This window comes from Odocoileus virginianus, chromosome 21 (genome assembly GCF_023699985.2).
Source record: "Odocoileus virginianus isolate 20LAN1187 ecotype Illinois chromosome 21, Ovbor_1.2, whole genome shotgun sequence".
Taxonomy (NCBI): domain Eukaryota; kingdom Metazoa; phylum Chordata; class Mammalia; order Artiodactyla; family Cervidae; genus Odocoileus; species Odocoileus virginianus.
Window position 1 is genome coordinate 8,438,395 of NC_069694.1, and position 72,089 is coordinate 8,510,483.

Below are 72,089 nucleotides of genomic sequence, written 5' to 3' on the forward strand. Positions count from 1 at the left end.
GTTACACATGGAGACATGGAAATGTCCTTAAACTGGAAAAGAAATCCTTCACATCTTCTTTTCTTGTTCATCAGAATGTGGAAGTGATGGCTAGAGCTCAAGAAGCCTTCTTAGTCCGGCAGGCAGTGCACTAACTGTGGAAGAGCAAGAATAAAGAAGAGTGGATTCCTGTAAAGTTTGAGGGTGCCATTAGACAGCCCTTAAGTGCCTGCCTTGGGATTCATTACAAAAGAGTAATGAACTAACTTTTGAAAAAAAGTCCATTTTCAGAGAATCTTCGGGTACCATTACACTACAACTAACTAGGGCTATAGAGTATGCAGAATGATTAGAATAGGAGCGATCTTATTGTTATTTTTTTCTGATTTTTAGGAAATACATATCAAAGTTCTCAAAAGTACAGACATGAAGGAGATGGGTCAAGAGGGCCAAAGAGGGAGTATTGGTCTTCCCCTCCATGACCGTGGCACCACTCCCACGGCTATGTGGGTAGGACAAGAAATACAGTCTTTACCAGGCAGAGGCTATGGGCCACCAGCCAGAAGGAAGCACTCAGCCTCCTGGCCTCACTTTATCCCCACTGCTAATCCTCTCCTGCAAGCAGCACGATGACCTGGAAAAGGGGGAAAGGACAGAAAGTGCCCCCACGAACCACACAAACGTCGGACGCTGGTAGACCTGAGTCTGTGCCCTGGCGCCTCCAACCACTTGCTGTGTGACTTTGGGCTAGTTTCGAACCTCTCTGAGCGCCAGTCTCTTCACATCAAAATGGATCATGGGATATTACTAACTCCTTCGTGTTGCTGTAAGACCTAAACAAAATGTCAAGTTTTGAACATCGTGCCTGACACAGGATAAGTATTTGGTAAACGTTTAGATGTGAAACTTGAGCGTCATCTCACCATTCCCAGCCACAGCCACAGGCTTCATCCAGAGCCTGACTGTCTGCAGCAAGGACCCTTTCCCCAATGCTGTGCCGTTTGCTCCCTGCTCTCTCCAGACAGCTCCATTGGCTCTTTCTGTCTCTCCTTATCTTGCACAGATTTTCCGGGCACCTTTAAGTCCTCCTTGACTTTCAGCCCAGGGCAATCTCTCTCCCTTTTCCTGGACGGTGCCAGCATTTGATGTCCAACCACTCGTTAACATTTACTGCCTCAGATTGGTATTGAATTTCAAAGTGCGTGTCTCATCTTGCCAGCCTTACCTTATGCTCTACAAGGGTGTGGCTCATGCCTGTTGCACCCTCTGTCCCCTCAGCCCTTAACTCAGTGAACACTTGCTGAGCAAGGAAACCAAACCCAATTATCCAGAGCCCTCTAACTAATTTCTCTTTTGGAGTCCTTCTTTGAACCTACATGCCGATTGGGCAGGCTTCCCAGGTGGCGCTAGTGGTAAAGAACTCACCTGACGTCGATTCTATCTCTGGACGGAAAGATCCCCTGGAGGAGGGCATGGCAACCCACTCCAGTATCTTTGCCTGGAGAATCCTGTGAACAGCAGAGCCTGAAGGCTACAGTTCACGTGGTCACAGAGTCAGACATGACTGAAGCAACTCAACATGCATGCATGCCTACCAGGCATCAGTGTTCCTCCAAGTTCAAAGCACGTGGACAATGGTGCCCTTCCTGTGACATCATAGGTGCTCACTTACCTTTGCTCCTAAGCATCCAACTCAGGTCTAACAACACAGATTGCTTGGCTGACTCTGGTCAGTCATGGGGAATAAGAGGAAAGGTGAGAGAGGACTTCACCTAGGAGAAATTCATTACTCCAAACAAGTAAAAGGAAGTAGAGAAATGTTTTAGGGGTGGTAAGTCAATACTACTATTTGGAGTTTGGCAGCACATGGGATTTGTCTTTTGAAACAATACTGTGATGGAAGCCATCACTATCGTTTTGAATATGAGAATGCTTTTGTCTTTTAAAAATCTATTTATTCTTGACTGCACTGGGTCTTTGGGGCTGCCCGAGGCCTTTCTTTAGTTGTGGCAAGCTGGGGCTACGCTCTTCTTGCCGGGCATGAGCTCTAGCGTTCACGGGCTTCAGCAGTTGCAGCATGTATGTTCAGTTGCTCCCTAGCATGTGGGATCTCGGCTCCAGTTGCTAAGTCGCCCCAGTTGGGTCTGACTCTCTGTGACCCCATGGACCATAGCCTGCCAGGCTCCGCTGTTGAAGGGACTCTCCAGGCAAGAGAACTGGAGTGGGTCGCTATGTCCTCCTCCGGGGGATCTTCCTGACCCAGGGATCGAAGCTGCATCTCTTACATCTCCTGCAATGGCAGGCGGGTTCTTTACCACTAGCACTAGCTCAGATCAAACCTGTGTCCCTTCACTGGCAGACAGATTCTTAACCACTGGCCCATCAGGGAAGTCCCTGCATTTGTCTTTTTAAACAGGTATGCTGGACTTGTTTCATGTGCATGCTGTCCCCAGCGCCTTAAGGGAATGAACAGAATGGCAGGAGCTGCTGAGCTGGTCACTCTGGAACAGGGTTCCTCCCCTGGACCGGAGGCCCTGCCTTCCTCCAAGGAAACTGGAAAGATCCACAGGACTGTTAGGTCATCCCAGATGCATGGTGGGACAGAAATATTCCAAAAGGAATTCTCCTGCCATCGCTATCGCTTTTCAGGTAATTGAGGACTCATGAGGGATGCTTATTAACAATATAGATTCCCTCGTTTCTAACTCCAGTCTACCCACCCCCAGGGACTCAACAGGGATATGGTAGGACTCAGGAATCTGCATTTCCCCCCAAACTTCAAGTGCTCTCGATGCAGGGCAGGGCTCACACTGAGAAACACTGCTTTAAAAGAAAGACCTTTCACTCTGAACAGGAGCCACTGCTGCCTTCCCTCTTGCAACCTTTCCACCTTAGATGTGGCAATAATAAAGCAGTGAGTTAATCATCTCCGTGAAAACACAGACGGAGCAGTGATCTGAGTACAATTTTGAGTGAGAGGCACTCCAGTTCTGGAGGTGTGTGGGTGGTTGGCCCTTTCAAGGCAACCTGCGCCAAAGGTTGGGTCAAGATGTTTTTGGGGGGTGAAGGGCAGGTCCTGGAAGTGCGCCCTGACTGTGGACACGAGAAGGACGTTGGCCACCAGCTGCTGTGGAAAGGTGACTCACCAGCCTATGTGGCGGTAACCACTGGCTGGCGGAATGACTCCCTTGGCCGTGGGGGGCCGTGGGGGGCCGTGGGGGAGGTGATGGCTGTGGTTGGAGAGAGCAGTGCATTCCAGAGGAGAACCAGACCTCCTGCAAGGATGCCGATCTGCGCTGTCAGTCACCTTGGCAGCGATGGAGGAGAGAGAGGGAGGGGTGGATGAGAGGTCTCAGCAAGACGGCAGAGGCACCATTTAGTCACTGGTGTGAACAACCCTGTGTTCACTACCCCTGGACTCACCCTGCCTCCTTCTCTCCTCATCTCTAAATCCAAAGACTAAATCTAGTCGATTCTACACTTTAACGTCTGCTAGGTGCCCCCTCTTACCAGTACCTCTGTGTTACCGCTATCATATACCATACATCTTTCTCTTTCTGCGCATCCCCACCGTTATGACCCAGGCTTGAGGCCCTGTCATTGCTCACTTGGACTCCTGTCCCTGCCTCCTGCCTCCCGATCTCTAATCCAGCCTTCCTACAGCCACCAGTGCATTCTCTCCAAAAGTGAAAATCCAAGCATAGCATTCCCTTACTTAAAATTCACAGCTAGAAGGGGAAAAAAAAAAATCCTCAGCTTACCACGGCTCAGTGGTTCTTGAACTTCACTGTGCCTCAGAATCACCTGGGGGCTTGTTAAAACACAGCAAGGGCCCCAGCTGGAATGTTCTTCACTCTTCCACATCTTCCTCCTTTACCCACTGAATTCCTGACCCTATAATCTCTGTGACGCCTTCTCCATCTCTTTGCCTTCATCCTCACTCCACCTCCCCCACCATCATCATCATCATCACCCACACACATTGAGTGCTTGCTATGGTGCATTCCATTGAATTACCACGGGGGGGGGCGGGGATCCATGATGTGAGTCCCATTATTCTTCCTATATAGTATAGGTGTTGAAACTGGGGCTCAGATAGGTTCAGAAACTTGCCCCAGTCAGATGACTAGAAAGCAGTGAAGTCAGAATTCAGTGCCTGGGCTCAGGACCCCAGAAAATATCGACTTATCCAGATGGAATTAAACCTTTCTTCCTCAATACTCTCGGCACACTCTTCCTGTCACTTACACATCGAAATCCACACACAACCAGGCTGAGTTATTTGAGGGTGGATCGTCACCTTTGTTTCCTATACCTAGCCCATAGAGGGCTATGTTGAGTGAATAAATCATGAATTATGCACACTAGAGTACCAGCAAATAAATCATGAATTATGCACACTAGAGTACCAGCAAATGTAAAGTAAAATTTTTTGATGGGCCATAAGAAATGAGAAATATTCCAGGTTACTTAAGTTCCTTATAACATGCAAACTCAACATATAACATGCCAACAGGTACCATTTCATATTGGGGATACACAAGTATCACTCTATATTAGGGGAAACCCTGAGACAAATGAAAATACAAAGAACATGATTGCCATTAAATCGTCCTTTTGACCTTTCCATCGTGACTCTCCTGATTACATCTTTTAGACACATTCAAAGTGCATGGCGGTGTCTCTTTGGAATAGCATGATGGCAGAAGTATTAATTTTACAGGAAACTTTGGTTAAGTCTTTTCTACTGGTGCAAAAAAATAACTTGATAAGTCAGCATTTTAAGCAAAAATTAAAAACTTACAGGAGTATGTGTTTTAGAGTGAAATTTCACATGTATTTGGAACCAAGGCCAAAACAATGCTTTCTGTAAATGAGCACCATTAATTAGCAAATATAACTTAACTTCCATATACAAATCCAAAGTATAAGCAAATGGCAATTTTTTGCTTCTCTCTTTTACTAGGAAAGAAGTTGTTGCCGGCCAGCCCCCAGGGCATGTCTCACCTGCTGCAGCTTTGCTTTCCTGGGGTAAGAAATCACATTTTTGGTGAAGAAAGGGGAAACAAAACGAGAGAACGCTACACCCCAGAGTAAAAATGACCTGTCAGCACTGATTTTCCAGAACTAGTGCCCGCGTCACAGCTCCTCCCCAGCTCACTCTGGGCTTGGGGCCATGCAGTGCCAAAGGTAGTGCTCCTTTTCCATCTGACTTCAAAGCCGTTGTCAGAACGAACCATAAGTTCCTAGGCTCTGTCAACGTGGACGCCTCTCTGGAGGCACCTTAAGGCCCAGCGTCACCTGCTGTGTTCTGTCTGGAAGGCAGCGAAACAGAGAGAAAGGCGCGCCTCTCCCCTCCTGCAGTGTACATTCTCTCCTGCTACCAACTGTACAAAACCCTGTTCTCTCAGGCAGGTTTCGGACCCAGAGCAGCTCACCGTCTGGGCCTCTGGGTCTTCTGCCTCCGCTTAGAAGCAAAGCTTTCAGGCCTTCTGGGACCTGCTGGGGCCCGGAGCTGGGGCTCCTCCTCGGTGGCAATGGGGAAGCTTGAAGTTCCTTTCACCCAGTGGGCATAGAGCTGACTTCATTCTGCAACTCCCTGAGGCTGGTTTTCCCTTCCCTATAAGTCAGTAAGCACAAATCTTTGCAGAGAAGCCTGGAGTTCTAAGCATTCGCTCAGCAGAAGGAGAAAAAAAAAAAAAAAACCACCACTTTTCCAACCCAGCCCTGTTAAGGACATGGTCTCAGACATTTCCTGCCTGCGCCCCCGCGGCTTCCCTCCTCTTGCACACGCGCGCCCCCTACTGCCTGATGCTGGCAACGCAACCCTGGCTCCAGGAGACCCAGGAACGCCCCAGCCTGGTCCTGGAAGAGCCATGTTGTAAGGCTGTCGGGGGACTGCCAAAAAATGAACCAGGAGATCCTGAAGAATTCTTCCATGGCTTCGGTGAAGGGCCCAAGCTACGTCTTTACATTTCAAGAGTAAACTCTGTAGTAAAGACTGAATAAACAAATCTTTCCTGAATAGAATTCTGCCAAATAAATGTAGGCTTCCCCCCTAAGAGTTAAATAAATGAAAAGAGCTTTGGACTTGGATTGAGAATAGGGGACTCAGATTCAGGTTTTGCTCCTTTTTTTAAATAAGTGACCTTGGACTTTAACCATTTTCAGTATCAGTTTCTTCATCCACTATTTGGGCATATGGCTCATCTCTTAGTGTTGCTGTGAAAAGCAAATAAAAGAATGTGAATGTGTGAGAAAAGCGTTTTGTAACATAAAAATTTAATATGAGCTATTATTTTTTCCCTTCCAATGCAACACACACACCCCTCCCTTTTTCATACATTTCAGTGGAAATGGTAGGGGAGGCGATTTAAACCCCCCAAAAGGAAGTAGGACAAGGAAGCTCAGTCACACACAGGAAGTAACCAAAATGCCATCAGAAAATATTGGCTCAAGCAAAAGAAAAAAAAAGTCATGGGTTATGTTTTAAAGATCAAGTTAGGCTTAGTTCATGATTTGGGGTGTTGCACAGACCCCTAGGTAAGGGGTTTTCAGAGATGATTAGCTAACTCTTTTGACCTTGATTTGACCTCACAAATGGGAATTCTCCGGGGCGTGTTTGTGGATCGCTGTAGTTGGTAGGTTCCTGCCTTTTTAAATGTAGGTCTCTCCTCCTTCTCCCCTGCGGCCCTGGGAGGGGCCCAGCGCCCGGAGCCGGCCCCGCCCTCGCCCGCGCCCGGAGCGGCCCGGCCTCCGCTCGGATTACTCCTCCCTTCCTGGCCCCACAAACTTGCCACATTGTAGGTTGGCTTCTGCAGGAAAAGAAAAGCTCTGCAGTGCCGCGCACAAAGAAGTTTTACAGTGCTAGGGTTCAGGTCCAACTTTCCTTCCACATTTTTGTAAAGAAGAGACAAAATCTTGGATATTTTCCTAGGAGGAAAAAAAAAAAACAACCTAAAGGGAAACAAAATAACATGTCAGGACACATTGTGCTATTTATTTTCTTGTTTTTCCTCTCATTCTTGAAACTTCCCTTCAAAAATCTTACCACCTTTCTTGCCTCTTCCTTAATTTTGTGTATTTTTAGCATAGGGAGAGAGAGGATTTGAAGCCTAAGGATTTGAAGTCAGAACCAAGGAGGAGGGCATGGCAACCACTCTAGTATTTTTGCCTGGAGAATCCCCCTGGACAGGGCAGCCTGCTGGGCTACAGTCCATGGGGTCTCAAAGACTCAGACATGACTGAGAGACTAAACACAGTGTATGTCAAGCATTCCTAAAACTTATCATCTGTTTGCAGAATCAGCCTTCCTTTTCTGACTCAAATGAAGAGGCTGGTTTCTGCCTTCTTTCCCCAGACTTTTTAAATTAAACCACTCTTCAGCAAATTGCTTGGGGAAGGTGCGATTGGGAAAGTAAGGAGATCCATGTCCATCTAAGTGACTCAAGTTTAAGGATAATGCCATCAGTTCAGTCATTCAGTCGTGTCCGGCTCTTTGCGACCCCATGAACCGCAGCACGCCATCACCATCTCCCGGAGTTTACTCAAACTCATGTCCATGGAGTCGGTGATGCCATCCAACCATCTCATCCTCTGTCATCCCCTTCTCCTCCTGCCCCCAATCCCTCCCAGCATCAGGGGCTTTTCCAATGAGTCAGTTCTTCACATGAGGTGGCCAAAGTATTGGAGTTTCAGCTTCAGCATCAGTCCTTCCAATGAATATTCAGGACTGATTTCCTTTAGGATGGACTGGTTGGATCTCCTTGCTGTCCAAGGGACTCTCAGGAGTCTTCTCCAACACCGCAGTTCGAAAACATCAATTCTTCGGCGCTCAGCTTTCTTTAGAGTCCAACTCTCACATCCATACATGGCTACTGGAAAAACCGCAGCCCTGACTACACGGACCTATGTTGGCCAAGTAATGTCTCTGCTTTTTAATAAAAGGATAGTGCCATAGAGACACATACGCTAAAGATTGTCCCCTGTCTTGTTGCAAGTTTAGTATACTTTGCGGTGGCCTCCAGCTGTAGGTGTACATTTGGCAACTGTAGTGTCAGGATGCTGATAATGATATTTTCAAAGCGTTTTCACACTTGTGCTTCATAACAACACTGGGAGCATGGTGAAGGGATGGAATTTGCTGCTGTTATAGGCGAGGAAGTAAGGAGAAGGGGAGACCGTGATTTGTCCAAGGCCACTCAATTGGTTCCCTATGAAACCCAGATGAAGAGGTCAAGAGCTTCCAAATACTACACTGGTATTTAATGCCCGGTCTGGAAATTATTACCAACAGGTTCTACAGGCTCTTGTTTATGCCAAAACAAACTGTCTTCATTTTTAAACTAGGGTAACAGGAACATTTAAATTAACTTTTACAAATTCTGTAGACTGTGTATCATTATCAAAGGGACTTAGAGGCCGTTTTCAATAGACAGTTTTTTTTTAATTAAAACTTCATTTTTAATAAATTTAGGGAGGGTATAATTCACTTACATGACTGAAAAGTCACAGTCCTAAAGCCTAGTACACTTGGGAAATCTTGTTGCCACTTCCTCCCCCTTCATCTCTTTTCTCCACTTCTTCTCACCCTCACTGGTAGGCATTTTTATTTTTTTTTAAATCTTACCCCTGTTTCTTTAGGAAAAAAATACAGATAAGTACAAATACATATTCCTGTTCTTATGTATTTGCAGTCTTACAAAAAAGAGAACATTTTGGATTGGTTTTCTGGATGTGGCAGTGGGCTTTGCTAAACCATCTCTCTTTTCCCTGGGAAGCTCAGGCTCTGCAGACAATTCTAGTGTGACTGAGAATCTAGAGGTTTCAGCTGGCCATAGAGGTTTCAACTGGGAAGCTTTGCCTGGTAAACCTAGGTCCCTTCCTCAACCATACGCAGCTGCTGCAACCCTGGATTTCAATAACATACTACTAGAGGACAGCTCGTTGTTTCACAGGAGAAAGTCATCTAGATGCTCAAGTGGAACCCAAATGATATGATAGGGGCAACATTTTAAGCAGTAGTTGTCTGTTACTGTTGCTGAAAGGATGGTTAGTGACGAGTTCCATCAGTATGGGACTCATTCTACTGTGTCCCACTGCGACAAGGTCAGTGCCTGACAGACAGAGGGGCCGTCTCCAGTATATCTCCAAGTAGAATTCTTCCACCAAAGGAGCTTTCACATCCTTCCTGTCATCAGTGGCACTGAAAGAATAATCAAAGATCAAATTCAGGCTATGGCAAAGAGGAAGGTCAGGGGCTCTCTGAGAGCAGGAAATCCAGGCCAAGAGCTGAGCAATGGAAGGACAAGTGTAGGTCAGAGCATCTGGGCCATCACTGCTCTAGACTCAGGAAAAGAAGGGCACAGACCAGACCAGCAAGTGCAGAGACTGGCCAGGAGTTTACAGCAGTTCCTCGTGACGAGGGATGGGCATGCAATGGGGCCCCTCCAGGTTCTCTGAACATTGACGGGACGGGTCCCGAGGAGACGGCTGACAGATGTATCATAGAATCACCTGCGGTCCCTTGCGTTAGTCTACTAGGGTTGCCCCGACAAAGTGCCACACCCTGGGAGACTTAAACTTCTGAGATGTATTGTCCTGCCATAATGGGGCCTGGAGATTCAGGCCCAGAAGGTCTGCGGGGCTGGTTTCTGCCAAGGGCTGTGAGGGAGGAATCTCTTCCAGGGCCCTCTCCTCGGCTTGTGGATGGTCATCTCTTCCTCTGTGTGTGTCTGTCTGGGTCTAAATGTCTCCCTTTTTATAAGGACACCAGTCGTGCTAGGTTAGAGCCCATCCTAAGAGTCATTGTTTTAACTTGACTGCCTGTAAATAAGGTCACATTCTGAGGTACTGGGGGTTAGGACCCCAACATATTTCTTAGCTTTTAGGTTTTTAAAGAATTTATTTAAGTTAAAACTTATAGCTTACTGTCAGCATTAATAGTAACATACAGTTAATAGGTTTCACCATTTTAACTGAAAATACCAAAACTCAAGAGTTTCCAGAGTTGTTGGTGTAATTATTATCGTTGTCATCATTGTTATTTTGTATGGCACAGTTACTATTAATAAAGATTTTTGATGTTGAATGTGAGAAATTTGAAAGGTCATATTTTATATTTTCTATTCCCATGGTATCTATCTGGGACCATAAATTTTAGAGAAAACTTGTTTTTCAATTTATTTTATTGTGGTAGAAGAGACTTATACATTTTACCATCATAACCATTTATAAGTGTACGTTTCAATGCTGTTAAATGCATTCATATTGTTGTGCACAGTCACCACCTTCCATTTCCAGAACTCTTCATTTTGTAAAACTCAAACTTTAGACCCATTAAGTAATAACTCCCATTCCTCCATCCACCAGCCCCTGGCCATCACCACACTGCTTTCTGTCACTGTGGTTTTGACTACTCTAAGAACCTCACATAAGTGGAGTCATACAGTATTCGTATTTATGTGACTAGCTTATTTCACTTAGTATAACGTCCTCAAGATTCATATTGCAGAATGTTTTCCTTTTTAAGGCTGAATAATATTCCATTGTTTGTATATATAAATATATATCACATTTTACTTATGCATATGTCCAGTTTTAACTACTGTGAATAATGCTGTGATGAACATGGGTGGACAAATTTCTAAGACTCTGCTTTTAGTCTGTTTGAATATATATCCAGAAGTAGAATTGCTAGATCGTATGGTAATTCTATTTTTAAACATTTTAACTACTGTAAGTGATGAACACGGGTGGACAAATCTCTCTTCAAAATTCTGTTTTAATTTAGATGTATACCAAGTATTAATAGAATTGCTAGGTCATATGGTAATTCTGTTTTTAATTTTTTGAAGAACACCCTATTGTTTTTCCAGCAGCTGTACTATTTTACATTCTCACCACAAGTGTACAATGATTACATTTTCTCCGTATCCCTGCCAATACTTATTTTCTTTTTGATAGTAGCCCCACCATCTCAGGTGTGAGGTGGTATCTCATTGAATTTGGTTTGCTTTTCCCTGATGATGGTGATGAGCATCTTTTCATTCTTTTTCAGATCCACAAGAGTCCTCTCCATTTTCAGAGGTGTTGGCCTCACACCCCCCATTTCAATATTGAGAACAAAGCCATACTGAGTCTGTGGAAGTGGTGAATTAATTGGGCATATTATGGTAAGTAGGAGGCAGTTTGAAACCCCCCCGCTTTATTACTGGTTGCATATACACTGAATCTAACATGATCTCATTGTGAAGAGTGAGTCCTGTCGTTTTCAACAAATCCTTTCTTTGTTTTTATAAAGTCCAAAGGAGAAAAAGAAAGAAAGAAAGAAAATTCCTCCAACAACTATGCTATAAACCACACTCCTTCACCACTCTCACCCCTCAGTACACACACCTCACTGCTGGTGTTGAGATCCTGATGCCCAGATGGTACAAAATCGCATGCTCCTTTTGCTCAGAAGAATTTTCTTTACCTACAGTTTTTAAGACATACTAAGCTAAAATGTGCATATCACTCTATCTAGAGTTGGGCTTTTGGTGATGTGATGTGGTTATTAATCACTTTACTTTTGTTTCTGTTAAACCCTGGCCTGACATTTTGCTGAGACGCTGTGACAAACACTTTGGGTCCATGACTCGGCAGGACCAGGTGTGGCCTGGCCCACCCCTTGTCAGGCAGGCGAAGGCAGCCAAGCTCGCTCGGTTCAAACATGCTCGAGGGACTCGGCACCTGGAAATCCCCACAAAGCTAGTTCCATTCCAGATCTTTCTCAACACCCAGAGGAGGGAACACAAGGACTGATTGTGCTCACAAGTTTTCCTGCCTGCAGTTCCATGGTCCAGGGGTTTGTGTGGGCCGAGGGTGGGTAGACACATCTACTTATTAGTGCAGAGGCTCAAGTCAGAAAGCAGATCTGATGCCCTAGAGCTCAACGACCAAGTGTTGCACCCAGGGATTCTGTGGGGTGATATTTAGAACAACGTGATCCCCAGCCTGTGGGTGCCAACATTAAGCCCCTCCCCAGGCTCAGCCCAATGGCCTATTTTCCATAGGACTTTGTGGTGCTGGTTTCTTGTTGCTTCCTGTCGTTCTTGTTTTCCACATTTCTTGGGCTCCATCCAATGCTGAGTAATGATTCATAGCCAGAAGGCCCGAGGCGAGAAGCTGCCACTCCAAAGAGGGAGTAACTAACAGCTCCAGGCACCCCTCACCTGGCCCACAGGCTCCTGGCCTGTACACGCCTACAGGAGGAGTTGGTGCAGCCTGGGTGGGTGATCTGTTTTCTCTGGCAGGGCTGGGGAGAAGCGGGGGTGTGCCCAGCTGAACCTCCATCTCTGGTCTTCCCGGGAGAGGTCCCTTACTTCACACACAAACTGAGATGTGCAACAGTCTCTCACTCCCCTTCTTTTCTCCTTCCCCGTCCCACCCACGCCAGGTTCCTCTCTGGAAGGATTTTACTCCAACATTGCCTTGGGGGGAAGGAAAGAAAGATCTGAAATCAGGGAAGGCTAACACAGTGACTTTCCTCATGTGCCCCCCGTCTGTGACATCCCCTGGACTCTGGAGCTGGCCCCGACTCCTGGCGGGTGGACCTCCCAGGGCGGGTATGGGAGTTCAGTGGGGCCGACAGATGGCCTAAGGGAGGTGCCAGCCTTGAGAGTGAGCTCTCAACTGCACTGCACGAGATTATGGCAGAGGTGAAGGCAGTACCAACAGCCAAAGTTCACTGACTGCCTTCCGTGTGCCAGGTGATGTTCAGTTGAATCCTCCAACAATCCTATGAGGTCCCTGCTATTGCTGTTTGCATTTTGCCAGTGCAGACACTGACTCACAGAGAGGTCCCAGATCGCACAGTGAACCTGAGGCAGAGCTGGGGCATTTCAGCCCTGGAAGTCCAGCTCTTGAGTTGACGCTCCGTCACAGCTCTGTATTAACCGAATGGGGTATCACTGTTCCGCGTTACAGTGAGAAGACAGGAGTGTGTGCTCTGCCCCACACTGCTGGGGACACAGGTGCCAGGCGCCTCCTTCCCATCCAGTCCTGCCCTACTCCTCTGTTGGGTGGGGAGGGGTTGAGGAGGGCTGGAGTCAGGATGTGACTGCTCCCTACTCACTCTTCTCCACCCCTAGTTTCCCCCTTCCTCCCGAAGCTGTGCGCTCTTGTTTCAGGTGGCAGGAAGCTACCAAAAAAAAAAAGAGGCAGATAGTGAGTGAGCAGATGAGGAAATCAGAAACCTGCGTTTGCCAGTCTAGGAACTGGTCCAACACGCCTTATGGAACTGACAGCTGGCTGCCCAGGTAAAGTGTCCAGAGGCCCCAGGCAAAGGGAGGTGACCATTAGAGGAAGTTAGAGTTTGCAGAATGGCGAACGTGGAGTTGTAGAGAAAATAGAGAAGGCTAAGGTGTGACAGAAATGGGCTAGAATTAGATGCCCTAGATTGCTAGGGTGGGAAAGCCAGAGAGATTAATGAGTCCAACCTCTTTAAGTGAAAGTGAAGTCGATCAGTTATGTCCAACTCTTTTGCGACCCCATGGACTGTAGCCCACCAGGCTCCTCCATCCATCGAATTTTCTAGGCAAGAGTACTGGAGTGGGTTGCCATTTCCTTCTCCAGGGGATCTTCCCGACCCGGGGATCCAACCCTGGTCTCCTGCATTGCAGGCAGACGCTTTACCATCTGAGCCACCAGGGAAGTCTGCCTCTTATATACTGTTACTAATGAGAACTAACATTGCTTGGGTACTCATGTGCCAGACATTGTGCTAAGTGCTTTCCTTATGCCCACAACAATCCGGTGATGCCGGTGCTCTATTTGTCCTCACTAAGAAACGGAATCAAAAGTTAATTGACCCAGTAAAAGGTAGATCAACTCAGTCTCCCTCTCGCCAAAGCCCATTCTTTTGTACTCTTTAACATTTTATGATGAACCATTTTAAACGTATACAAAGTCGAGAGAATATTATAATGAACCTCCATAGTTTCACTGAACAGTTGTAATAATCAGCACAAGACAGATCTTGTTTCCTCATTCATCCCCCATCCACTCTTCCAGGACTAGATTATTTTGAACTTCTCACATATTATTTCTTATTATATCATCCTAGTGGTATCTGTGCATATTTTAATAGGTATCTCCAAGAAAAAAAAAGACTTTGTTAATGTAGCCATAATACCAGTGTTGTATCTAAAAAAAAAATAACAATAATTTCTTAATACCATCAAATATCCAAACATTGTTCAGATATCTCAGACTGTCCCCAGATGTTTTTTTAATAGCTGATTTCTCTGAACTGGAATTAATAGTCTCTTTATTAAAAATAGAAATACCATATGATCCAGCAATTCCAGTCCTGGGTATCTATCTGAAGAGAACAAAAACCCTAATTCAAAAAGACACACACACCCCAATGTTCATAGCACATTAGTTACAGTTGCTAAGATATGGAATCAACCGAAGTGTCCCTCAACAGATGAATGGATAAAGAAGATGTGATATATGTATATATGTGTGTATATATGTACCATGTATACACACACACACACACAATGGAATACTACTAAATTATAAAAAAGAATGTCATCATTTGCAACAAGAATGGACTTGGGGAGTATTATTTTTACTGAAATAAGTCAGAGAGAGAAAGACAAATGCTGTATGCATCACTTACATGTGGAATCTAAAAAATGAAGCTAGTGAATATAAGAAAGAAGAAACAGACTCACGGATATAGAGAACAATCTAGGGGTTACCAGTGTGGAGAGGGAAGTGGGAAGGGCAAGACAGAGATAGAGGATTAAGAGATACAAACTACTACTAATATGTATAAAATAAATAAGATACAAAGATATAATTTACAGCATAGGGAGTATAGCCAATATTTTATATTAGCTATAAACAACTTTTAAAAACTGTGAATCACTATGGTGTACACTTGACACCTACATAATTTGTAGGTCAATTGTGCCTCAATTTTTTTTAAAAAAGTCCCAACATTTGGTTGATACGTAAAGTCCCCTCCCTGCTGCCACTGTTGAAGAGACAGAGCCACTGGCCTTGTAAATTTTCTCACAATTGGATTTTGCTGATTATATCCGTTTGGTGTCATTTAACATGTTCCTCCATCCTCTGTACTTCCTGTAAGCTGATAGTTAGATCTAGTGGTTTGATTAGATTCACATTTAATTGTTTGGCAAAGCCACTTCATAGGCAGCACATAGTCACAGCCCTTATACTTACACCTACTTTTCTCCGGAAGACAAAAGGTCAACTCTAACTCAGGTTAGAGTCAGAAAGAAGCCAGAACCAGGGTTGGAATTCAGTCTTCCAGCCCCCTGCCCTTCCGCTCATCACTGGACTTGACTCTAGAATATTCTTTTTTACTAGGAGGACAGTTTGGCTGTCATTTAATCCTCTACCTCCTCGGAGAGAAGCCGACAGAGGAGCAATGGGAAAGTTCAAGCCTTTCTCTGGCACGCGGTACTCGTTTAATTTTAAACAGATGATGGGAGGGAGGGGTCTCCTCAAGGCTGGGTGGGGCTGTGTACCTTCTGCTTTTGCCGGAAGACTAGAAGCCCTTCAGCCAGAACTCTGGCACGGAAAGGAGACAGAGCTCCTTTCAAATACTGAGAACTAATTTACCTGAGTACTGATAGGAACATTTCATCTTTTTGACTTATACATTTTCCTTGATAGGAAAGAAGTAGATGAACATTCACAGTGCTGGAGGCCTAATGAGGCACTCAGAATTCTACTTGGGGGAATAGGAAAGGAAGAGCTAGTGAAGATGGCAACCCTTCTGTGCATTTCAGCTCGGGGAGCACTTTTTTTTTCTCCTATTCCTGCTACACTGAGTATGCAAATGTCAGAACCAAGATTGATACAGATAACCAGAACTCTTCCCATTGCAATGGGAAGAAACGACCCTATACCAAAGATTGGACCAGGGAGAGGGGTTGGGGAGGAAAGATGACCCGAATGCACAATTACAGTGAGGGTGCACGTTCATTGGACACTTAAAACACACTGGGAAGGTGATTTGCAGTATCTCGCTTAATCCTCACAGCAGCCCTGCAAGGTAAAACAGAGGTTCTTTAATCGAATCTGCAGGTGAGGAGGGATGTGAAATCTCACAGATACTATCACCGAGGCAGAATTCAAATCCCTGTCTTTCTCCTTTAGTGTCTGTAGCTTAACCATTAGGCTACAAGGTCAGCCAAATGAAGATGGTGATTTGAGAGGGGCTAGAAATCAGAGGGCTTCCCTGGTGGCTCAGATGGTAAAAGAATCTGCCTGCATTGCAGGAGACCCAGGGTTAACTCCTGGGTTGGGAAGATCCCCTGGAGACGGGAATGACTACCAAGGCCAGTATTCTTGCCTGGAGAATTCCATGGACAGAGGATACAGTCCATGGGGTTGCAGGGTCAGACATGAATAAGCAACTAACACTTTCACACTGTTTTCCAGCAATCTAGACGGGAGCTTCTGTAGGGTTCTGGAATGGCTTGGATAGGGAACACAGGGGCCCCTAGCCTTGGGGGACAGGTCATCTGATATTTTAACACAGGTCTCAGAAGTTCATGAATTGAATTTTATGGATGGAGGAATGGGAAGCCTCCACAAGTAGTTGACATAGAGAAGCAATAGTTAGGCACTCTCCTGCTCCCTCTCTGTCAAGTTTAAGGCTCCTAACTGGAAAGGATTATTGAGGTCACATCTGACACATGTAAAGCCTTGTGTAAATTTGAAAGTGACACCTCTTGAAGGGGGATAGATTGCAAAAGCTGCCCCTCTGGGAGGCCCCTTCTGCAAGAGTGGTATGTGTGTAGGGCCCACTGCTTGGGTCAGTGGTGGGTCGGATCTCAGCCCCCTCCATGGCCTCAGCCAAGCCAGAGAGTATGCAGCAGCCTCTAAGAAAGCCAAGCTGGTTTCCCACCCAGCATGCCGTGTGTACACTTGTCAAGGCCAAGTGACCCTTGCTGAGCTGTTATCATCTTTGGTGGTTGTTTCATGTGACTGTGGTCTCAAGTTAGCTCAGAAGAGGGCAGAACCCAATTACTAGATTACTCACGGTGCTGATTTTCTTTCTGTCTTTCTTTTTTAACCACATTCACAGCTGTGGCACATTCAATGCTGTGGCAGTCAAATTTCCCCCCTCTAACTCAAGAGGCCAGGTTCCCCCACCAAAGCCTCCAAGGGCCACATGGTTCCCAGGCCTGAACCCTGCCTCCAACAAGGCCTCTTCTGGTCATTAGGTCCAGGCAGGCCAACTGCCACCCTTCTCCAAAGCCTCCTCTGACTGTGCCAGCCCCTGCAGATATGCCTGTGGAAGCCTAACTGGCCTGCAGGGATACCTGCACTCCAGGCCAGCTTCAAGAGCAAATACTGGTGAAAGGAACACCCTCAGAGATGGAGCTGACACGGCAGGTCCAGAGACCTACTTAGAGATCACGGAGGGCCTCCCAGTAGGGGTTGGATGTCGCTCACCCTGTGGGCAAGGACACTGATAGTGGGGGCACCAGCGAATTTTTTTTTTTTTCTGTTTTGTTTTGTTGCTGCTATTGTTTCATTTATTTTACCTTTTCTAATATATATATATATATTTAAAATTTTTCTAACTTTTTTTTTTACTTTTTGTTATTATTCTGCTCTTTTCTGTTGTCCTTTGTTTTTTGTTGCAGCTGATTTTTTTTTTTTTTTGATATTTCTGTGTTGTTTTGTTTCATTTGGGTTTTTATTTCCTTTTATTTTTATCTTTCTAAAACTTTTGTTTTTGCTTTTGTCACTTTTGTGTGTTTGTCTTTTGTTCTCTTAGCTTTTCTTTTAGTTTTTTGTTTGTTGTTCAGTTTTTGTTTTATGTTTAGGTTAGTTTTGTTTTTATTATTTTATTTTGGACTCTCATTTGTTTAGATGACAGTGAAAACACAATGACCTCAAACCTATGGGATGCAGCAAAAGCAGTTCTAAGGGGAAAGTTTATAGTAATACAATCCTCTCTGGAAATAAAAAAATCTCAAATAAAGAAGTTAATCATACACCTAAAGCAACTAGAGAAAGAACAAACAAAATGCAAAGTTAGGAGAACAAAATAAATCATAAAAAAATCAGAGTAGAAATAAATGAAAAATAAATGAAGGAAACAAGAGCAAAGATCAATGAAACTAAGATCTGGTTCTTTGAGAAGATAAAATTGATTAACCTTTAGCCAGACTCATCAAGAAAAAAGGGATAGGACTCAAATAAATAAAATTAGAAATGAGAAAGGAGAAATTATAAAATATTACACAGAAATAAAAGAGATCCTAAGAGATTATTATAAGCAATTATATGCAAAAAATGGGCAACTTGGAAGAAATGGACAAATTCTTAGAAAGGTACAACCTTCTGAGACTGAACCAGGAAGAAATAGAAAATACGAACAGATTAATCGCAAGCGATGAAATTGAAACTGTGATTTACAATCTTACAAAAAACAGAAGTCCAGGACCAGATGGCTTCACAGGCAAGTTCTATCAAATATTCAGAGAAGAGCTAACAACCATCCTTCTCAGACTCTGAGAAAATTGCAGAAGAAGGCGCTCCCAAGCTCATTCTATGAGGCCACCATCACCCTTGTAACAAAGCCAGACAAAGATATCACGCAAAAGAAAACTACAGACCAATATCACTGATGAACATAGGTAAAAATCCTCAACAAAATCCTAGAGAGCAGAATCCAGCAATACATTAAAAGTTTTATACAGCATGATCAAATGGATTTTATTCCAGAGATGCAAGGATTCTTCAATATACAAAAATCAATTGATGCAATACACCATATTAAAAATTGAAGAATAAAAACCATATGATCATCTCAATAGATGCAGGAAAAGCTTTTGACAAAATTCAAAACCAATTTATAATAAAAATTCTCCAGAAAGTGTGCATAAAGGGAATCTACTTCAACGTAATAAAGGCCATATACAACAAACCCACATCAAACATCATTTTCAATGGTAAAAAACCAAAAGCATTTTCTCTAAGATCAGGAGCAAGACAAGGATGTCCACTCTCACCACTATTATTCAACATAGTTTTGGAAGGTCTAGCCATGGCAATCAGAGAAGAAAAGAAATAAAAGGAATCCAAATCAGAAAAGAAGAAGTAAAACTGGAACTGTCTGGGGATGACATGATACTATACACAGAAAATCCTAAAGATACCACAAGAAAATTGTTATTGCTAATCAATGAATCTGGTAAAGTTGTAGGATATAAAATTAATGCAAAAAAAAATCTCTTGCATTCCTATACACTAACAACAAAATATCAGAAAGAAAAATTAAGGAAACAGTCTCATTTACCATTGCAACAATGAGTCAGGCATGACTGAGCAACTTTCACTTTACTTTCAAACCTATGTAAGGAGGCAAACAACTTGTCTTCAGATACTGATGAAAGAAATAAAAGACAACATAAAAAGATGGAGTGATGTACCATGTTCTTAGATGGAAAAAAATCAATATTTTGAAAATGACAGTAATACCCAAAGGAAACTACAGATTCAATGCAATTCCTATCAAATTACCAATGGCATTTGTCACAGAATTAGGACAAAAAGTTCTACAATTTGTGTGGAGACACAAAAGACCCTGAAGAGGAAAAGCCATCTTGAGAAAGAAAAGTGAAGCTGGAGGGATCAGGCTCCCCGACTCCAGACTAAACTACAAATCATAGTAATTAAGACAGAACAGGACTAGCGCAGAGTCATGGATGGACCTAGAGACCATCATACAGAGTGAAGTAAGTCAAAAAGAGAACAGATATCATATAGTAACATTATATGTGAAACCTAGAAAAATGGTACAGATGAGCCTATTTGCAAAGCAGAAATAGAGACACAGGCATAAAGAACAAACATATGGACACCAAGGGGAGAGATTTACTGAGTATGGCCCCACCCCTCAAACAAGACCCACTTTCCCCCACAGTCTCTCCCATCAGGAACCTTCCATAAGCCTCTTTTCCTTGTCCAACAGAGGGAAGACATATTGAAAACCACAATCACAGAAAACTAATCCAACTGATCACATGGAACACAGCTTTGTCTAACTCAATGAAACTATGAGCCATGCCATGTAGGGCCACTCAAGACGGATGGGTCATGGTGGAGAGGTCTGACAAAACGTGGTCCAGTGGAGAAGGGAATGGCAAACCACTTCAGTATTCTTGCCTTGAGAACCCCATGAATGGTATGAAAAGGCAAAAAGATAGGACACTGAAAGATGAACCCCCAGGTTGGTAGGTGCCCAATATGCTACTGGAGAAGAGGGGAGAAATCACTCCAGAAAGAGTGAAAAGATGGAGCCAAAGTGAAAACAATGCCCAGTTGTTGATGTGACTGGTGATGGAAGTGAAGTCTGATGCTGTAAAGAGCTATGTTGCATAGGAACCTGAAAAGTTAGTTCACGAATCAAGGTAATTTGGAAGTGGTCAAACAGGAGATGGCAAGAGTAAACATAGACATTTTATAAATCAGTGAACTAAAATGGACTGGAATAGACAAATTTAATTCAGATGACCATTATAACTACTGCTGTGGAGCAAGAATCCCTTAGAAATGGAGTAGCCCTCATAGTCAACAAAAGAGTCTGAAATGTATTATTTGGGTGCAAAATCTCAAAAACGACAGAATGATCTCTGTTTCCAAGGCAAACCATTCAATATCACAAAATCCTAGTCTATGCCCCAACCAGTAATGCTGAGGAAGCTGAAGTTGAGTGGTTCTATGAAGACCTACAAGACCTTCTAGAACCAACACCCAAAAACAGATGTCCTATTCATCAGAGGGGACTGGAATACAAAAGTAGGAAGTCAAGAGATAGCTGAGGTAACAGGCAAATTTGACCTTGGAATACAAAATGAAACAGGGCAAAGGCTAATGGAGTTTTGCCAAGAGAACGCACTGGTCATAGCAAGCACCCTCTTCCAACAACACAAGAGATGGCAATACATATGGACATCACCAGATAGTCAATACCAAAATCAGATTGATTATATTTTTTGAAGCTAAAGATGGAGAAGCTCTATACAGTCAGCTAAAACAAGACCAGGAGCTGACTGTGGCTCAGATCATGAACTACTTATTGCCAAATTCAGACTTAAATTTAAGAAAGTAGGGAAAACCACTAGACCATTCAGGCATGGCCTAAATCAAATCCCTTAGGATTATACAGTGGAAGTGACAAATAGATTCAAGGGATTAGATCTGATAGACAGAGTGCCTGATGAACTGTGGATGGAGGTTCATGACATTGTACAGGAGGCAGGGATCAAGACCATCCCCAAGAAAAAAAAATGCAAAAAGGCAAAATGGTTGTCTGATGAGGCCTTACAAATAGCTGTAAAAAGAAAAGAAGCTAAAAGCAAAGGAGAAAAGGAAAGGTATACCATTTGAATGCAGTGTTCCAAAGAATAGCAAGGAGAGATAAGAAAGCCTTCCTCAGAGATCAGTGCAGAAAAATAGAGGAAAGTAATAGAATGCAAAAGACTAGAGATCTCTTCAAGAAAATTAGAGATACCAATGTACCAAGGGAATATTTCATGTAAAGATGGGCATGATAAAGGACAGAAATGGTATGGACCTAACAGAAGCATAAGATATTAAGAAGATGTGGCAAAATACACAAAAGAACTATACAAAGAAGATCTTCATGACCCAGATAACCACCATGGTGTGATCACCCACCTAGAGTCAAACATCCTGGAATGTGAAGTCAAGTGGACCATAGGAAGCATCACTATGAACAAAGCTAGTGGAGGTGATGGAATTTCAGTTGAGCTATTTCAAATCCTAAAAGATGACGTTGTGAAAGTGCTGCACTCAATATGCCAGCAAATTTGGAAAACTCAGCTGTGGCCACAGGACTGGAAAAGGTCAGTTTTCATTTCAATCCCAAAGAAAGGCAATGCCAAAGAATGCTCAAACTACCACACAGTTGCACTCATCTCACATGCTAACAAAGCAATGCTCAAAATTCTCCAAGCCAGGCTCCAACAGTACATGAAACATGAACTTCCAGATGACAACAAGCTGGATTTCGAACAGGCAAAGGAACCAGAGATCAAATTGCCAACACTGATTGGATCATAGAAAAGGCAAGAGAGTTCCAGAAAAACATCTGCTTCAGCTTTATTGATTATGCCAAAGCCTTTGACCGTGTGGATCACAACAAGCTGTGGAAAATTCTGAAAGAGATGGGAATACCAGATCACCTGACCTGCCTCCTGGGAAATCTGTATGCAGGTCAAGAAGCAACAGTCAGAACTGGACATGGAACAACATACTGGTTCCAAATTAGGGAAGTAGTATGTCAAGGCTGTATTTTGTCACCCTGCTTATTTAACTTATATGCAGAGGACATCATGTGAAATGCCGGGCTGGATGAAGCTGGAATCAAGATTGCTGGGAGAAATATCAATAACCTCAGAAATGCAGATGACACACCCATATGGCAGAAAGCAAAGAGGAACTAAAAAGCCTCTTGATGAAAGTAAAAGAGGAGAGTAAAAAGTTGGCTTAAAACTCAACATTCAGAAAACTAAGATCTTGGCATCTGGTCCCATCACTTCATGGAAAATAGATGGGGAAACAATGGAAACAGTGAGAGATTTTATTTTTGGGGGGAGTTTCAAAGTCACTGCAGATGGTGACTGCAGCCATGAAATTAAAAGAGGCTTGCTCCTTGGAAGAAAAGCTATGACCAAACTAGACAGCATATTAAAAAACAGAGACATTACTTTGCCAACAAAGTGCCATCTAGTCAAGGCTATTGTTTTTCCAGTAGCTATGTATGGATGTGAGTGTTGGACTATAAAGAAAGCTGAGGGCCAAAGCATTGATGCTTTTGAACTGTGGTGTTGGAAAAGACTCTTGAGAGTCCCTTGGACTGCAAGGAGATCCAACCTGTCAATACTAAAGGAAATCAGTCCTGAATATTCATTGGAAGGACTGATGCTGAAGCTGAAACTCCAATACTTTGGCCACCTGATGCAAAGAACTGACTCATTGGAAAAGACCCTGATGCTGGGCAAGATTGAAGGCAGGAGGAGAAGGGGATGACAGAAGATGAGATGGTTGAATGGCATCACTGACTCGATGGACAAGAGTTTGAGCAAGCTCTGGGAGTTGGTGATGGATAGGAAATCCTGGCATGCTGCAGTCCATGGGGTGGCAAAGAGAAGGACATGACTGAGCAATTTAACTGAACTGAAGAGGAAAGGGAGGATGAGATGAATTGGGAGATTTGGATTGACTTATATGTACTTCTACATATAAAATATTTAACTAGTGAGAACCTACTGTAACACAGGGAACTCTAATCAATGTTCTGTGGTGACCTAAATGGAAAGGAAATTAAAAAAAAGGGGGGGATATATAAACATTTATGGGGCTTCCCTGGTGGCTCAGAATGTAAAGAATCTGCCTGTAATGCAGGAGACGTGTGTGGGGAAGATCTGAAGACGGGAATGGCTACCCGCTCCAGTGGGTGGAATTCTCCCTGAAGAATTTTGTGAACAGGGGAGTCTGATAGGCTGCAGTCCATGGGGTCGCAAAGGGTCGAACCCAGATGACCGGCTCACACCTTCACTTTCACGTATGCTTAGAGCTGATTCACTTTGCTATACAGCAGAAAATAACACCACATTGTAAAGAAACTATACTCCCCCTGATTTTTCTTTAAATGCACAGAGTATTATAGTTACATTGCTTGATAATAAAAAGTAGAGATGAAGTGAGTGTGATAGTCACTCAGTCATGTCTGACTCTCTGTGACCCCAGGGACTGTAGCCTGCCAGGCTCCTCCGGCCATGGAATTCTCCAGGCAAGAACACTGGAGAGGGTTGCCATTTTCTTCTCCAGGGAGAGATGAAGGCTTAAATACAAAGAAAAAAAAAAAAAAAGAGGCCAGGATGACAATACTGTGCATAGGCCGCCCAGAGACTGTGACCATATTAATCTTTCTTTTTAATAGAGCTGATTAAGTTAAATGGCATGTTTATGTCATTGGATTTTGTAAAAGAACATGAAAAACAATTGGCTTTTTATAAACATTTTTCAAAATGATGTGAAAAGCTCAAGGTAAATATGAATCTGTACAAACTGTCAGGAAATAAATTTGGTTGTGACTTGGATATAGTCATTCCACTTTTAGAAATTAATAGTCAAGAAATTCTAAACAGAAAAGAAAAACAAAAACTTCTTTTCATAGAGAGTTTCACTGATGTATTATTTATAATAGGGAGCAAATGGAAATCAGCTGTTCTTTATGGTGAATTATGATATGTATTACATAACAGTTTTACATAGTTTTTAGAACTTGTGTTTGTTAGATGATATAGATGCCTATGTTGTTGCAAGGGAAAAACATCAGAAAACATGATACAAAGTATGGTCACAACTATGCCAGGCTTGCTTAAAAGACTTCAGAAAGATATACTAAAAGCTGTTTTATTAGACTAATGATAATAACGAGCTTTATCATATTTTTATTATGTGCTGGGTACTGTTCGAAGTGACTAACGTATATTAACTCAGTTTATCTGTGCAGCAACACCTTGAGGTAAGGACAAATATCATGATTCCATTTTACAGGTGAAGGAACTGGGGCAGAGCATTAAGTAACCTGCCCAAGTCACCTGGTGTGAACAAGGTCAAAGCTGAAAGAGAAACCCAGGAAGCCTCACTGGCCTTGTCTCTTAGCTGTCAATCAGTTCATGGAAAGATAGAAAAAGGATAACGTGGGAAAATATCGTTAAAAATGTTACATGCAACAGGGTGAGCCTGGGACATTTTGTCATAATAGAAAGCAAGGAACCTGCAAAAGATTCAAGGGCTATCATCGAGAGCACTCAAGAGCTAAATGGAAGAGGTTTCCCTCGCCTAAAGAAAATACTCCTGGGAATCAATGATGGTGGTGCATTGAAACACATCAATATTTTGAAACATATAGGTTTAATTACGCAGGAAGAAAAAAACCCACTTTGGTCCCTTTAGAGGAGCTAGGAAATAACTCGTTATTTTGAAAACTGGTAAATAGAGGAAAAGTATTTGTACTGTATAGAACCTAGGGTTACTAAATTGTTGATGAGGGCAAATTTTTATTTATGGAAATATTCCAGATAATACTGAGGAACTGAGGAATGAGGCAGGAATAGTAATTAGCACAATTTTTAACCCCCAATAAAATAATGGATTAGGCATTAGATGCTAATGTTACAGAAAAAGACGTAGCCAAAGAGTGTGTACTTATTTATGGAATTATTACATCACCATCTATGAAGTATTCAAGCTACACAAACAAAACCTGAATCAGTTGCACCTCTAGATGTGACTCTCAATTTATAAGAAATGCAGGAGACAGAGAAGTGCTTTAAATGACACGATGGGGAATGAAATTAGCAAAATCTGGTCTGGGGAAATTTATAGGACATGGAATTACAAGAAAAAAAGATGGGGAGTGGGGCCTTAGAGATTAAAAGAGACTAATTGCAACAATCCCGTCTGTATCTTATTTGGAGGAAAAATTCCTTAAAACATTTTTGAGACAATCAGAGAAATTCAAATACTGCTTGGATGTTTTATTGAATTAAGGGATTATTGATGCTTTTGAACTGTGGTGTTGGAGAAGACTCTTGAGAGTCCCTTGGACTGCAAGGAGACCCAACCTGTCAATACTAAAGGAAATCAGTCCTGAATATTCATTGGAAGGACTGATGCTGAAGCTGAAACTCCAATACTTTGGCCACCTGATGCAAAGAACTGACTCATTGGAAAAGACCCTGATGCTGGGCAAGATGGAAGGCAGGAGGAGAAGGGGATGACAGAGGATGAGATGGTTGAAAGGCATCACCGACTCGATGGACATGAGTTTGAGCAAGCTCTGGGAGTTGGTGATGGAGAGGGAAGCCTGGCGTGCTGCAGTCCATGGGATTGCAAAGAGTCATACAGGACTGAACTGAAGGGATTATTGTTCATTTTTTAAGTGTGATGATGATACTGTGTTATACTTTTTAAAAGAAGTCTTGTCTTTTAGAGATGTATTCTTAAATATTTGCGGATGAAAATATGTTATTTCTAGAATTCACTTTAATATGTTTCAAGAGCAAGGGGGAAATGAATAAGGGGGGATGCAATAAAGATTGGCCATTGGACATTATTGAAGCTGAGTGATGAGTATATTCAGGTTGATCATACTCTTCTTTCTACTTTTATACAGGCTTTAAAATCTCCATAGTAAAATATTTTTAATGATATAAACATATCTTAAATTTGATCTTATTTAAAGTATTTAAAGATTTTACTATAGAATTGAGGGCTAGTAGTAGGCAATGAATGAAGGCATGGACTAAGGACCAGACTGCCTGGTTTGACCTTCAGCGCTATCACTTAGCAGCTGGATAATCTAGAGTAAGAAACTTCATGTCACTCTATCTCACATTCCTCGTTTGTAAAATGGTATTAACAATGCCACCTACTTAATACTTCATTGGCTTAATATGACAAAAAAATGAGTAAAATTTCTCCAGTGTCTAAAACAGTTCATGGCACATAGTAAGCAGGCTATGAATTTATTATTTTTATTGAATTTCTTTTCTTTTTTGTCTATGGACATAAGAATCCTGAAAAATGTCTTCACTCATTTTGCATTTTATAAATATGACTCTGATCCCACTTCTGAACACCAACTCTAATTCTCACACCAACTCCAGTTCTTCCCACATATCCAAGCAATTACTGTTCAGATTCTATTCAACCCAGTTCTGACACTATTTTGAGAGCACATATGAACCCACAGGTTAAGGACTCAGTCCCATGAGATTGCCCACACATCCTCAACTTTAGAGGCCAGTCATAAGTTCAGGCATGTTTCAGGCTATACACTGAAGTTTCCAACAACTCCCTCCTTGGGTTCAATTAATTTGCTAGAGTGACTCACAGAACTCAAGTGAAACATTCTGCTTAGTAGACCACCAGTTCACTATAAAAGAATATAACTCAGGAATGGCCAAATGGAAGAGATGCACAGTGTGAGGTATGGGGAGAGGGCCCAGAGTGTTCATACCCTCCCCAGTTATGCAGTCTCCCCAAGTATCCATGTGTTCCCCAACAGGAAGCTCTCCAAATGCCCTCCTTTTGGAGCTTCATGGCATAGGCATCATTGATTAAGTCATTGGCCATCAATGATTGAACTCAACCTCCAATCCTTCTCTCTTCCAGGAGGTCTTGGTGTGGGAGTGGAAGGTTCTACCCTCTAATCACTTGGGTGGTTCTCCCAGCCAACCTCCATCCTTAGGTTACACAGGTGCTTTCCAAAACTTTCCTTGCTAACATAGCAAAAGGCACATTTGCTACTCTCATCACTAAGCAAATTCCAAGGGTGCTAGGAGCTCTGTGCCAGAAATGTATTAATATGTATTAATATTTTTCATTACTAACTTCAGTATAAATAACAATATTCACCTATTCAATCACTCAGCCTAAATGTATCAGCTGCAATTTTCCAGTTTCTTTAAAGTGGAGCAAGAATTCAAAGATACTGAGGGCAAATCCTGCTAGATTTTAATGTTCCTCTCAGTCTTTTATAGTTGCTTGTCTACACGTAATGTGACAGTATTTTTTTTTTTTGTCATGCCTCACTTTTATCAAGTCTTTTCAAAGAAACTTGATTTTCTTAAGACTGTTCATTGTATTTCTATTATTTACATGATTCCTAATTACATTACAGAGTTCTATTGCAACCATTTCAAATATGTCTGGGAACAAAGAAACTGGCTCTTGGTAAACAGACAACAGAACTGGTGGCAGAAGAGCGCAGATGTTTTCTGAGAACGCCACTAGAATGTGTTAAGCTGGCTGAGGGCATCAGAAAAATGCTTTACAGATAGAGTGGAGGCTGCATCAGTCCATCTGGTGGGTTTATTAAGTGGAAATCAGTTAGGGAAACCTGGTATATGCATGCCAACAATGGCTGTGTTTGGGTCGCCCAGTCTCCCTTCTATTCAAATTTGTTTTAATGATGATGTGTGATAATTTCACCAAGGGAAAAAAAAATCAGCACTTCAAATTCTTGGGGGGAAAATACATATATATTTAGCAAATCCATCCACAGATGCCTAGAATGCAAACACAAAGAAAATGTGCAATGAATATTGGTCATCCAAAGACTCTCGTATGCAGACAACAAGCGGCTGAATTCTACAAGCTTCCCATGACTGATTTCCACTGTTCTTGTGAGAAGTGACAGTGAGGACCACTGATGCTCAGACCCTAGGACAGTGTATGTATCGAACACTGCTGTGACATGGTGCCAATTCCTAAATGCTACAGCAGCCAACTTCATCCTCAGATGCTTCACACACTCTAGTATTCACATTCTAGTTTCATTTTGACTCTAAAGTTACACAGAAACCAAATGATCAAAACTGCATTTCTTTCTAAATCTACATGCAAATCGTGAGGCAGGGATTCCCCTTGTCGCTGGCATTCCTTAGCAGAAAGGATTCTGGACAACCTCAAGCACTGCAGATGTGAACTGCCTGAACACCAATTCAGTTTTGCTAAATTAGACATATCCTGTGTTTGGCCAAATTTCACAAAGCTCACTCTAGTCTGCTCCTCTGTGAAATACGATGTTACTATGCTTTTTGATCAACTGTTGATTCTCACAGTCCTCCTTGAACAGAAGAGAGGAAGTGAGAGAGGTGTATAGCTACCGCTGTATTCATTCTCATCACTTGACAGAGGGGGAAGCCAAAGTGACAAGTCAGATCTGTTTTTATCACCCTGGGGCATTCCGCATCTCTCCTCTGACTGGGAGATTTGATCGTAGGGGCACTTCATGAGAGGTGCTCACAAGAGAAATGTTTGAACCAAACTCACCTCAGTAACAGTGGCGGTGACAACGACCAACTTTGGAGAGTTAAAAAAATACAGGTGCAAGATATTGAATTTAGTTTCCTGTGCTATACAGTAGGTCCTTGTTATTGATCTATCTTATGTATGGTAGTGTGTATCTGTTAATCCCAAGTTTTGAATTTTTATAACCTATAATGAAAATGTATACATGCATAAATATATTTATGCATGAGAGGGCGGGGTGGGGGGGCGGGTTTCCCTGGGGGCTCAGATGGTAAAGAGTCCGCCTGCAATGCAGGAGGCACAGGTTCAAACCCTGGGTTGGGGAGATCTCCTGGAGATGGGAATGACTATCCACTCCAGTATTCTTGCCTGGGGAATTCCATGGACAGAGGAGCCTAGTGGGCTATGGGGTCACATAAGCTGTAGCCAGAACACACCAGTTCCTGGTCCTCATCACTTCACTGCATGTTTCCAGAAGCCTGAGCCTGGAGTGCTGTTCAAAGAGTCTTACTGCCTAACGAATTATGCAGACCAAATAGCCAACCTTGTCCCCAGTCTCCTCAAGTGTAATGATGTCATTCACAGACAGTACATTCACATTTACATTTCATCAGGGGAATGTATTTCCTTGCTATTACGATGTTCCCTATGATAACAAAGTCAAACAGAAAAATACACAGCAGCTCCCTCTGAAGAAACCCCCTGAATCTAACATTTCCCACAACTTGCTCACCTTACTCTGTTTTTCTTCTAATTGCCAGCAGATCCTTCTTTCATATACTGAAATTTTGCTGGCATTATTCAAAATAACTCCAAACCACAAATATTTATTGGATTCATTCATTCACATAAACAATTATTGAAGGATCACCAATAGTTTATACAAGATGCATGAGAGCTAGGCTTGGCAAAGAAAGATTAGCATAGCAGTGCCATTTCTGAAGTCAAGAAAAAATGGTATCTGATTATGCAATCAGATACTTTTGAAGTTATTGTTATTCTCATAGGACTCTATGCATATAATCATTGTGAGAATGTGAGAATTTCTGCAATACGGAAATCCAGCTAAAGGCAGTCTAAAGTAATAACAGCACAGAGTGTCACTATGGTTTCTTTGGAGTCCACAGGCAAGAAAGAATCCTAGAGAATTCCAAAAATGTAAGTTGCTTTAAGCCAAAGTCTAGAAAAAGAGGAACATTTATCAAAAATATATTCCTCCAATGCTATCTAAACTAAGCCCAGCTATTTGGTTTTCAATTTATTATTTGTCTTGATCTAAAAAATAAAAATCTAATGAAATATAGATCAGAAGCTGAAAATGAGGTCAGTGCCGCTTCTAGAAGATTGTTCTCAACAATTTCTCTTTGCACGGCGTCTCTGCAGGGTAACTTTGCCGCTGTTATAGTTGAGAGGTGATGTGTGTTTTCCCCTCCTTTAATCTGGGCCAGCCTTGCAGGTTGCTTTGGACTAATAGGGCTTCCCTGGTGCCTCAGCCGGTAAAGAATCCAGCTGCAGTGAGGAGGACCTGAGTTTGATCCCTGAGTTGGGAAGATCCCCCGGAGGAGGGCATGGCAAGCCATTCCAGTATTCTTGCCTAGAGAATCCCCATGGACAGAGGAGCCTGGTAGGCTACAGTCAGTGCAATTGCGAAGAGTCGGACAGGACTGAGCGACTAACCACACACCACGATATGATAGAATGTGATGGAAGTGACGCTGTGTGCGTCCAGGCTAGAGCGTCACCAAGCCTTGTAGCTTTCTTAGAACGCTGCCCTGAGACTTCCATGTTTGAAAAACAGCTTAGATTATGGAAGTTTAAGAAGGCACAAGGAGAAGCACTACTAGGCCTGTGAGTGAGGCTTGCTGGACCTCCGAATCCACCTTCTGAGCTTCCAGCTGGCTGCAAACACATAGATAAGCCCCGGTCAAACCAACAGAAGAACGCTCAGGATGATTGATCAATTACTGTTGCTTTGAACCATATAAGTTTTAAATATATATATACATATATATATATATATATATTTGCCATTCTAACCATTTAAAAATATACAGTTCAGTTGTATTTAGTATACTCACAATGCTGGGCAACCATCACTGTCATCTAGATCAATAGTATTTTCATCACCCCATGGGGAATCTATACCCATTAAGCACTCTCCATCACCCCCTCCCTCCAGCCCCTGGAAACAACTCATTTGTTTTCTATCTCCATGGATTTCCCTATTCTAGATATTTCATATATACGGAATCATATATGGCTTTTTGTGTCTGGCTTCTCATTTAGCATGATGTTTTCAAGATTCATCCGTATATTTTATGGCATATATTTATGGCATAAATCAGTGGTTCACAACTGTTTATAGTCAAATAATATTTCATTGTATGGACATGCCAGTTTGGTTTATCCATTCATGGTTTAATGGACTTCTAGATTATTTCTACTCTTTGGCTATTATAACTAAAGCTGCTATGAATATTTGTATGTAAATTTTTGCTAGAATAACTGTTTTTCAAATGTCTTCAATTCTTCTGAGTTTATACCTAGGACTGTAATTGCTGGATAATATGGTAATTCTATATTTAATTTGTTGAGGAATCACCAAATGAATTTCCTCAGCGGCAGGTTTCCATTTTGCATTTCCACTGGTAAATAGGAGAGTTCCAACTCCTACACATCCTCTCTCCGAAGCCTCAGCACCACCTGTTAGTCTCTCTGTCTCTCTTATAGCCATCCAAGTGGATCTGAAGTAGTATCTTACTATGGCTTTCATTTTCATTTCCCTGATGACTACTGATGTTGAGCATCTTTTCATTTGTTTGTTGGCCATTTGTATATCTTTGGAAAAACAGCTGTGTCTACTCAAGCGCTTCATTTATTTTTAAAATTGGGTTGCTTTTCTTTCTATTGCTGTGTTGTGAAAGTCTTTTACAAAGTCTGGGTGTTGTTCAGTCGCCCAGTCATGTCCAGCTCTTTGTGACCCCATGGACTGCGGCACACCAGGCTTCCCTGTCCTTCACCATCTCTAAGTCTGGATACTAGACCCTTATCAGATATATGATTTTAAAATATTTTCTCCCATTTTGTGGGTTGTATTTTAACTTTCTTGATAGTGTCTTTTTTGATGCAGAAAAATTCTTAACTGTGGTGAAATTCAATTTTTTTTCTTGTGTTCCTTGTAATTTGGTGTTATATTGAAGAAATTGATGTCAAATTCAAGGTCCTGAAGTTTTACCCCTATGTTCTCTTCTAAGACTTATGATTTAGCTCTTATATTTAGGTCTTTGATCAATTTTGCATCAATCTTGTGTATGATGTGATGTAAAGGTCCTACTTCTCTCTTTACATGTAGATTTCTTTTTTTTTTTTTTTTTGCTGATTATCAGTGATCTTTATTATCAGTGAATATGTTCAAATTCAGGAGTTTGAGGTTTTTCAAAAAAAAAAAAAGAGAACTATTACAAATTTAGGAGAACCAGGTAATGACAAACTCAAAAGCAAACAAATAAAACCTAGTTGCTCATAAGGAATCCTTTTTTATAACCTTAAAAATTATCTCACTAGAGACATACATATAGAATACTATAGGATGTTATTACAGGTGGATGACCATAATATTATAAACTGTCATTTTTAACTCAGTTATTTTTTTATCTGTTGATAAACTTAACTACAAAACATCTTTAAAAATATGGTTCTTGAATGATGGTATATACAGCAGGTTAGTAACAACCAACATTCTAAAAGATGTTTGTCAAAGAGCTTTCAAATGAACACAATTTCAGTATCACTTTTAATACATTTAAGTTATATCCATTCTAGGACTCGAAACAGCATTCTTTGATGGTGGCTCACTATAAGATATTGTATTGGAAATATGTAGATTAAGCAACTGCTTCTTATGATATGCATCATTTTCCTGGTTGGCATGTTCATCCAGAGATTTCCTTATACAGTTCTTTAGTTCATCAATTCCTTCTCCAGTAATTGCAGAGATGGGGATGATTTGTTGGAATTCCACAGTCCTCTCTGGAATCATGCTTTTTTCAAATAAATGCAAAAATTCTTTAGGATTCTGGAGTTGGTTCATCAGTACATGGAATTTATCCTGTGCATCTGGCAAGTCCATTTTATTTACTGCTAGGAGTGCAGGTTTTGTCTGAAGTTCCTCTTTGTACAACTCTAACTCTTTTGAAAGCAGTATTATGGTTTCAAAAGCAGTTCTGTAATGAGTTTGGGAAGAAAGCTGAAATCCAGAAATATCAACAACAAAAAGCAGTTGTTTAGTTCTTTCTATATGCTTGAGGAATTTGTGGCCCATTCCTTTGTTCATATGTGCTCCTTCTATTAAACCAGGAAGATCAGCTACAGATATCTGTTTGAAATCACTATACATAATTTTTCCAAGTTCAGGCTTTATTGTTGTAAATGCATAATCTGCAATTGCAGGTTTTGCATGAGAAATCTTACTTAGCAAAGAGGATTTTCCAGCATTTGGGAATCCCACCAGGCCTATATCAGCTATAAGTTTTAGATCAAGGTGAATTACTCGCTTCTGGCCTTTCAATGGTAAGAAATTTGTAAGTAATTTACCACCAAGACCTCCTTCAGCTACCAAAATTCTGTCTTTCTCTTTATTGAGTTCTCCTATAACTTTACCATTTTCATCAGTCACTGAAACACCCACAGGTACAGGAATTTCACAGTCTTTTCCTTTGGAGCCTTTCAGTGCACTAACTCGACTATTTGCTCCTTCTCCAGCCACAAACCGTTTCTGAGGATATTTATCCTTAAGTTGTTTTAAAGTCATTTTGTTATGGGCTACAACCCAGACATCACCACCTTTTCCACCTTCTCCACCTAAGCGAGGGTAGCCCATTCCACCACTTCCTCCCTTGGTGAAGAGTCTCAGGTTATCAATGAAGTTTCCATACTTTCTGAACAACACGCAACTGCCGCGCACCATGCCTGCGAAGGGGTAGTCTACATGTAGATTTCTAATTGTCCTAACACTATGTGCTGAAGAAGCTATTCTTTCTTCATTGAGAAGAATAGTCTTAGAACTCTTGTCAAAAATTAATTTACCGAATCACTAATTTTGAGGCCGTTGTTGTGTAGCAATAATTAACTGATACATTTCTTGACCTGGTGAACTATATTCTGTGCTCATAATTGTAATGTACCTCATCTTTCCTTGAAATCTTACAAATAAAATATGTAAGAATAATGGAAAATAAAATAATCTTTCCTTGACCATAAACACATCAAATAGGTCATGAATGGAAAGTTAGCTTGCATCACATTTAAGGTTAATATTCTAGGAATGGCCACTCATGACTTTACATCTGAGTTTCCAAAAATAGGGCTAACCTTATAGGGTTTATATTCATTGTCCATTGCTGTAAACAAAATTACATCAAAACTCAGTAGCTTAAGACAATAATAAATAGTTACCTCATACAGTTTCTGTGGGCAAGGAACTCATACATCAGCTGCTTTCTTCCAGATGAATGATCCAGGAAAGCAAGGCAGAACTTGCAAATACTTTTATAACCTGGTCACGAATGTTATATACAATCCTTTCAAAATATTTCTATTAATTACACAGATCAGCCCTTGCTCATTGTGGAAGGGGACTGGCTACGCAAGAGCATGAATTCCAGGAGAGAATCATGGGGGACCATCTTAGAGACTGGCTGCCACAATCCATCCTCTGAATTTTTCATGGCTTCTCACATGCAAAATATACTCACCTCCTTTTGAGGACTCCAAACTCTCATTTCATCATAGCATCAGCTTAAAGTCCAGACTCTCATCTCATCTAAACCAGGCCCAGTTCCTTGAGTAGAGTTAATCTTTGTTTGAAGGCCTGTGAGCTTATCTGCCCACCTCTCATCCCCCCCAAATCCAGTATATAATGGTAGCACATGAGTGAAAAAACTACAGTGTGGAAAGGAGAGACCTACTAGAATCACTCCTCTCTCTCTGTGAAAGTCAGTCAATCATGTCCAACTCTCTGTGACCCCATGGACTACATAGACTATATAATCCGTGGAATTCTCCAGGCCAGAATACAGGGGTGGGTAACCTTTCCTTTCTCAAAGGAATCTTCCCAACCCAGGGATTGAACCCAGGTCTCCCATAGTGCAGGCCAATTCTTTACCAGCTGAGCTACCAGGGAAGCCCAAGAATACTGGAGTGGGTAGCCTATTTCTTCTCCAGTGAATCTTCCCAACCCAGGAATTGAACCAGGGTCTCTAGTGTCACTGGTCCATGACAATTCTGAAATTCAGCAGGGAATTTTTTCATAATTCCTTGATTGGGAGTTGAGTTTTGGTAATAATTCTCTGTGGCTACTGATTTCATCCTCTGGGCTCACATTTTTGCTCTCTGAGGCATCCTTCCCTTCCCAAAAAGGTTTACAGTTCAATAACTTTCTCAGACTTCTTCCTGCCTATAAAGTTTGGGGTCCAAAGTTCTCTTCATTTTATATTATCTTTCTCTTTTTCAGCTCAAGCAGGAGATGGTTTTGCCAATACAATACTATTCTCTTAAAACTTTGTGGACAATCTATAAATATTATTGATAGTCACTATATTAGTCAAAACCATGCCCACAAAACTCTTTGAGATAAGCTCTTCTATATCCTAAGCTTCTATGGAGACTGCCTGGGGACATCACCCTTAAGCTTGTTAGAAGCCCTGTTGTTTAACCCAACAGTTCTCTACGGAACTGACTTAGATCTTTCTAGATGTTAGCAAGGATTTTACAGGCACATCCTTGCCTTCATCTCTATATCAGGCTTTCCTGAGAGGCCTTGGATTTGATCTTTGCTCAGAAGTCATTTCTAAATTTTAGTGTCATTTGACATCTACAGAGGCTGGAAATTTTCAAATCCAGAAATTCCAAGCTCTTTTCTGATTAACAATTCTCCATTTAGCTTTTTGTCTTCTCTCACATTTTACAGCAAGGCTAACTCAGGGAGCACCTTTAATCTGCCTGGAAATCTCAGCTAGATACCCTGGTTCACTAGATACGTATTCCTCATTCCATGTAATCACTGGCAATAACACTGCTACACTTCCTGCTTCTACACTGCAAGGGTTCCCTTCTCTCTGGTGTCCTTTAACATTTTCCTCACTTTCCTCACCAGGAGCCTCCTCAAAGACCACCTGACTTCCAAAATCTCTTCAAAAGCTTTTAGACCTTCACTTAACATTCTTCTCAAAATCCTTCTGGTTTCTACCCACTGTTTAAGCACAAAGCTTCTCCCAAACTTTTGATTTTTGTTGCAGCAACATCCTACTTCCAGGTACAAAAATCTATATTAGTTACTGTTTCAGTATAACAAATTACCCTAAAATTAGTAGCTTAAAGCAGCAGTAAATGTTTATTAAAAACAAACAGACAAACTCACATAGTCTCTGTAGGAAGTTGGAAATTGCTGAGCTGAGTAGTTCTGGTTTGGGATCTCCCATGAGGTTGTGGTCAAAATGTTGGCCAGGGATGCAACCATTTAAAGACTTGATTGGGGCTGGAGAATCCATTTTCAAGATGACTCACTCGCATGGCCATCCGAACACTGTTGGTTGTTGGACAGAGGTCCCAATTACTCACCATGTGACCCTCTTCATGGGGTGGCTGTGTTCTCATGATATTGGCATGGCTTTACCCAAGGGTCAGTGATCCAAGACAGCAAGGTGGAAACTGTACTATTTTTTATACTCTAGTCTCAGAAGTTACACACCATCACTTATTCTATTCGCCCCACAGACAAATTCTGATACAGTGTGGGAGGGAGACTACACAAAGGCAGGAGGTGGGACTCACTGGGGCATATCTTGGAGACGGGCTGCCCCAGTATGTATATTTCGCTCATGTGCTTACATATTTCCATTGTGATATACCATTACTTTTTTCAACAAAGAGTTATTGAGTATCTACCATGCACATAGATCTTAGTACTAAAAAAAATACTGATTTCCAAAGCCTACAAAAACACTTCCTCTCATGATCTTAATTCCAAATGTAGAGAGACAGACAAATAAGCAAGTAAATAAAAAAATATGTCAGATGGTGAAAAGTGCTATGAAGGGCAATCAAAGAAGGGCAGGGGAGGTTGAGATTGCAAGGGGTGGGGTCAAGGATTGCACTTAAAATAGCATGGTCAGGGAGAATTTCATTGAGAAGGTGACATTTGATCAAAGATCTGAAGGCAGAGAGGGAGTGGTTTCTAGAAGAAGAGCTTTTCAAGGCAAAGAGCAAGAACATGCAGACACTGGAGTGGCAGCATCTTTGAGATGTTGGAAGAATAGCAGAGGAGCCTGTGGGTCTGGAGCAGAGTGAACAAAGGTGAGAGTACTGATGATGAGGCTGGAAATAGTGGGGAAGGATAGGGCTTTATAGGCAACTGAAGGGACTTGGGCTTTTGTGCCAAGTGATTTGGGAAATAGTTCAAGGAATTCCAGCAAAAAAGTGACATGATTGGAATTAAGTATTAAACAGGATCACTGGTTGTTGTGCTGAAAAAAGACACAAGGGGAAACAAGAGACAAGGAGTCTAGTAACTAGATGATGGCATGGATAAAGTTGACAAGAGACAAGGAGTCTGGTAGCTAGGTGATGGCAAGGATGAAGTAGATTACAGAGGCCTGGACCAGGAAGGTGATAGATGTTGTGAAGTTGGTAGATGATACTTTGAAGGAAGAGTCAATGGCATTTGCTGATGAACTCAAGGTGGAGTAGGAAAGAAGAGCAGTCAGTAAGAAGTTCTGAGATTTTGGTCTGAGCAAGGAGAATAATGGAGTTGCCTTTTACTAAGATAAGAAAAATAACAGTAGATTGGGAGAGGGCTTGTAGATTAAGAGTTCTGTCTTGTACAGATTTAGTTTGAAATGTCTGTTAGACATCCAAGTGGAACTGTTAACTAAACAATTGGATATATATGTCTGGAATTTGGGGGAGCGAGTATGGCTAGAGGTGAGGTCCAAAGATGAAATCCTATCACCCCATTGATAAGAGGTTGGGCAGAAGAGGAGGAATAAGCGAAGGTGACTAACAGATGGCGCAGCCAGGGAGCTGGAGGAAAATGGATCTAATGTGACATCTCAGAAGCAAAAGGAAGGAAGAAGTCAGTTTCATCAGATGCTCCACACACGGTATGTCAGGTAAGAGGATGACTGAGAATTGACCACTCTTCTTAATTCCCAGACTAGAGTTTAACAAACCAGTTTTTTAAATGACGTAGTAGCTTTTACATTACCGTGTATGTAAATTATATTTAATTTAAATTCTTTGTATAGTTAACAGCAAATGGAACTCTGCGCACACACACATACCCAGACATATAATTCAAGTTGTCCCTTGGAACCCATGGGGGATTCGTTCCAGATCTTTCACAGATACCAAAATCACAGATGCTCAAGTCGCTTATAAAATGGCATAGTATTTGCACGTAACCTACTCATATCCTCCAGTATATTTAAAATCATATCTAGATTGCTTATAATCATATCTAGACTACTTAGAATTTTATTACCTAATAAAATGTAAATACTATGTAAATAGTTGCAGGTGCACACCAAATTCAAGTTTTTGGAACTTTCTGAAATCTTTTTCTGAATATTTTTGACATATGGATGGTTGAACCTGAGGATGCGGAACCCATGGATACAGGGGGCTGACTATACTTATAAACACTTCCTTAGTCTAGCCAGTGAAACTAAGTTGTACATTTCTTAGTATAAGCTAATGTGATCTTTCTCAACTGTAGACTCCAGCCTATGCCCTTGTTACTCAATTACAAGCAAGCTATGCAATTTATAACATTCTTTGAAAGAATAAAGCAATCAGCTCAAGTGCCGCCTCAGGAAATGAATCAGCAGAGTGCCATCTATAGGAAACCAAGCTAAGGATGTGGCCAAAAAAGTTAAAAGTATCTTTTTGCTGGAGTATTTGGAGTCTAAGTCATTGGCCTTATACCTGATTCAGAAGGCGATGCCTATAACAATGGGCGCAACAGCACAGAGATTTTCATACACTGAGTCCATCATAAGTTAACATCTTGAGTAAATGTTACAGGACAAACAATGACCTGGCTTAATGTAGCCCTTACTTAGAATGTTGGGCTTTCCTGGTAGCTCAGACAATAAACAATCTGCCTGTAATGCAGGAGACTCAGGTTCAATCCCCGGGTCAGGAAGATCCCCTGGAGAAGGGAATGGCCACCCACTCCAGGATTCTTGCCTGGAGAATCCCATGAACAGAGGAGTCTAGGGGGCTACAGTTCACGTGGTCACAAAGAGCTGGACACGACTGAGCAACTAACACTTGCACTTTTTTGCTTTATTTAGAATGTGAGCCATATGACTTATATGACATACAAAGTATGACTACATATTTCAAGAGTGGGTTTTTTAAAAAACACTCAATTGAGATAGTTGCGAGAGTTTTCTCTTTCAAGGGAAAAAAATATATACTGATTCTAGTAGTGCAAATATTTATCAGCTGGCATAGCCAAGTACCAACCAATCAGCAGAGAGACTCAACCAATAAAAATGCCCAATCAATTAAAACAAAAGGAAGTTGTAGGCAGCCTGTGTGTCCATTCTGGGGCAGCTTGGCTGTGATAGTCACCATCACTGCCGAGAATGTTTTTTAAATTCTCCATCTGGTACCTTAGATGCATTTACAACTCAGAAGGCCAGTCATGATACATATTATGGTGTTTCATAGCTTTTGATTCTGAATAGTAATTCTGTACTTGATCATAAACTCAGGTCACCAGAACTGGACCCAAATGGTCTAGACTTTTTCCACATCTATTCAAAATAAGGTCCATAGGGGATTCAAGTGAGTTTAGAAGAGAAGTTCCACAGGTGGAAAATTCTGATGGGGCTCTACATTTCCCCAGGCTCCCTCTATCCTCCCGGCCAGAAGCAAGGTGACAGAAGCTGAAATCTGAGTCAGGTTGGGTGAGGAGGGGCTTCACTGGAGATATTACACAAGTGAATCAACCAAATGGAGAGATAAATTTGGAGCCTCAAGGACGCGCATCCCTCCAAGGGAACTAGTGAGAAAACGAGGGCAGGTCAGAGTGTTTCAGGTGCAGTCCTAGGATGCCTGCAACAAAAATTCCTACGGTGCTTCTTAAAAAGACAGATTCCTGGGACCTGCCCCAGAACTAGTGAACAGAATCTTTGGGAGCAAGGCTGGGTTCTGCAATTTGTACCCATCCTCCCGGTGAGCTTCCTGCAGGCTGAAGCGTGAGAACCACTGAGTCCACGCACTGAAACCTGGAAAAGGAATGAGATAAGGAGAGAAGTGTTGACTGAGTCGGGCTGGGGCAGGGGGCTGGACCACTGGCTACCACATCACAGGGTCAGTGTTGTGGACACCTTGCATTTAAGAAAACCACAACCTGACTCTGTGCGAATTAAAATCACATATGAAAGTTTTATTTCACAGAAAAAGAGTGTAGTACATCGAAAAAGGCCTTAAGAGGTCTTCAGAGGCCTTAGGCATTCCCCTTTCTGGAGGTTTGAAAGTGAAAGTGGAAGTCGCTCAGTCCAACTCTTTGCGACCCCATGGACTATACAGTTCATGGAATTCTCCAGGCCAGAATACGGGAGTGGGTAGCCTTTCCCTTCTCCAGGGGATCTTCCCAACCCAGAGATCAAACCCAGGTCTCCCACACTGCAGGCGGATTCTTTACCAGTTGAGTCACAAGGGAAGCCCAAGAATACTGAAATGGGCAGCCTATCCCTTCTCCAGCAGATCTTCCCCACCCAGCAATCGAACCAGGGTCTCCTGCATTGCAGGCAAATTCCTTACCAACTGAGCTATGAGGGAAGCCCTTTTGGAGGCTTAAGAAGTTTTAAAAATAAAGAAATAATGGTGGAAGATGGGCAAAATGGGTGAAGAGGGTCGAAAGGTACAATCTTCCAATTATAAAATAAATAAGTCATGAGGCTGTAATGTACAGCATGGTGACTGTAGTTATTAATACTGTATGGCATATTTGAAAATGGCTAAAAGCACAGATCTGAGCATATTCTTATCACAAGAAAAACAATTTGCAGCTGTGTCATGATGGATGTTAACTAAACTTATTGTGGTGGTCATTTTTCAAGCATAGAAATATTGAATCATTAGGTTGTACACTTGAAATTTTTGTAATACAATATTATGCATCAATTATGTCCCAATAGAAATAAATTAAATTTACAATGAAAAAAAGCAATTAAAAAATTTTAATGCCAAAACCAAGTTACAAAACCTGTGATATATTATAAATGCATGCATGTAACAAATTAACGTTTGACAGCAGTCAAAAATAATAATAATAAGTAAATGACAGGATACAGTTTTCACACAGAATTTATTTTTAAAGTATTAGTTTCAAATGCATCTAAAGTAGCAGGTCTGGTTATACAGCAACAGAACAGTTTGAAAGCGATATGAAGGACAATTCTAAATCTTTCAGTGTGTTGCTTTGACTGTATCAGTTATAATCTCCTTTGAGGGTAAAGAAAGAACACTAGGATAGATGCACGCTTTGCATACACCAACACTCACCTTTCCACAGAGTCTGGTAATCATGAGTTCTCTGGGCTGAACTGATTCTTAGGACACCACCTAGAAGTGTGATATTAGGCACTTCATTTTATGTCTTGTTACATGTTTTTCCCAATTTGTAAAATGAAAGAAGATGATAGCTGAGGTTTTTTCCAGTTCTGTGTATCTATTATCTTTTCATCTGCTGTGGTCTATTTACTATGCATTTCTCCAATACCACTCATCTCTTACCAGAGTTTCTAGAATTTCCTTAGTGCCAGCCAACTGTGTAAAACTCACTTGTTCCTTTTATTATACTTCAGTTCAGTCTCTTGCTCTGAGTTCTTTGTCAGTGGTACAGCTTTTTAATAAACATTTCACATGCTGTCTCAATAATTGATGACTAATTAACAGGAAAGCTTTGTTGCTAGGGGCTGGTGCTTTCAAAAAGAAATGAGCAGGAAAGTTGCTTTGCTTTCTGTCTTCACAAGCTCCTGCCGTTGTCACTGTAATATGCTGGAGATGGTGATCCTTTAATAGTATGAACCATTTCACTAGAGATCTCTGCTGAAACTATCCATTTGCTATCAGAGGACCATATTGATCCTGAAGAACTGTCATTCCAGAGTGCCTGTAAGAAATGGACAATAGGAAGTATGCTTCAGTCTGGGTTATTTCTTTCTCTGAGAAACACATTATAATCAAACGGAATCTACGTGATTTCCTCCACTGTTCCTGCAGGCTGGAAACACTGACAAGGAATTTCCAGTTAAAAAAAAAATTTAGCAACTGGTGCCTTTTCCAGATACTCCAGTTAACCTGTCCCCTTCTAAGATGCTTCTGGGTGTCCATTAGGGTCCCCTCTTTGGAATTCCCTAATTTTCAAACTTGATATCATGTGGCCATGCTTCCCTGGCCACAGGGATAGGACCCAAAGAGACTCATCTCTTCATTGACCATTGAGACAACGAGGCACAGGAGTTCTGCCCAGCGGAAGTACCGAATACACGTTCTGTTGGAGCAGTTTGGATGATGGGCAGAGATTGTGAAAAGGAGCTCCTAGTGACAGACCCAACAGAAGCAGAGAAGGGAGCATAGGGTCTCCCGAGTGGCAAACCCCTAGACTGGGAAGCAACAGACGTGTGATAAGAGAACTGATGACCGTGCTCGGAACAACAGCCAGTGCTCCATCACGGCCACTGCACAGAAAAGGGGGGCATTTCAAGCTTTCATCACCAGGAGGGTAACCTGAGTGTGTGGCTGAAGTCGCCACCACTAGTGAGAGAGTCCAGTGCTGAGATTCTGCCAGGCCAAATACCACTTGCAGCTAGTAGGGTGAAACACCATGAGTCTCAACTTTATCCTCTGAAATAATGACACAAAAATACACCCACACTTATACACATTGATCAATATATTGTTGTTCAGTTGCTAAATTGTGTCCAACTCTTTGAGACCCCATGGACTGCAGTATCCCAGGCTTCCTTGTCCTTCACCATCTCCCAGAGTTTGCTCAAACTCATGTCCATTGAGTTGGTGATGCCATCCAACCATCTCATGCTCTATTTTCCCCTTTCAACTGATGCTGTGGTACTTTTTCGATAAAGAGAAAAACAAGAAGACTGTGCTGTTTCAGTGCAACTGGTTGAGTGGTAAAAGTGAAGACTAATGACCAAATTAAAGTAGAAGTTTAGTGGCTGGAAAGGCTGACTCCTGATAGCAGTGTTTTTCATATTTACAGGTAGCCAGAAGTAGGTATGGAATGTCGTTACTTTCTGTATGAATTTCTTGTAAGGCATACATGCCTTTTGGTGCTATATAAGAGATGGAAAGGAGGATGTTGCTTAGGGAGCAAGGAGTCCCAGAATAACCTGAACATAAGCCACGAAAATGGTGGAATAAACAGTGGTTTACCCGTACTGTCAATCCACCCATCAAGTTTTTTTTTTCAACTCTAAATTTTTAAAATTAATTTTTATTGGAGTATGGTTGGCTTTGCAATTTTGTGTTAGTTTCCACTGCACAGCAAAGTGAATCAGCTGCACACATATACTTATCCCCTCCTTTTTGGATTTCCTTCCCATTTAAGTCACCACAGAACATTGAGTCATTTCCCATGCTATACAGTAGGTTCTCATTAGTTATTTTATACATAATAGTGTATATATGTTAGTCCCAGTCTCCCAATTCCTCCCACCAATCAATTTTTAAAAGTGAGGTTGACCTACAGGTATGGCTATGGAATGTTTTGTAAGCTATACTGTTAAATAAAAGAATACTATACCATGATGTCCACTCAGCAGTCACCAGGCAGGGAGCTGGTCTGTCCTTCCATACCATGAGGACAGAGAGTCCCCGTTTGCCTGCAGCGCAGACACCAACATGGTGGGAAGAAAGAAGAAGACACATTCCAAAAGGACAGATTAACCCTGGGGATACTTTTCAGACCACTCCAGGTGATACCCATCTGAACTTGAAATAGACTGAATGGAGAGGAGACTGTTCAACCCAGAAGAGACTGGAATGTTGCTTATCATCACGTCTGGACTTCACTGGATGCCCTGAGGGCCGAGCCTTATGAGGAGCTAAGCAGTTTTTTAATATCTTTTTATTCTGTTTTATTTATGGCTATGCTAGGTCTTCGTTGCTGCATGAGAGCTTTCTCTAGTTGCGGCTAGAGGGGGCTACTCTCTCGTTGCAGCGGATATATATCGGAAAAGACTTGGATGCTGGGAAAGATTGAGAGCAAAAGAGGGTGGAGGATGAGATGGTTAAATAGCATCACCGACTCAATGGACATGAATTTGAGCAAACTCTGGGAGATAGTGGAGGACAGGGGAGCCCGGCATGCTGCAGTCCATGGGGTCACAAAGAGCTGGACGTGACTTAATGACTGAACAACAACAACAGCATGAAGCAACAAAAAGACGCTCTGGATCTAGAGTGATGAGATGTATTCAAATCTTTTCCCGTCCACCAATTAGAAGTGTGCATTTGGGCAAGTCATTTGACCTTCCTGAGTTTCAATTTCCTCACCAGAAAATGGAGATAACAACTTGTAATCCACCATCCCACAGAATTGTTATGACAGAATGAAGCAAGACAATGCAAATGTAGGAACACTGTAAGAAGATGATGCGATGATGGTGATGAGCGTGGTTGGCATCTGAGATGCTTAGGTGCCTAGACTTAGGTGCAAGGAGTGTCTTGGAAGCAGAGGGGTGGAGCCAGCTCTTGCTGCCTTTGTAGTGGTTTCTCCAATTCCTTACATTCAGAATTCTGTGAGTACTCTGTAACACTCATGCTGTTTCTAAACACTTATGGAACACTGGTGAGATGGAGACAATACGGTCAGTGAATAAATTACTCTGCTAAGTGGAGTCAGGTCACCGACTCCTACTCTTCTTTTTCACCTAATTGACTTATCACCTAGTGTTCACAGATAGACTAATAAGTCAGGAGAAAAGAGCTAACTTTTGCATGCTTGCAGATGCCAGGAATCTTACATACATCATTTTGGTTAAAAGTCACAGTGAGAGGATCTTATTTCCTTTCTACAGATGAGGAAACAGAGGCTTAGAAAGGCTTGGTCAAGATCACAGAGGAAGTGAGTAGACGTCCCACCATGCATACCTGAGCTGACTATAACACCTGTTTTTTGCTTCTACTCAGCACTGTCTACCCAAAAGCCCAGCAGCTGACATGTGGGTCGATATGTTTTTTTTAATTACAAAAGTCTTTAATCCAACAGCATCCACCATCAGCATGCATGCATGCTCAGTCGTGTCTGACTCTTTGCGATCCCATGGACTGAAGCCCACCAGGCTCCTCTGTCCATGGGATTCTCCAGGCAAGAATACTGGAGTGGGTTGCCATTTCCTCCCCCAGGGGGTCTTCCTGACCCAGGGATCAAACCCCTGTTTCTTACATCTCCTATATCGCCGGCAGATTCTTTACTACTGAGCCTCCGGGGAAGCACCTTCACCATCAGAGTCATGTGTAAATCTTAATTTTCCACAGTAACAGAAAATTGGGACAACAGTCTGGATGATTAAAATCTCAAGTGCTTATTTCCAGTAGTTCCACCCTCTTCTTTCAATCTTAAATAATAACAAGGAATAAATTTGGCTGGTTGATTTTCTTTTTCTATCCTCTTCTGTACAAAAGCCCTCTTCAATTTTGGTGAAAGAAGCCAACAAGATGTGAGCAGACCGATCAAAGAAGCAGGAAGTCCACAGACGCTCCTCCAATTGGACTGCAGTCCCAAGTAATTGAGGGTTAATTAAATAATTGGGATAAAATCTAATTAGGGCAGAATTTGCAAATGCCCAAAATCCTCCATGGCTAACACTTAAGCTAGTTGTTTTCTACCTTGGATCCCAAGATACCTGGATTTTCACAAAAGAATAAGGCAAGGGACAGTTAGAAATTATTTTCAATATTTTAACAAATCTAGCATCATTCACATATCTTAAGGTGAACAGACCAAAATACATGTTCAAGAATCTTGGCTTCAGGCTGGAGTTCAAGACAAATTCATATGAAATATAACTATCATTCAGTTCAGTTCAGTTGCTCAGTTGTGTCCGACTCTTTGCGATCCCATGCACTGCAGCATGCCAGGTTTCCCTGTCCATCACCAACTCCCAGAGCTTGCTCAAACTCATGTCCATTGAGTTGGTGATGCCATCCAACCATCTCCCCTTCAACTTAATAATAAAGACAGCAAAAGCAACAATAAATATGAACTGAGCGCTTTCTCTGTTCTAGGCACTTTATACTCATTTCAGTTGATCTTCAAAACAACCCAATAACGTAATAACATTATTCCCCTTCTCTAAAGAACTGAGGCACAGAGAGGTTAAGTTCCTTGGCTAGCGTCCGTCCATGCTCACCACATGACAGGCCAATAAATTGAGAGACAAGTTGTTGGGGTAAGGAATAGTAACTTTATTTGGAAAGCCAACAGATGGAGAAGATGGTAGGCTAGTGTCCCAAAGAATTATTTAACTGGAGTTAGAATTTAAGGTTCTTTTATACTAAAAGTGGAAGGGTTGTTTGTTGCACACTTTTTGCTGTTAGAATTGTTTGTTCTTTCAGGTGTCCACTTAGGTAGGCCAAGTCATGATGTTCCTGTAAACCTCCAACAAGACAAATGTTATTCCTTGTTCTGCAACATTTTATTTCTATATGAATGAAAGATGTTATACTTTTAAAGGTCAGAGCCTTGAGAATGGAATATCCTGAATATTCCAGGTTACAGGCAATATTCTTAACGTGTAGCAAAAGCAATAGAAAACAATGGTTAAAGTAAGAGAAACATCCAATATGGAGTCATATTTGTTCTTCCTTATTACCAGTAGGCACAGCAAATAAGTGTTAAGAACTTAGCTTCACTGGTTGTTAGTTGTCTCCTGGTGATCAGAAGCTATGTTTGACAAGCACATATATATCTTTGAATAATATAACGTGGGAGGAAAGGGGGAGATTTATTTTTACTACATCAAGGCAGAAGAATAAGGAAAGGGAGTCCCTCAAGGCAAAAAGTTTAAGGAGAGCTGAGTTATGCCATTCTGATCATGAGAGTTACTCTCTGGTGCTAGTAGAGCCTGAACTGGCTTGTTGTTGTTCAGTTGCTAAGTCATGTCTGACTCTTTGCGACCCCTTGAACTGCAGCTCGCCAGGCTTTCCTGTCCTTTGCTATCTCCCTGAGTTTGCTCATGTCCATTGAGTCAGTGATGCCATTCAACAATCTCATCCTCTTCATTCCCTTCTCCTCCTGCCTTCAATCTTTCCTAGCATCAGGGTCTTATCCAATGAGTCAGTTCTTTGCATCAGGTGGCCAAAGTATTGGAGTTTCAGCTTCAGCATCAGTCCTTCCAATGAATATTTAGGACTGATTTCCTTTAAGATGGACTTGTTGGATCTCCTTGCAGTCCAAGGGACTCTCAAGAGTCTTCTCCAACACCACAGTTCAAAAGCATCAATTCTTCAGTGCTCAGCTTTCTTTATATTCCAACTCTCACATCCATACATGACCACTGGAAAAACCATAGCCTTGACTAGATGGACCTTTGTTGGCAAACTAATGTTTCTGCTTTTTAATATGCTGTCTAGTTGGTCACACTTTCCTTCCAAGGAGTAAGTGTCTTTTAATTTCATGGAGGCAATCACCATCTGCAGTGATTTTGGAGCCCCAAAAAATAAAGTCAGCCACTGTTTCCACTGTTTCCCCATCTGTTTGCCATGAAGTGATGGGACCAGATGCCATGATCTTAGTTTTCTGAATGTTGAGCTTTAAGCCAACTTTTTCACTCTCTTCTTTCACTTTCTTTTTTTTTTTTTTCTTCTTTCACTTTCATCAAGAGGCTCTTTAGTTCTTCTTCACTTTCTGCCATAAGGGTGTTGTCTTCTGCATATCTGAGGTTATTGATATTTCTCCCGGCAATCTTGATTCCAGCTTGTGCTTCATCCAGCCCAGCGTTTCTCATGATGTACTCTGCATGTAAGTTAAATAAGCAGGGTGACTCTATACAGCCTTAACATACTCCTTGCCCTATTTGGAACCAGTTTGTTGTTCCATGTCCAGTTCTAACTGTTGCTTCCTGACCTGCATACAGATGTCTCAAGAGGCACATCAGGTGGTCTGGTATTCCCATCTCTTTCAGAATTTTTCAGTTTGTGGTGATTCACACAGTCAAAGGCTTTGGCATAGTCAATAAAGGAGAAATAGATGTTTTTCTGGATCTTTCTTGCTTTTTCTATGGTACAGCAGATGTTGGCAATTAGATCTCTGGTTCCTCTGCCTTTTCTAAATCCAGCTTTAACATCTGAAAGTTCATGATTCATGTACTGTTGAAGCCTGGCTTGGAGAATTTTGAGCATTGCTTTGTTAGCATGTGAGATGAGTGCAATTGTGTGGTAGGTTGAACATTCTTTAGCATTGCCTTCCTTTGGCATTGGAATGAAAAAGCCGACCTTCTCCAGTGCTGTGGCCACTGCTGAGTTTTCCAAATTTGCTGGCATAATGAGTGCAGCACTTTTGCAGCATCATCTTTCAGGATTTTAAATAGCTCAACAGGAATTCCATCACCTCCACTAGCTTTGTTCATAGTGATTGTTTGTTTGTTAGTGAAGTCAAGTAAGGCCCACTTGACCTCACATTCCAGGATGTCTGGCTCTAGGTGAGTGATCATACCATCATGATTATCTGGATCATGATGATCTTTTTTGCATAGCTCTTCTGTGTATTCTTGCCACCTCTTCTTAATATCTTCTGCTTCTGTTAGGTCCATACCATTTCTGTCCTTTATTGAGCCCATCTTTCCATGAAATGTTCCCTTGGTATCTCTAATTTTCTTGAAGAGATCTCTAGTCTTTCCCATTCTGTTGTTTTCCTCTATTTCTTTTCACTGATCACTGAGGAAGGCTTTCTTATCTCTCCTTACTATTCTTTGGAAATCTGCATTCAAATTGGTGTATCTTTCCTTTTCTCCTTTGCTTTTTGCTTCTCTTCTTTTCACAGCTAGTTGTAAGGCCTCCTCACACAGCCATTTTGCTTTTTTGCATTTCTTTTTCTTAGGGATGGTCTTGATCCCTGTCTCTTGTACAATGTCACAAATTCCATCCATAATTCATCAGGCACTCTGTCTCTCAGATCTAATCCCTTGAAACTGTTTGTCACTTCCACTGTAAGGGATTTGATTTAGGTCATACCTGAATGGTCTAGTGGTTTTCCCTACTTTCTTCAATTTAAGTCTGAATTTAGCAATAAGGAGTTCATGATCTGAGCCACAGTCAGCTCCCGGTCTTGTTTTTGCAGACTGTATAGAACTTCTCTTCTATAGAACTTTGGCTGCAAAGTATATAATCAGTCTGATTTTGGTGTTGACCATCTGGTAATGTCCATGTGTAGAGTCTTCTCTTGTGTTGTTGGAAGAGGGTGTTTGCTATGACCAGTGCGTTCTCTTGGCAAAACTCTATTAGCCTTTGCCCTGCTTCATTCTGTTGTCCAAGGCCAAATTTGCCTGTTATTCCAAGTGTTTCTTGACTTCCTACTTTTGCATTTCAGTCCCCTATAATTAAAAGGACAATTTTTTTGGGTGTTAGTTCTCAAAGGTCTTATAGGTCTTCATAGAACCATTCAAATTCAGCATTACTGGTCGGGGCATAGACTTGGATTACTGTGATATTGAATGGTTTACCTTGGAAACGAACAGAGATCATTCTGTCATTTTTGAGATTGCATCCAAGTACTGCATTTCAGACTCTTTGGATCACCATGATGGCTACTCCATTTCTCCTAAGGGATTTCTGCCCGCGGTAGTAGATATAATGGTCATTTGAGTTAAATTCACCTATTCAAGTCCATTTTTGTTTGCTGATTCCTAAAATGTTGACATTCACTCTTGCCATCTCTGGTTTGACCACTTCCAATTTGCCTTAATTCATGGACCTAACATTCCAGGTTCTTATGCAGTATTGCTCTTTAGAGCATCAGACTTTACTTCCATCACCAGTCACATCAACAACTGGGCATTTTTTTTCGCTTTGGCTCTGTCTCTCCATTTTTTCTGGACTTACTTCTCCACTGATCTCCAGTAGCATATTGGGCACCTACCGACCTGGGGAGTTCATCTTTTAGTGTCCTATCTTTTTACCTTTTCATACTGTTCGGGGTTCTCAAGGCAAGAATACTGAAGTGGTTTGCCATTTCCTTGTCCACTGGACCACGTTTTGTCAGAACTCTCCACCATGACCCATCCGTCTTGGGTGGCCCCACATGGCATGGCTCATAGTTTCACTGAGTTAGACAAGGCTGTGGTCCACGTGGTCAGATTGGTTAGATTTCTGTGATTATGGTTTTCAGTCTGTCTGCCCTCTGATGGAGAAGAATAAGAGGCTTATGGAAGCTTCCTGATGGGAGAGACTGACTGAGGGGGAAACTGGGTCTTGTTCATTACTTTTCTAGTGTGTGAGATGAATGCAATTGTGCTAGTTTGAGCATTCTCAGATAACAGGGAGGGAACACAGCCCCGCCCATCACAGAAAGTTGGATTAAAGATTTACTGAGCATTGCCCCACCCATCAGAACAAGACCCAGTTTCCCCCTCAGTCAGTCTATCCCATTAGAAAACTTCCATAAGCTTCTTATTCTTCATCAGAGGGCAGAAAGACTGTAAACCACAGTCACAGAAAACTAACCAGCTGTCACAGGTACTGGGAAATTTGGCTCCATCTGTATTGGAAGAGACCACCAAAGGTGTTAGTAGTCAACTGACTCTTGAGATGAATATAATATTCAGAAAGGAGACACACACAGAGCTAAATTAGTTTCACTACAAAGATGGAAGCAGGGTTGGTTGCCTTTGTCCTAAGCCTATAAGATTCAAATGTCTTATATATCTATGAAAGAGACTTTATAGGTATCAGAAAGAACTTTTCAGCAGAGCTTCCAAATCCCTTTTAATGAGAAGCAGTACAGTTGCTAGGAATGCCATCTTGGGAGCCGGACTATCTGGGTTCAAGTCTAGGCTCCTTACTAGCTTTGTGAGTGCCTCAGTTTCCCCATCTATACGACCCCAGGTGGCAACCATAACACCTGCCTGATAAGGTTGTTGAAGGGATGAAAAGACTTGGTTTTTGTCCAGTATCTAAACCTCTCCTGGTGCACTGGGAGCATTGCATAGGTTTTAGCTATGATTATTGTTGAATGAAATGGCAACCCACTCCAGTACTCTTGCCTGGAAAATTCCATGGACTGAAGAGCTCTGTAGGCTACAGTCTATGGCATTGCAAAGAGTTGGACACGATTGAGTGACTTTACTGTTGTTGAATGAAGACATCTATGGAATCAGTAAAGAAATCTGCATCTGGCCTTTGAACAAATAAAAGTGATCAAATTGGGGGTTACATTTACGTCTAGGATGATGGAAGAACTTACTGCTCAAAGAGCACTTGGGAAGCTTCTAGAGCTGATGCCATTTTGTTTCTCAACCTGGGTGGTAATTACACAATATTCACTTTATAAATATTGATTAAGCATTTCTCTGCCAGTGTGTGTGTGTGTTTTCCAGTGTCCCATTAGAAAAAACAAAGTAGATGAAGGAAAAGGAAGAAAGAGGAAGAAGAGTGGAGGAAGCAGAGAAGGAGGGAGAAGAAGAAAGAGAAAAAGAAACTGTTCACTGTGAGTCCTCCCTTCTCTCCCCCACCATCCCATGACCAAGCACTTTTGCAGCAAATGCCATTTCATAAAATACCTAAACCAAGGTTTGTCTTTAACTCATTTTTCAGGTGAGAAAACCCTGGCATGGAAAATGCTTATGTAGCATCTTATTTGAAGTAAATGAATAGCTGAGCTGGAGCACAATTCCGGAGGAACAAAATCTTAACCATCAATGTGCTGACAGGTCTACATGGAGCTGGTGAGTCCTGGGGCAGGGACTAAGACAGGGACGTCATGAGCCCAGCTGGAAAACTAGACAGCCGGTGTGCATAGCCCATGAATCACTGTACCTCTTCCAGGAGACATCGAGAAGCGTCGAAGTCTAGAGGAAAGCTACACACACAGCACGCAAGAGGAGGTCTTCTTGTAGAGTAAGTTTTCTCTTGTAGGGAGTCTCTTTGCAGAGCATCAAAGAGCAGTCATGAGTCTGAAAACATCTGAGTGGCCAACTTTTAGGAGAGGAAGACTAAGGTCTCAGCAGGCCTGGAGGATTATCTTGACGACCTGCCCACCAGCAGAACTGGAGAGCACAAAGCTACTGCATTGCTGACACTACCCCTAAAATCATTGTGGAGGGCAGGGTGGGCAATTCAGGTAGGTCGTGATGATACATCATGGCTACTTATCATCCTTATCTCCAGAAAAGAAACTCCTGCAAATTCCCACTGCCCATAACATCTCATGCAGAAACCCTGCAGAAGTGACCGGTTAACTGAATAGGGTTGGCCTTTTAGAGTTACAGGGACCTACAGAATCACACAGGCCAATCAACTACTCCTTCCTAGAAGAAGGTCAGAGGCCAGTGAGGCAAGGGAACTCACTCAAGATTGCTTAGTTAATTAGAGGCAGAGCCAGGGGCAGAATGCAAATGTTCTGCTCTGAGGAAAACTCCTGAAAAAGGCAGTGAGTCCTCATAACAGGACACATTTTCTCCAAAACTTGAAATAATAGTGTTTAAAATATTGGTAGGGGCTTCATTAGGCCACAAATCTCAAAAACAAAGTTTATCTGCCCCAAAATAAAAACATCAATTGCATAAGCTTTGGAGGTCTAAGAAAGATCTCAGGATTTATCCCCCCACCTCACTCCTGACTCCAGTTTTAAGAGTGCCGCCCTGTATCAGGCACGAAATGAACTAGAGATAAGGAGTGAGCAAGACAAAGGAAGCCCTGCCCTGATGAGCTCACAGATCAGGGAGGGAGAGAAAGAGAGAGAGGAAGACAGAGAGAGGTTGAATTAATAATTCTGTAAAAATGAAATTATTTGAAAAGAAAGCACAGTTTCTAGAAGAGCAAGTAACAGGTGGATAATGCTAGAGGATGAAGGAGTTGGCTGTTGGTTTCATCTCTCACCACTAGATGAACTTCTCAGGTGTAGAACATTCTCTTACAGCCAAGTTTGGCCCAATGTGAATACCACACCCTAGATGCTAGAGATCCAGTGAATCCTAGGGGTGAGTATTGCAGCCCCTAGGAACTAGGATGGACTACTCCAGCCCACAGGGACAACTTAGGCAATCTTTCAGAGACACCTCCCAATCAACCCTACACCCATAGCTCACCTTTGTAGAAAACATAATTTCTCATATCTGGCAAAGTGTTGCTGGGAACACATCACTCTGCTGTTAACACAAATCAAAGGCCTGCATGAGGCTGGGGTTTTCTCTTCTTGCTGTCCACTCTCTTCAGCATCTGGGAGACATCTGGCCACAGGAGGTGCTGTCAAGCAAGGCTTTGCAGGATGGATCCGCACACTCTCATGACGAATTTCCCCATTCTGATCAGATCACGAAAGTTAAAATCAGGAATGAAAGCACTAGTTCTGTGCCAGGGGACAACAGCAACAACAAAAAAAGCCGGGGGAGTCTGGGGACCACACTTTGAAAGCCCTGGAATGAATTGAATGCATGAAATTAATTCTGACTGGTGGAGAGGAAGGAGTCTTGAGGGATGGATAGGAGTTCATTAGACAGACAAAGCAAAAGAAAGATTACTCTGGGAAATACTATGAACAAAGAGGCTGGAAGAGCTTGGTGGGGTGTGAGAAACCACACGTGAGAAAGACACAGCTGGCAAATTCCAGGGAAAGTGCCGCAAACAGGGTAACAGGGAGGAAGCTGCTGCCATCTCCAAGGGAAAGATCATCACCTCTACCCACTCTACTGAACCGGAGCAAATCCATGGGGAGGGCGGGGCATTTCCGGAGCCCCAGTCCCAAGCACAAGAGAGAGGCTGGGCATACACACGGAGGAAACCAGATCTGAAAGAGACACGTGCACCCCAATTTTCATCGCAGCACTGTTTATAATTGCTAGGACATGGAAGCCACCTAGATGCCCGTCAGCAGATGAATAGATAAGGAAGCTGTGGTACATATACACCATGGAATATTACTCAGCCATTAAAAAGAATTCATTTGAATCAGTTCTAATGAGATGGATGAAACTGGAGCCCATTATACAGAGTGAAATAAGCCAGAAAGATAACGACCAATACAGTATACTAACACATATATATGGAATTTAGAAAGATGGTAACAATAACCCTATATGCAAAACAGAAAAAGAGACACAGATGTACAGAACAGACTTTTGGACTCTGTGGGAGAAGGCGAGGGTGGGATGTTTCGAGAGAACAGCATTGAAACATGTATATTATCTATGGTGAAACAGGTCACCAGCCCAGGTTGGATGCATGAGACAAGTGCTCGGGCCTGGTGCACTGGGAAGACCCAGAGGGATGGGGTGGAGAGGGAGGTGGGAGGGGGGACCGGGATGGGGAATACATGTAAATCCATGGCTGCTTCATGTCAATGTATGACAAAAACCACTACAATATTGTAAAGTAATTAGCCTCCAACTAATAAAAATAAATGGAAAAAAAAAAAAAGAGAGAGAGAGGTTGGCTGTGGGAAGGGCTGGGTCTCTCCTGCTCCATCTCTTTGAGAGTCTGAGCAGTATCGCCCCGGGCTATCAGTTGCACACCCTTCCCCAACCCCACCCCCCACCCTCCTCTCCTGCTCAGAACAAATCACAGGTTTTTGTTTTCTTCTTAGGCATCTGAGCTGAGGCCCACAGAATAGGTTTCTGTATGGACAGGGGCTCTTGACTCTGCCAGGCGAGGAGAAATTAGGTCAAGTTAATCACCGCTGATGTCATGAAAGCAGCTTTCCTAGTGGGAGCCCTGATGGAGGGTGGGGTGGGGAAGAAGCTGAGAACTCCACAGGCTGCTAAGAAGTTCTGGAGAAAGGTGGGTCCCTGGGCAGTACCCACCCAAGGCCTTTGAAGTTTTATTCATTGAGTTTTACAACCACATGCAGTGATTAAATTGTACCCGTAGGCAGCTGCCCTTTGCCTTCCCTGGCAAAGGGCGGTGGAATTCACACTAAAAACCTTTGTCAGGAGGTTAGTGCACAGGATTGGAGAGCAAGAAGGAGATGGAATTGATCTGTCCCTGACCGTGTAGTGGGTCTTCTACACGGGCTATGCTGCAGCCCTCTGCTCAATTTCTCAGGGCTCTTTGCTCTCTTGGCACATGTCCCCTTGCCCCTAAGCCACCCTCTCAGGGCAATTTGGGAAGGTCTTTGGAGCACCTGAGTTCTTCAGGATGAGTTCTTCAAGATGTTTCTAACCATGGCAGTGAGACCATGCAAAATTGGAACGGGAGGTGGAGGTGACTTGCTGAGAGGTTGTTTGTAATTTCCTTTTCAAGCAATTGTTTCCAAGCACCTATGCATAAACTAGTTGCCTCAGATTTTTTTATTGGCTTATAGTTTACTTACAATGTTGTGTTAGTTTCAGGCATACGGCAATAAGGCCACATCATATTGCAAATTAAAATAATAAGATACCACTATTCACCTAGTAGAATGGTAAAAATCCAAAATACTGACAAAACCAAATGTTGGGGAGGATAAGGAGAAACAGGAACTCTCATTTATTGCTGGTGGGAATACAAAACAATACAACCAGAGTTGATCTGCTCTGTGCCTTGAAACCATCATAACACTGTTTATCGGCTACACTCCAATAAAAAAAAGTTTTAAAAAATACAAAATAATACAGTTTGGGAGACAGTTTGGTGGTTTTCTTACAACATTAAACATATTTTTACCATACATTCCAGCAATCACGTTATTTGGTACTTACCCAAATGAACTGAAAACTTTTGATGACACAAAAAACTCAATGCAAATGTTTATAGCAACTTTATTCACAGCTGACAAAGCTTGGGAGCAACCATGATGTCCTTCAATAGGTGAATGGATAAATTGTGGTATATCCAAAGAACAGAATATGATTCAATACTAAAAAAAAAAAAAAAAAAAAAAGAGGTATCAGGCCACAGAAAAGGCATTGTTGTTGTTGTTGTTATTGTTTAGTTGCAAAGTCATGTCTGACTCTTTGTGACCCCATGGACTGTAGCCCCTGTAGCCAGGCCCCTCTGTCCATGGTATTTCCCAGGCGAGAATGCTGGAGTGGGTTGGGCTATTTCCTTTTCCAGGGGATCTTCCCAGTCCAGAGACTGAACCAGCATCTCCTACATGGGCAGGCGTATTCTTTACCACTAAGCCACCAGGAAAGTCCCATGAAAAGGCATGAAGGAAATTTAAATCCATATTACTAAGTGCAAAAATTAAATCTGAAAAAGATACATACTTTATGATTCCAACTATACAACATTTCAGAAAAGGCTGAGTTATGGAGACAGCTAAAAGATTAGTGGTTGCCAAGTGGTTGAAGGGAAGGAAGAAAAATGAATAGGCAGAGCTCAGAGGATTTTCTGGGCAGTGAAACTATTCTATATGCTACTACATTGGTGGTACCTTCATCATACATTTGTCAAAAGCCATAGAATGAACACCACCAAGAGTGAACCCTAATGTAAACTATGAACTTTGAGTGATAATTATATGTCAGTATATGTTCACTGGAGCTTTCCTCCTGGCTCGGCTGGTAAACAATCCGCTTGCTATGTGGGAGACCTGGGTTCGATCCCTGGAGAAGGGAAAGGCTACCCACTCCAGTATTCTGGCCTGCTGAATTCCATGGACTGTGTAGTCCATGGAGTCGCAAAGAGTCAGACATGACTGAGTGACTTTGACTTGACTTGACTTGATAGGTTCATTGGCTTAGAATCAACCGCTGTGGCTCAGAGAGTAGGTAGTGGGGAAGCTACACGTGTGTGTGCATGTGTGTGTGTGTGCTAAGTCTCTTCAGCTGTGTCTGACTCTTGGCGACCCTGTGGACTGTAGCTCACCACTCTCCTCTGTCCATGGGACCCTGCAGGCAAGGATATTGGAGTGGGTTCTCCAGGGGATCTTCCCAGCCGAGGGACTGAACTCGAATCTCTTAGGTCTCCTGCATTGACAGGCGGGTTCTTTACCATTAGTGCCACTTGGGAAGCCCTGCACGCATGTCGGGACAGGCGTACATAGAATATCTCTGTACCTTCTGCTCAATTATGCTGTGAACTTGCAAATACTATAAACTTTTGCTTTCAAACTTCATTTGCATTCTGGGTAGCCACCAGGCACAGCATGCAAATGGCTAGAAATGTTGGGGCAGGCTGGGTTCCCGAAGACACCCACGGCCAGACAGTGACCAGACACAGGGGTGTTGGATGGAATCCGGCAGCCTTTTCTACCTGTAAGCAAGATTCCTGGTCTTCAGGGCAAGTGATAGCAGAGGGCCCTTGGGCTGAGAGAAGCATCAGTGGCCTCAGCTCCCAACAGGCAGCTCTTGGAGCCTCTCAGTCCTGACACCAGTCCCCCAGGAGCCATCACTGAGTGAGTCAGCAATGCGTTAAGAGCCAAACCCAAACTGAAGTTTTACCCCCACTGCACCTGTAGAATAAATAGCAAGCAGGGTCTGGATTAACATTTAAGAGACTAAACCCTGAGGACGGTGCTCTCTAATAAAAGAATCCTATTTCCACTCCACCCTCCACCATTTCTTTTTTTTAAAGCAAGTCTGAAACTAGCTCAGAAGGCTGTCAAGCCAAGCTATGAGTGAGTGATGAGTCAGATGTTTAACCAAACAAGTTTGCTCTCCTGGTGCTACTTGACACCTGCATTAGCAATGAGGGTGGGGCTGCTGAAGAGGCCGCAGCAGCTGGGGCCCTGGGCAGACACAGGCAGACAAAGTCCATCCAGATCAAGGAGGCAGCCTCACCACCCACAGCTTTGACACTGGCCTGGGTCCTCTGTTCTTTAAAGTTTTGCCTTGAATTGTGTCATTTCTCACCCCTTCTTCAAGTAACTTAAGTAACTGCTACCCATGGACTGCAGCCTGCCAGGCTCCCCTGTCCATAGGATTCTCTAGGCGAGAATACTGGAGTGGGTAGCCTTTCCCTTCTCCAGGGGGTTTTCCCAACCCAGGAATCGAACCAGGGTCTCCTGCATTGCAGGCAGATTCTTTACCATCTGAGCTACCAGGGAAGGCCAAGAATAGTGGAGTAAGTAGCTTATCCCTTCTCCAGGGAATCTTCCTGTCCCAGGATCAAACTGGGGTCTCCTGCATTGCAGCTGAGCTACCAGGGAAGCTCAAGTAAGTACTTAGACCTATAAAATATTCAATACCCTAGCCAGAGGCTTAAACAAAGGAATGCCCTGGCAGCTGTGCCTTGAGAGGGCTGAGGTATTTGTGGGAAGATTCACTCTATCTTCTCCCCCATCTCCTGTCCGCTAGGAGAAGTCCTCAAATATTAAATCTGGGAGTAAAGGAAAGAACTTATATTTACTATATTAAATTAAAGAATATTATATTACACTGGACCCTCACTTTGACTCTATGAGATAGGTCTTATTCTCCCCATTTTATGGATGTGAAACTGAGGTTCGAAGAGATGATGATTGTCCAATGACCCAAAGCTAGGAAGTGGCAGATCCAGGGATAGAACCCATCTCTGCCGTCTTCCAGGGCACAGCTGCCTCCACTGCACCAGCTGGGGAGTATCCCCACTTTTATCTCGAGCAGCCTATGAGAATCCAGAAGTTTCTAGGGGAGTTGGAGAAGGCATCAATTTGGAGTAGCTCCAGAGTAATTGTGAAGATCTAAATCAAATCCAACTTCTGAGACTACCGTCCCATGAATCTAGTCTGCTGGGTTGGCCCCAAAGCAAAATGGAATTCTCAGACCCGCGTCAGGTAATGAGGTTGAATTTGTTGAGATATAAACTGCATGATTCATCTTGCAGGCACTACGAGACGCAAATATATATTACCTAAAGTTTTACTCATGATTACTCCTAGAGATTAATGCCCAGATGGAAATGGAGGACAGCTTGTTTACAATGAATGAACTGCAGTCATGTGGGAGAAAATAGCCCTCCAGTACCCCCTAGGAGCTTTGACCCAAACTTGTAGATGGCTTGTAAACATGGCCCTAGTTCCCTGCCTCTCCTGTATCCATGTTCTCGGCAATGTGACCTTACAGCTGTTCCCATCCAAATGTAGAGTTTGTTTCCCCACTCCTCGCATCTGGGCTGGCCTTGTGATTTGCTTTAGCCAATAGGGAAAAATCCACCTTTCTTGTGACTGGCCTAATAAATCAGGTTGGATCCTGATAGGAGACAGGATCTGAACTTCCTCTTGTTAATTAGTCAGTCTGGTGGGCAGTGTTCAGTCACCCCTTCTGCTCCCAATCTTGGTTTTATACTCTTGTGGTCATGATGCTCTTAATGCCTGGCTACCTTAATTCTCAAATTGCCTGCACTCCAGACCTTTGATTTGGGTGCCTCCAGGGATGGCTTGAGGGCTGCTTGCATGAACATCCACATAGGTTCTGGCTGGTTACCTATACTTCCTTGCCTGTGGGTCCCAGACAAAGCCTGGTGCCTGAGCCCTGCTTTAGCCAATAGAATGTACCAGACGCGATGGTGTGCTGATTTCAAGTCTCACACTCTCCGCTTGCTCTCTTTAGACTCTCTGCATCCATTGTGTAACAAGCTGGGGCCAGTCTTCTAGAGAATGATACCACGTGGAGCACAGACAAGCTATCATAGCTGATGCTATCTTAGACAAGCTGGCCCCCACCTCATCTAGTAGATGATGACAGATACATGATTCAGACCAGTCAAGAGGATAAGAACTGCACAGATAAAGGCAAGTCCAATTGCTTCCCCTGGAATTGCGAGCTAAACAAATTGTGATTGTTTTAAGTCAGCCTAGTTACTTTATAGTAACTGTATGATATACTCAATAACTTTTTATAGGAATCCATCCCTAGTAATACAATCAGAAATTCCAACAAAATATAAAAAAGCTTCTCAGTGCTAATTATAATAGCAAAGCAATTTTTTAGAAACCTAAATAACCAGTAATAGGGAATTGGTAAAATAAATCTTGATATATCCATATAACGCAATTTACAGTGCAGCTATTTAATGTAGAGAGATCAGCTTATGGTACAGCCACACGCAGAGTACTCTGTAGGTATAACAAACAAACAAAAAACAGCAAAGCAAGGAATATCTCAATACCCTAGAGTGACCTCTAAGATACTGTATTAAAAAAAGTTTGAAAATGTATGCATATCTGGGCTGAGAAGAGGGAGGATGAATAGGCACAGAAGACTTTTTAGGGCAGTGACCACACTCTGTAATGATACTATTAATATAATGATGATTTCATGTCATCATACATTTGTCCAAACCCACAGACTGTATGTCGTCAAGGGTGAAACTCAGTGGGAACTATGGACTTTGGTGATGATGATGTGTTAATTAGGTTCATCAATTGAAACAAACGTGTCACTTTGGTGAGGGACGTTGAAGTATATGAGGTTGTACATGTGAGGGGATTGAGAGCACGTGACGACTGTACCTTCCGCTTGATTTTCCTGTGAACCTAGTTCTGTTCTTTAAAAATTGTCAATTTTAAGTATGCATCACATCTAGAAAAAGGGAGGAGAGCAAATGTATGTTTGCATATATATATATTTTTTTTTGTTTGTTTGCATATATTTTAAGATGCAGGAGAAGAACAAAGCAAGTTTTTAACGGTTATGCACAGGATGGGGAGGAAATAGGGTAGAATGTACGGAAACAGAAGCTGAACTTCTCCAATGTACCATGGTTTGTCAATTTGACTTAGGGACATGTAAATATTTTGTGTAATTATGAAATAAAAGTGTATTGCTTCCCTAAAGATAAAAACCAAAATAAACTCTAACAACCTAATAGTACATGGAATTGTTGGCATAACAACAAAGAAGGCATTTTAAATGACTTTGAAACATACAAATTGACACCCAAGAGGGTTATAAACTAAGGCCAAAAAAAAGATAGAGAGCTATAAAAAAAAATTTTGTTTTCAGTAATTACTGTTGATGGTAATATAATTATTTTGAGGCTGTTGTATATGTATTATGGGATTAAAGCCTCAGGATAACTATGTTGGTGTTGTTAAGAGCCAGGGAGGAACGAGATACAGATATTAGATCAAGGAGGCAAAGTTAAAAACCCATCGAGTCCTGGAATTGAATTGCCAGTATTGGTATGCACTTTTGATGTATTTTATCCTTAACTATAAAGCTCAACTCCAATGACTGAAAAGGCCTAAAAATAGTGATTAACCCAATAGCACTGAATACCCTTCATCCCCTGATTATGATCTCTAAATACCTTTTTGTATCAAAAGTACTCTTAAAGAAATGACTGACTCTAGGTCTAGACAAGAAATGTCTGAGATACAAGTATGAATATCTTAGAAAAATAAGGATACTGTCAGATTACAAGGGTCATATTGTGAGCAGACACAAGACCCAATCTGAAAAGGGTCTCACTTGTCAAAGATGGGAAAATTTGAGCCTCAGTAAGGACGTTTATTGCTGAAGCTGAAACTCCAATACTTTGGCCACCTCATGCGAAGAACTGACTCGTTGGAAAAGACCCTGAGGCTGGGAGGGATTGGGGGCAGGAGGAGAAGGGGGTGACAGAGGATGAGATGGCTGGATGGCATCACCAACTCAATGAGCATGAGTTTAAGTAAACTCCGGGAGTTGGTGATGGACAGGGAGACCTGGCATGCTGTGATTCATGGGGTCGCAAAGAGTCGGACACGACTGAGCGACTGAACTGAACTGAACTGAACTGAAGGACGTTTATTGCAATGCAATTCATGAGTTCATAGTGATAATGATTTTTAAAAATTTATTGCTCCTATTAGCAGATACTAAAAACCAACTCATTTTAAAACACTTGGTAAAAAAGAATGAAGATTTACCTTACGTTTTCCTTACAAAATGTTCTTCAGAGTACCAAATAGTTGATAAGAGGAAGTTTATAGAATTATTTCAGCTAATACATGAAATAAAGAATTCAGACATCATTATTTTACATTTTCTAACAAATTTATAATCTGGGTTAAAATTATGAGTGGAGCTGACATCATCAAAAGAGTGACAACCAGACCTCATGGGCCTCCTCATGAAAGTTCCCAGCACCATCTATGAAGTATTCTTATCAAAAGAATCGAATATGAATCTGATAGAGCCTCTAGCTCTGATTCCAATTTACAGAAAATACAGGGAAACCTGGAATATGTTGAAAGACATCACAGAAATGCAATCAACAAAACCAGACTGAAGGACATTCTTTAGGACAGAGGATCCTCTTTCTTCAACTAATAAACTGCAAAGAAAGTAAACACATAAATAAAAGAAGTAGGAGAATCTGTAGATTAAGAGGAGACTTATCGATTTGTCTCAGTAATAATAATAATTATGAAACAACTGGGGAAATTTGTGTACTGGATAACAAAAAATTGTTATCAAATTATTGTTGCCATTTGAAGGAAGGAATAGCAGGAGTCACTGTTTATTGGGAATCCACTAAGTACTCAGCACCTTGGGAAGAACCAGACATTTAATGTCTCATTTAAGTCTTATAGCAACCCCCAGGATAGCCGCCATTGGTCTCACTTTTCAGCGAGACCTCAAAGCATGAAGTACCTTTTCCAAGCCCGTTCAGCTACTCAGCCACCAAAACTTGTGCTCACCTATGATCTACAATCATTTAACTCATTTGCTACTAGAGCAAAGCATTAACTTCAGCCAAAATACTTAACAGTCATGGAAATATTTGGTAAGTTATGGAAGATTCTCCCAGGGGAGTACTGTGGAGTAATGTAAGATGATCATTATGAAGACTTAGTAGCAATTTAAAAGCATGTTTATGATTAAGCAATCACAACATTTCGCATGTATTCTAGTTTTAACCACATTTAAAGAATATGTAGTGCCAAATATTGAAAAGGAACAGGGTCAAATGACAGACTTGTTGCCTTAGGGTGATGATACTTGGATACATTTTATTTTGACCTTGCAGTTTGTTCTTTAATGATAGGTTACTGTTATAATACAAATTATTTTCTGATCCATGTTTTATTTCTTTAGGATTCTGTTTTCTGTTGAGGTAGTATATTAGTTTCCTATTGCCCTGTGACAGATTCCCATAAATTTTAGTGGGCTTCCCTTGTGGTTCAGCTGATAAAGAATCTGCCTGCAATGCGAGAGACCTGGGTTCGATCCCTGGGTGGGGAAGATCCCCTGGAGAAGGGAAAGGCTTCCCACTCCAGTATTCCAGCCTGGAGAATATTCTGGCCTGTATAGTCCATGGAGTTGCAAAGAGTCAGACACAGCTGAGCGACTTTCACTTTCTTTTTTTTAGTGGCTTAAAACAACACATTTATTATCTTATAGTCCTTGAAGTCAGAGTCAAAACTAAGTTTCACCAGACTGAAATCAAGGTATCAACAGGCCTGAGTTTCTCCGGAAAGCTCTAGGGGTGAATTTGTTCCCTTGTTTTTTCCAGCTTCTAGTGACTGCGCACATTCCTTGCCTCAGGTCGCTCCCTCCGCCTTCAAAGCCAGCAGTATAGTGTTGTCACCTGTCCTTCTGTATGCCTCTGCTTCCGGCATTGCATCTTCTCTGACTGATTCTCTTGCCTCCCTCTTATAAGGTCCCGTGTGATGACATTCCGCCTACATGGATAATCTAAGATAATCTCCCCATTTTGAGAGACTTAACTTATTCACACCTGCAAAGTCCCTTTTACTACATAAGGTAACACAGTCACATAGTTTCAGGAATTAGGACATGGACATCTTGGGGGGCCATTTTCACCTCGCACAGGTGGATCATTCATCTCACCATCCACTCTATGCTCACATGCTGCTGGGTACTGTGTGTTCCTCTGTGATGGCAATAAGGTCTTAACCAAATGGAGAAATAAATAGTGCAAAAAGTAAGCATTGTATCAGGGCAGAGGACAGGTAAGTAGCCAGTGAGCACCCCTGGAATAGTGTGAAATCCTGGGGTCACATCCAGTATGCAGAGTCAGGGCTTCTGGGAATCAGCAGAAATGGGGCTGCTCACATGTGTGGTCTTTGTGTAAGAACAGGTCAACTCCCATCAGTGTTTGGGAACCCTGCCCAGGTCAGCTGAGGCTGAGCAGTTATAAATAATAAACAAACAGCTTCCTGTAACTGCAGGAGTCACAGTGTAAGGGCTTTTGGAGTTAGGAGTATGAAGCAGGAGCTAGGATTTCTTGAAGTTACCCAGTGGCAGACAGGAATTTGAAGAGAGATCTTGAAAGCTCACAGCTTGGAAAGTAGGCACCTCGGAGCCAGAAACTCCTCTGGGACAATCAAACCACTGTGTTGGGGCAGTTGGGAGATGTTTAATAAGAACCCAAATGTCAAATATTTGGGGAACCAATACCCATTGTTCAATACCATTGTTCAACTCTATCACACAAGTGGTAATATTTATGCCTCCAAATCCTCTGGGGACTCTGGGGTTATGGAAAGTTTCTCTGGTTCTTCGCTTTCTCCCCACCACTTCCATCTTGGAGCTCCTTTGCCTTCAATTAGTCCAATGAATGAGTTACCCTGCCACTGTCCATGGGCTGCCCAGGTGAGGCCACACAGCTTTTTTCCCTTGATTTCTCCAGAAACATCAACCATACAAGGCTCAAGTTTGAGGCTCAGAAAAGAATTGTGGCAGCAAAATTCCTCAACATCTTAAACATCTTCAAGTTGAACAATGGACTTTTCTATTCTTATAAACACTTCTGTCTCATTACTAGTAAATCCTCCATGTACTTCCATAAGTTTCTTATCCTTATTCCTCAGAGGGCAGACGGAATAAAAACCACAATCACAGAAAGCTAATCAAACTGATCACGTGGACCACAGCCTTGTCTAACTCAGTGAAACTATGAGCCATGCCGTGTAGGGCCACCCAAGACAGATGGGTCATGGTGGAGAGTTCTGACAAAACGTGGTCCACTGGAGAAGGGAATGGCAAACCACTTCAGTATTCTTGCCTTGAGAACCCCATGATCAGTATGAAAAGGCAAAAAGATAGGACACTGAAAGATGAACTCCTCAGGTCAGTAGGTGCCCAATACGCTGCTAGAGATCAGTGGAGAAGTAACTCCAGGAAAAATGGAGAGACAGAGCCAAAGCTAAAAAAATGCCCAGTTGTTGATATGACTAGTGATGGACGTAAAGTCCAATGCTATAAAGACAATATTGCCTAGAAACCTGGAATGTTTGGTCCATGAATCAAGGTAAACTGGAAGTGGTCAAGAGATGGCCAGAGTCAACATTGACATTTTAGGAATCAGTGAACTAAAATGGATTGGAACGGAGAATTTAATTCAGATGACCATTCTATCTCCTACTGTGGGCAAGAATCCAGTAGAAGAAATGGAGTAGCCCTCATAGTCAATAAATGAGTCTGAAATGCAGTACTTGGGTGCAATTTCAAAATCTTGCTTTAGAGGACATCCCAGGTGGTACAGTGGTTAAGATTTCACCTTCCATTGCAGGCAATATGGGTTTGATTGGGATCCCCAGTCGAGGAGCTAGGATCCCACATGCCACAGGGCAACTAAGCCCACTGCTGCTGCTGCTGCTAAGTCGCTTCAGTCGTGTCCGACTCTGTGCGACCCCATAGATGGCAGCCCACCAGGCTCCGCCGTCTCTGGGATTCTCCAGGCAAGAACACTGGAGTGGGTTGCCATTTCCTTCTCCAATGCATGAAAGTGAAAAGTGAAAGGGAAGTCGCTCAGTCGTGTCTGACTCTTTGCAACCCCGTGGACTACAGCCTACCAGGCCCCTCCGTCCATGGGATTTTCCAGGCAAGAACACTGGAGTGGGGTGCCATTGCCTTCTCTGAACTAAGCCCACAGGCTACAGCAAAGACCCAGTACAGTTGAAAAATTAAATTAAATTACAAAAAAAAAATCTTGCTTTAGACTTACTTATTTTCTGTTTCCCAGATGCCACTCTTCGATTTCTTACCCTCAGACTCAATTCTGCTCACTTTTTAATGCGGATGAATTGTTCTCTGCTAGATTCATTACTGTGCCCTGCCAAGCCCTGGGCATTCCATTCCAGGTGCTACCCTCTTAGCAGCAATGATGAGTAGAAACAGGTTTTGAAACGTGACCTTTCTTTTCTCTCTCCCTCTAGTCTCTGTGAGAGAAAGGGGTCACTACAGAGGTAGATTCTCTGTCTGAATGTATGCAGTTTTCTTAGGTGCTTTCTGTTTCCAATAGCAGTTCTCTTCTTCACATTATACAGACAAGACCGGCAAAGGGCCAATTTAGGGCCCCAAAGACCCAGTTTCCAGCTCCAGCGTTGCCAAGTAACCTTGCCTAAGTCACTTCACTTCGCTGAGAGTTGGTTTCCTCGCTGGTAAAGAGCCACAGTCATGTCCTAGAGCTGTTATGATGCTTATAGAGAAAATATGTGGGATTTTTTAAAGTGGTAGAAGGCTATGGACTAATGGAGGATTGTTACTAATGTCAGCATGGAAACTACTGTGTATGCAGTTGGCAATCAATCAACCAGAGAAGTGGCTGGCTGGTTAGTTGGTTTCCCATACTGTGTTTCAGAGCTGAGTGATACAGAAAACCAAAATGAGTTGACTGGATGACCAGTTCAGGCCACACTGATTTCAGAACTGGGCATTCCTGTTGTCAAATGCAGACAAGGCCACCCACATGCAGAGGGTGGTGGGAAAACTGTGGGTCATCTTCAGAGGCAACTGGCATTTTCCATAGTTTTTAGAAAAAACGAGAGAGTGACAGTGTTACCAGCTGGACCCGTGTGGGGGTTGATGTCATGGGACTCGGAGTCCCTCACCTTCTGAGTTGGGTCCAACCAATGGGAGAGATGAAAGTGTAGAAGAGTGAAGTCAAAGTATTGATTTCCTCAGCTCAGCCCTTTTAAGGTTGCTGCCTGTTGCTCCTTGCAGGTCACAGTGGCCCTCTAACCCAGGGATTTCCTCCAGTGACCCATCTTTCTTCTTGCTCCTTCAGACCAAGAATAGTATCTGCTCCCCAAGGTTGCTAATCTATCCTGGTTCCTGCTTCATCCGTGGTCAGTTTCCCTTAAATGGTCCCTGTAAAATACTCTTCTTACTTACCCTGTTGGCATATTAGTGTCTTCTTGCTAAGACACTAACACACTTCTTTAAATCCATGACAGGCTAACAAAAAAGTTTAATATGATAACACAAGAAAAATATTTTAAAATCTAATTAATAGCCAATTGCAGTTAGAACCCCGAAAGATATGCAAAGCAGAGCATAGGTTGCCAGTGTAATATTCAGATTCCAGAAACAGCTCAGCCTGACGTCACTGGCATTAGTTCTGTCCTGACTCATCCTGCGCAACAATCTCATCGCTTTAAAGTACTTGGACAAGGCCAGGTCACAGTACCCAGCCACATCCTAGCTGTTGACAAAGACCTCTGGTTCCTTTTAGGATATTCCTCTTTCTAAATTGGAGGACCAGTTAGGAAACTTAATTTCTAAAAGAGTAGTTTTGCTGCCAGACTAATGAAAGACATCTGTAGTGGGTTCTCCTTTATAAATGGGACACTCTCTCATGTGCTTCCTTGCCGGGATTGTTGAAGACTGATGAAAAAGCAAATTCAATGGATAGGTCTCTCATCCTCAGCTGGTTATCAAACAAGTATTCTCGTCTACTGAGTATAAGCATGGTATGTGCTAGAGCCAGGGGGCCTGCTGGGAGGGAGAACAGAAACAAATGAAAATGTGGCTCCCTTTCCTTAAGGAATTTACAATGTCATACATACATACATACATATATATATATATATATATATGCACACACACGTATACACTTAGGTCTCAATCAGGTCTAACTCTTTGCAATTTCTTGGAATGCAGGCCACCAGGCTCCTTTGTCCATGGAATTTTCCAGGCAAAACTGGAGTGGATTGCCATTTCCTACTCCAGGGGATCTTCCTAACTCAGGGACCAAACCAGTGTCTTCCGTGTCCTGAATGTACACATATTCATCTAATGTAGGTACAAAGAAAAATCTTTATATTTTGCTCAGTGTTGAGGCTAGGTCTTGTGTGTCTGTCTGCATATCTGTCTACATGCATGCCAAAAACAAGGGACAGGTTTAGAAGTAGTGTGAATTAAGAAAAAGATTATGAGCTTCAGAGTTAATTATATAAGTCTTACAGTTAATTATTTGTGTTAATTTAGCCATATAGTAAATTATTTAATCTTTCTAAAATTTCCACATCTGAAAAATACATAAAATAAAATATATTTAATACACAGATAGACACAGCTGTCATGAAGATTTGATGACTTGAGATAAACCAAGGAGCCTAGACTGAGCTGGCACTTTGGAGGCCCTCATGAAATGTCAGTTGCTCTCTCTTCCTTCAGAAAAAAGCAGACTTTGAAATCTATTTTTCTTAATAGTTTGTTTATAAAGGCTTTGCCCTGGAAGAGGGCATGGCAACCCACTGAAGTGTTCTTGCCTAGAGCATTCCTTGGACAGAGAAGCCTGGTGGGCTATGGTCCATAGGGTTGCGAAGAGTGAGACACAACTGAAGTGACTTAGCATGCATGCATAAAAGTTTTGTGTAGAAGATGAATCTCTCAAAGAAATTTGACTAATAAAAAGCAGGGGGCCAACAGAAATCATGACCTCTTCAGATACTGCCAGGAAGGGAAATCACAGAATTAAAAAAAATAAATAAAGTATCCCTATAAATGTTAGGCCACCCATTCTACTTCCTCTAGAGAGAATTAAGCTAGTCCAGAGAATACTCTTTTCTAACAGAATTTCTAGAAATGTAGTTTCATAACCCACCTAGGTAGTAGTATCTCTTAGAACTACTAAACTTTACTCTTTAAATTCTTATCTTCAAGAACTTCTCACTACTATTCAATACAGACTTTCATGAAACTTCAGTCCCACTGCCCCTTCCCCACCAATCCTACGTCTCCTGAGAGGGTGTAAAGTTGCTCACAGTTCATACCATGGCTGTCTCCATTTCCTTTCATACCATCATTTGTGCCTTTTGCTTTCTAGCCTTCAAGATGTTTTTTGTAGGAACCAGACTAACATGGGAAGGAGACTTTGGAAATAAATTCGGCTAAAGTCACGAGCTGCCTTAACCCCAGGGAAACTTTAAAATTATCACAGCTGGACTGGCCACTTTGTTTAGAAGAGTTGGAAAGCCTCCAAAGCCAATTCACACACCTTCCATGACCATGTGGGTATGTGTGTGTGTGTGCGTGTGTGTGTGTACACGCGCATGTGCATGTGCGTGTGTGTGCGCGCGCGCGTGTGTGTGCATGTGTGTGTGTGCGTGCATGTGCGTGCATGTGTGCGTGTGTGTGCGTGCATGCGTGTGTGTGTGCACGCGCATGTGCATGTGCGTGTGTGTGTGCGCGCGTGTGTGTGCATGTGTGTGTGCGTGCATGCGTGTGTGTGCGTGTGTGTGTGCACGCGCATGTGTGTGTGCATGTGCGTGTGTGTGTGCGTGCGTGTGTGTGCAGGATATTTGCAAACTGCTTGCCTCCTCAAGGATGGTACCTTCTCCAACGACCAATGAATTATCCCCTGACAAGGTGATCTCTGATGACTGGAAATACTGTTGTACCCAGAATTTCAAACATCACTTAAACAATTCATTTCCAGTCCACAACACAGTTTATTTAGCAGGAAGGGACAGGGCCACTCTGTAAACTGGCAAGAGACTGAGGGACAGCTGGCGGAGAAGGGCTTCCTGGGGCTGTGCCCTATGGACTGTGATAGTTAGGGGACAGGGTGGGGCCCACTAGACTGAAAATGATAGGAAAGGTGCTTTCCTGATTAATGAATTTTATTGGGGTAATACTTTGATGTATGGTAATTACCATCTGCTGAACTTCATTAACTAGACCTCATAAATGGCTGGCTAGAGTTCTAAAGAGAAGAGACAATATTATAGCTTGCTCTGAAGCCCTTAACTAGAGACCATTCAAAGCCAGGTCCAAATGGTCATCTTAAATACAGAGATGTGCTTTTTCAATGAAGCCATTTCTGGAAAGAAGATATCTCTGATGCATGGCCCTCTTTGGGGGTGTCCAGTGAGCATTTAAGTCCCTGGGGCAGGCATATATGATTCTGACCCTCACTGAGTTTATTGTAATTGCCCATTGAATTACCTGTCTGCCCTGCTTGGCAATAAAATGTTATGATTTCTACCACTGGGAAAGGATAGAGTGTTTTGAAATCCCATGGCAAGGACAACTAAAGAAATTAAGAGAGTCATGAGAAGTTTCCCTAAGGAGGTGAGATCTCAGCCAAGATTTAAGGTGAGGCAGTCTAATCAGGCTGAACAATCAGGATGGCAACGCTACCTTCAGCAGGGTTTACAAATCTGGTGCTTCTCAAACTTGAGTGAGCATTCAAATCACTGGGGAATCTTATTTAAACATGGATTCTGATTCAGTAGATCTTGGGGGCCATGAGATTCTGTGTTTCTAAAAAGCTCCCAGGTAATGGTACCAGTCCAAGGATTACTCTCTGAGTAGCAAGGTGCTACTCAGAAGGTGCTAGATGACCTTCTGAAGTACTCAACTTCTCTATGCCTCAGTTTTCTAGTCTATAAAATGGGCTTCCAAAGGCTAGAGAAACATGAAAACGAATTCAACTGTGGCATATTCTGACCTGATCACACTCCTGACAAACACTGTTGATTGAAAAAGAATCCCTAGAGATTTGTCAAACTGCTTTTCCTTCTGTCTTATCAGTATTTTTTTCATCTGGTTATACAATTTAAAAAAAATTCCTTTTCCTACTTCAGGTTTTATACTATTATTAGCTAGAGGATAGCGCCTAATGTAGGAGGTATTATGCAAAAGAACAGAATTATTTAAAATATTAAAGTTCTTGAGCTGAAAATTCAAAAATATTGTTGTTGTTGAGTCACCCAGTTGTGTCAGACTCTTTCTGACGCCAAGGACTGTAATTCTGCCAGGGTCCTCTTTTCATGGGATCTCCAGGATTTCCCACTGGAGTGGATTGCTATGCCCTCGTCCAGGGGATCTTCCTTACCTAGGGATGGAACCCAAGTCTCCTGCATTGGCAACCAGATTCTTTAGCACTGAGGCACTAGAGAAGCCCTCAAAAGCTGTTGGTATCTTATAATTTTGGAGACTGACTGATCCGTGGATACGTGCTATAATCCCGGAGCAGAATCAGGGCCCATGGATGCTAATTTCTTCACTCACTGACAAGCATTTGGTAACATACAGCCTTCTTGCTATAATTAGCTTTCAGGTTAAACAGCATATCATTTGTCTCAGAATTGCAAAATTTATACTTGCAATCAAACATGTTAAATTCAGGGGCTTCATGACTAACCGTGAAACTCACCCTTTTACTTTGACATCTTGGTTTTCCACAACATCTCACCCAGGGCTTGAATCAGAGTGTGAAGGGAATTTTTGAAAAAGCACCCACGACTGGGTCAAACTGAGATGTGGGTGGGGTTCTTCTGAGATAAGAAAGTGATTGCAAAACAGGAGCAAATACAAGCCAAGCAGACTAAGTGAGGGAAATTATATATTTCACTATTCTCTTTGAGAACACTCCATTAATAGTATTTTTTTCTTACCTATAAGACATTTCCAATCCTTTTGTTTGTTTTTATTAAAAAAAATTTTATCTATAATTTTTTAAATTTACTTTTTATTGAAGTATGATTGATATACAATATTATATATGTAAATATAGTGATCCACAATAGTTAAAGTTCATTCTCCATTTATCAGTTCAGTTCAGTTTAGTCGCTCAGTCGTGTCTGACTCTTTGCGACCCCATGAATCGCAGCATCCAGGCCTTATCCATCACCAACTCTCAGAGTTTACTCAAACTCATGTTCAGCGAGTTGGTGATGCCATCCAGCCATCTCATCCTCTGTTGTCCCCTTCTTTTCCTGCCCCCAATCTCTCCCAGCATCAGGGTCTTTTCCAATGAGTCAACTCTTCGCATGAGGTGGCCAAAGTACTGGAGTTTCAGCTTCAGCATCAGTGCTTCCAATGAACACCCAGGACTGATCTCCTTCAGGATGGACTGGTTGGATCTCCTTGCTGTCC

At 42.2% G+C, this 72,089-nt stretch overlaps 1 protein-coding gene and 1 long non-coding RNA gene across 2 annotated transcripts; one reads left to right on the forward strand and one right to left on the reverse strand.

Moving 5' to 3' along the window:
* The first annotated feature begins 2,967 nt into the window (after positions 1 to 2,967).
* On the forward strand, positions 2,968 to 17,614 carry LOC110141055 (uncharacterized). The gene is made up of 4 exons (XR_002314964.2): positions 2,968 to 3,116; positions 4,946 to 5,010; positions 11,039 to 11,153; positions 15,367 to 17,614. It is a non-coding gene; the product is annotated as an uncharacterized lncRNA (long non-coding RNA).
* A 14,780-nt stretch (positions 17,615 to 32,394) lies between these two features.
* On the reverse strand, positions 32,395 to 33,855 carry LOC110141768 (GTP-binding protein 10). Its single transcript, XM_070452397.1, has one exon. The coding sequence runs from the start codon at positions 33,842 to 33,844 to the stop codon at positions 32,681 to 32,683; it is 1,164 nt and encodes a 387-aa protein (XP_070308498.1). The 5' UTR covers positions 33,845 to 33,855; the 3' UTR covers positions 32,395 to 32,680.
* Between the last annotated feature and the right edge of the window lie 38,234 nt (positions 33,856 to 72,089).

What these genes read in the sequence shown, in the direction of transcription:
- LOC110141768 (XM_070452397.1), bottom strand. Translation starts at nt 33,844, where the DNA reads ATGGTGCGCGGCAGTTGCGTGTTGTTCAGAAAGTATGGAAACTTCATT.